Consider the following 72,089-nt stretch of genomic DNA (forward strand, 5'->3'; position numbering starts at 1 on the left):
ACACCGCGCTGTTGCTCACACACCTTCTGGAATAGTCCACTGACTGGGGAAGCAGACCTGGACAGAACCGAGGGAGACGTGAGTTAATTACATTTATAAGTATTACTTTATTTGAATGGTCCCAAATAGACGGTTGGTAGATGTTCAGCTAACTAGGTGTAACCCTAACCTTATCCTAAGTCTGAACCCTACCTGTAACCCTAACCTTATCCTAAGTCTGAACCCGACCTGTAACCCTAACCTTATCCTAAGTCTGAACCCGACCTGTAACCCTAACCTTATCCTAAGTCTGAACCCTACCTGTAACCCTAACCTTATCCTAAGTCTGAACCCTACCTGTAACCCTAACCTTATCCTAAGTCTGAACCCTACCTGTAACCCTAACCTTATCCTAAGTCTGAACCCTACCTGTAACCCTAACCTTATCCTAAGTCTGAACCCGACCTGTAACCCTAACCTTATCCTAAGTCTGAACCCTACCTGTAACCCTAACCTTATCCTAAGTCTGAACCCTACCTGTAACCCTAACCTTATCCTAAGTCTGAACCCTACCTGTAACCCTAACCTTATCCTAAGTCTGAACCCTACCTGTAACCCTAACCTTATCCTAAGTCTGAACCCGACCTGTAACCCTAACCTTATCCTAAGTCTGAACCCTACCTGTAACCCTAACCTTATCCTAAGTCTGAACCCGACCTGTAACCCTAACCTTATCCTAAGTCTGAACCCTACCTGTAACCCTAACCTTATCCTAAGTCTGAACCCTACCTGTAACCCTAACCTTATCCTAAGTCTGAACCCTACCTGTAACCCTAGTATATCAACAGATTAGTAGTTGGTTGACAGTTGACAGCTATGTGCTCTAACCCACTGAGTCATTGGGAACCAGTTGTGATGTGAGCTGTCTGTCCTGACTCCTTACCCGTGACCTCTCTGCGTGGGCTGCTGGGCGCCGAGTTGACGCGGCGTTGGCTGGCCACGGAGGTGGGCACCACACTGAAGGAGGCATGGCGTGCCAGCTTCTGTTTCCTGCCGCCCGGAAGAGCGATGGCCTCCGGAAGAGCGATGGCCTCCGGAAGAGCGATGGCCGCCACAGCCTCAGAGTCCTCTGTTGAAAAACAGAGTGGTCAGTGAGTTCTGTGTGTCAGTAGGAGTAGGGTGAAGTTTCCCCTAGACACTGATCTTGGGTCAGTTTAAAATTTTCCACAATAATAGTTAAGGCTAGGATAGGAGGAGAGGAAGCTGATCCTAGATCTGTGCCTAGGAGAAATTCATCCCAGTCTTGGTCAGTAGACAGGTTAATGATTAGTTTTAGTAGTAGTGAAGAGAGTTCCATTATAAATGTATAATGAATCCATTTCCATTTACTGTAATATTGTTTAATAGATAGTCTCCCTATGAAGTACTGAGCTGATGCCCTTCTGAACCAATATGGGAGTGATGTTATTTGTTTTACCACCGAGGACCACTGTGAAAGGTGTTTTAATGAATGCTTTTAAGTGCTGTCCTCTGGGGATCCACATCTGGCTGTATTATTCACTACCCAAATCATTTCAATTCAATCTTACCACGGCTGCTGTGGAAGTCTGCCGGGCCGATCCATTTGAACGCAGGCTTCCTCCCCCTCTCCTCCCGGACGTGGACCTTCTTGATCAATCCCAGACTCGTCAGGACGTTGGCGATGTCATACAGCCGCCGAACCTTAGCTGAAGACAGATTCTAATCAGATGAATCATTTTGATCTAACACCACAGTAAAAAGGCCAATGGGAGGGATATCTGGGGGTATCTGTGGTGTACAGTGACGTTGCCCCTAGACGCTGATCTTGGGTCAGTTTTGCATCTTCCCCACTAATGTTTAAGGTTAAGATTATTAGAGGGGAAGTTGATCCTAGGCCTGTACTAGGGGAAACTCAACCTGCAGCTATTTGGTGGCTGGGTTGTGATCATTAGGCCCCAAAGGGGCCTACACTCAGTAAGATATTGGAGGGTATTGTGAGTAGACAAATATGGGAGAACATGGAAAATAATGATCTGATTACAGCCAATCAGCATGCTTATCGCAAAAACCATTCCACTACCACTGCATTGGTTGACATGACTGACCAGTGGCTCAATGCTATGGATAATGGCAAGTTTGTGGGTGTACTATTTTTAGATTTCAGTGTAGCATTTGATTTAGTGGAACATGAAATAAATGTACAAAATGAATGCATTATGGTTTTAAGGAGGTAGCATTGAATTGGGTACAGTCATATCTAACTGACAGGAAACAGTCCACCTATATCAATGGTTCATTTTCTTCCCCTCGTGTTAAACTGTGGAATACCTCAGGGCAGCTGCCTTGGGCCACTTCTTTATTTAATATATACATTAACTGAACATCAAGCTACTATATTTGCAGATGATACTACAATTTATGCAGCAAGACAATCGGTTCAACAGGTACAGCAAGCTTTACAAGGAGATTTGGAGAATATCAGGGAGTGGGTTTGCCAGAACAAACTTGTTTTAAACACCAAGAAAACCAAAGTTATGTTGGTCTATTCCACTAGGAAAAGGCCAAAACAGCATGGGATACAATTAAGTATGGGAGGAGTACAAATTGAAGAAGTGGCAGAAACCAAACTACTAGGAGTGCAGCTAGACAACTGCTTATCATGGTCGTCTCAAATAACTCATCTATGTAAAAAAAATATTAAAACAGCATGCATAATCAGAAGGATAGCTAAATATTTAGCAGGAAAAAAATTTAAGAAAATAACACAAGCATTAATTGAGAGTCAGGTGAACTACTGTTCTGTGGTCTGGGGAAATGCATCACCAAGTGAAGTTAGGAGGCTGCAGAATGCACAGAACAAAGCAGCAAGGATTGTTTTACGATGGAGATATGGTTCTTCTGTTGCAGTCATACGCAATGTTCTTGGTTGGTCATCAATCGACAAGATAATTGAAATAAACATGCTTATTTTATTTCATAATATACATCATTTAAAACGGCCAAGTTCTATTCACAACGGTAATCAGTTGGTAAGAGACAGACATTCTGTAAATACTAGGAATAGATTGTCCACCATCTATGCGTTATCCAGACAGAAAAGAGAAATAGGCAAAAGAACATTTCGATTTAGAGCAATAAAGAAATGGAATAAATTAACTGAGCAAACTAGAAACCTTTCAATATATAAATTGAAACATTATTTTAAAACGATTTAAATATAATACACAGAAATGTTGTGGGATTACAGTAGATGAAGAATCAATATTTTTTAGATTGAGTATTTATTGGTTCATTATGTTAGTATATTATGTATGTTTGTAATAGTGTGTTATATGTGAAAATGTGTTCGTATATAAATTGTATTTTAATGTTTAAGGACTCTTGGAAGATTAGTCCAAATGGGGACTAAAAGAGATGCAAATAAAATAAAATCAAAGGGAAGAAACTGACTGAACCAGGTAGGGGCTACCTGGACTTAATGTTGTGTCAGAGGCTCTTTGACTGCACGGCAAAACCCTCAAGATCCCTATGAGCTCTGGTCAAAAGTCGTGCACTATGTAGGTAAATAGGATGCTTACTTTTGTACTTGCTGTGGCTGGCGGGGTCCTGGCTTTCCTCGATGAGGATTTTGGCGGCCACGTCCAGAGTGACCGTCTGGGTCCTGGACACCAGGAAGAGCATGACAAACTTCTGACTCATGATGCGTAGGGACTTGTCTTTCCTCGTGCTGGCGGCCGCTGCAAACAGACAAGCAGAACAAAGCTAAAGGGAATACTGGGTCCTATTCACTAAGTGGCAAACGGAAGAAAATGGACAGAAACAGGTAGGGAACTACCTGAACTTGTTTTCGCTTTTCCGTTGCAAAACGTTTTGCGATGGTGTGCACTAATGAATAGGACGTTGCAGTGGCTTGTATGGTCTAGTGCCTAGTGCTCCCGACAGCAGTTACATACCAGTGTCAGCATGGGTTTGAATCTGACCTACAGCATGTCACACGCTCCTCCTATAATAATAATAATAATAATACTTTATGGTCCATGTTACAGAGAACGATGGAAATTTGATTCAAGACCTGAGTTACCTGTCAAACAGCTGGTCTTGTCAAACAGAACCATAATACGAACGACAACATTCCTTATTCAGTGAGAGAAAGTGACTCTTGCCCTCCTCTCCCTGGGGTGACACCAAAGGGACACGTTATGACGGGAAGTGGCAGGCCTAGTGTTCTGCAGGAGGGGACGCCAGATCCATGGCAACCACTGCCTCTCTAGGGAACAGTAGCTTTGGATTCTGTTAGCTAGCTACATGCAGCTACCTAGTTAGCCACGTTGAAACACACAGCCCAGCGTCGTCCGGGTTAGGGTTTGGCGTCATTGTAAATAATAATTTGTTCTTAACTAACTTGCCTAGTTAAATAAATGTTTTTAATAATTTGCCTTTAAGCCCAAGGCAGTGAAAGCATTCCTCATCGTCATGGAGACGAGGGTAGGGGGCAGGGCCTCACAGGTTTATCAAGGCTGATGGGATTCTTTGTGTTAATGTGTGTGATGACCAAGCGCTCCTCGTCAATGTGATGGATCACTAATACAACTGGGAGATGACAGCAGAGGAATGGCGACAGAAGCGAAGCTTGGCGGCTGAGCTTCTGATGTGGCACATATTAACTAGTAATCTCCAAACACCCGCTGAAGTTAATTAACCAGACTGTTTGTCTAATAACGACACATGGTAGAAGTGATCCATTACCTGTTGTGAGAAGCTCCCCCCCCAATCCTAACCTTAACCATCCAAACAAATCCAAACTTGAGTTGCACACGGATCATTGAAGGCACTCCAAATCTCCCATTGACATACATGCATAATTGACACCAAACTTCTAGCTTCAGTCACACATCCCAAATTATAATTCAACCCTGTGTCCATCAGCCGCCCCTGATGTAGCAATCGCAGATTGTCCCTTTAGGACAACGTAAAACTAACCCAAGGTCAGCGTCTAGGGGCAATTTCCCCCTACTCTGCTCTCACCACAGCTGGAGTCTCCTTCCCCTCCCTCCTCTGGGGTGTGTGTGGTGGCTCCCTCTCTGTGACCGCCCTCCCCGGCCTGCTCCATGTGCAGGTGGTAGCGCTGCTGCCTGCCCATCCCCTGCAGCTCGGCCAGGGTGGACCCCAGGCGCCGCCGCCCGTACCACACGTACTGGTTCTTAGCCACGCGCCCCACGATCATCAGAGACTCCAGGACGTTTACGATGTCGTAGATCCGCCGCCGCTCCACCCCTAAAGACAGACAGACACCGGGGACAGGTCAGACTGGGGTCAGCAACATGATTTCAGTGTTCTGTTATGTGAGCTGATTATAGAACAAAGCTCTAACTAACAAAGCTCTAACTAAGTTACCTCAACAGGATTTAATGATGCAGTAGATCATGTCTGGCTGCATCTTGACTTTCCTCATAGTCTCAGACATGGCTTGGTTTATACTACAACCTGGTGCTATTCTGGAAGGTACAGTGGGATACGAGGGCTCTGCGTGAAGGTATCCATAGCAACCGTTTCCAAAATCCAATAGTGCGTGATATTTCACATAGCTAATGTAATATCCGTTTTATGAGCTATTTCCATTATTGTCTTCCTTTCTGTGCGGTTACCAATTATGGCAGCCTCCCTGAGCCGGGTCGTGTTCATTAGTCATAAAACGGAAGACAGCGGGTCATTTGTAGCTGTTGGGAGAGCATGATGCTTATAACACAAGGGTAGTGGGATCGATTCTCGGTACTGCCCATATGTATAATGTCATCACGCATGACTAAGTTGCTTCAGATAAAAGCGTCTGCTAAATGGCATTTATTATTTAACGGACTGAAACAGAGAGGGACTGTTGAAACATTTGCAAAACATTTTACATCGCTTGCCCTGATGAACATGACCCAGGTGTAGCTGTAATCTCCCTCTCTGGATTCATTGGCTCTTACCCAGGCTGGTAGACACCTCATCCAATGAGATACCGATGGTGTCAGAGGTTGGATAGTCCGGATACAGGGCCAGGAACTTCTGGCACAGCAGGCCCAGGCTCTTCTGCTTCCTGCTGGGCTTCCTTTCCCCCTCTTCCTCCTCCTCGTCCACCACATCAAACTGATCAGAGAGTCAAAGCATTGTCAAGAAAGTAATTGAGTCTAGAATTGTAAGAATTTACTACAGCATGATACTTTTAAGATTCCAGCATCTATAAATCCATTAGTTAGAAGATGATAATAAAATCCAACAGTAGGATGATAATGTCACTGTATATTCAAGATAACATATCCTACCAGCAGTTTCTGGCATAACCTTTGCTAACCTCAATCCATACAAATTACCCATAACACAATACTAAATGCTTGCCCAAAGGCGGCCATCACCATCAATTCAGTATAGGTCAGTGACAGTGTCCTAAATGGCATCCTATTCCCTATACAGTTGACTAGTGTTGACCAGAGCCAGGGTGCCATTTGGGGTGCAGTTGGTGAGTGGTCAAAGGGTACCTGGCACGGGCCATCCACCTCCTCCACTGCTCTCTCATTCTCAATGGGCCTAAACAGCACCTTCTTCATCTCTCTGTCGCGGATGTCAGGGCTGGCAGCACTGATGAGCATCCTGAGGTTGGCAGTGGGGGTCCAGGGGTCCGCATGGGGAGGTGCCCCCCGCTCAGAAGGCTTAACAGGGGTGCTATGGAGGTGTTCCGGGGTAGGAGGCTTACTGCCATACAGCAGCATGGTGGCAGTGGTGTCCATCTTGTGAGGGGTGGTTCTTCTTCGCTCTACACATCTGTTCTCCTGTGAAGGAGCACAATGTTATGAACTTTGATTAAGTGGGGCGGAGTGATATGAAATGTGGTGCATTTGTAGGCGGATCTACTTATTATAAATAACGTAAGCATAACTATCTACGGTTTTTACTTTTTAATTATCGTTTATTACACACACACAGCCCTAGGACCATGCCTCAGGGCTACCTGGCCTGATGACTCCTTGCTGTCCCCAGTCCACCTGGTCATGCTGCTGCTCCACTTTCAACTGTTATGCCTGCGGCTATGGAACCCTGACCTGTTCACTGGACGTGCTACCTGTCCCAGACCTGCTGTTTTGGACTCTCTCTCTACCGCACCTGCTGTCTCTAACTCTGAATGATTGGCTATGAAAAGCCAACTGACATTTAATCCTGAGGTGCTGACCTGTTGCACCCTCAACAACCACTGTGATTATTATTATCTGACCCTGCTGGTCATCTATGAACATCTTGGCCATGTACTGTTAGAATCTCCACCCGGCACAGCCAGAAGACGACTGGCCACCCATCAGAGTCTGGTTCCTCTCTAGGTTTCTTCCTAGGTTCTGGCCTAGGGAGTTTTTCCTAGCCACCGTGCTTCTACATCTACATTGCTTACTGTTTGGGGTTTTAGGCTGGGTTTCTGTACAGCACTTTGTGACATCGGCTGATGTAAAAAAGGGATTTATAAATCAATTTGATTGATCGATTTAGTTAATGTGAGAAAGAATCTTATTTCAAGACACTCCAGGCATGTCATATAATGGTGCTACAAATTCACGAAAGGAGGAATTGACTCTGAAGATTGTTTCTGAGTGTCTCTTCAATAAGGAATAATAAATAATAAGGAATTGAAGGGTTCATTTGACTTGGAATCAAAACATACCTTCTGATCATTTCTGCCTCCAACTTCCTCCATGTCTACTTTGCTCTTCTTTGGACTTGTGAGATCTCTCAAAGCTAGACATTCAACTTCCATCTGAAAAACAATTAGCCAGAACATATTCATTTGTCTATGAACTGTGCAGAAAGGTCATTATTTAGTTTCATACAGTTATATTTCAGTCACTACTTTGCTATAGCCAAATGCAGCAAATAGATCGATCTATTACAGGGCCATAAGATACCAGTGGTCAGAAGATTTTGGCGCAAAGACCTTAGCCCACCTAACGTTAGCTGATGACTCTAGCTAGCTAACAATCTACTATCACATATAATTCTGACACGTTCAATACTGAATATTGCTACTGTAAAAGTCCTGATGGCAAGACGAATACACAATAAATAGCTACATTGTAGCTATAGTACACAATGGAAACACTTTGCAAAAAAGGATGCAATCTTGGGAAGTATTTTCTTGGGGCAAATTGAGTATTAATACTGATCCATTCAACGTGACACTTAGCTAGCTAAAAGCTAACAGGTTGCAAGACAAATAGTATATACATTGTTAATCAATAAACAAAACATATTTGTCTATTTACTTAATACATAAATACCTAGCTACATTATTTACCTGCTGGCTGTCATCTAACTTACTGTAGCTAGGCTAGCTAACGTTAGTGATTATTATTTACTCACCTTCTTCAGCGTTTCCTACGTAACGTAAGAAGATAAAGTTGTCAATACCAACGTACAGTATCTCCAATTGCACAGACTTACTGGTGGTACGTTGTTTAACTCAAATCAACATAACTTTCATTTCTTAAATAAGCGGGCTTTCTTCTAATATCCAGCTGTAAAGCTTCTCCTGTCCCGCTAAAGTTACTTGTGTTGGAATTGCATTACTGAACAGGAATAGCTGCAACCAAAAACACCCGCTAAAGCATTTTTTTCTGGCGCTCTCATGCGTTTCACTCAGTCGAGCCAATCAGCATCCTGATGTTGTGACGCGTACAATTGATTTATCCAATAGGCAAGGGGCAACAACCACGCCTCTAAAGATTTCTTGGCGGGGCAGTCCGCGCGGTCTTCACTGGGAGTCGTGCTGTTCAGTTTGACTGCTGCTGTTCATGGTGTTTGAGTGGCATAGCCGCGCACTTAGAAACCCTATTAATAACCTTAATCACAGAGGCCTTGTTGTTGCATGTATTGACTATGGACCCACTGCGGTTCCCTCTAATTAGCTTGCATGGTTCAGGGAAACAGATGGGACAGGAGTGGGTGGCGCTCATTCTACCTGTGACACCGCGCGAAAAGTTGTAACGTGAGGAGTCCAATACCCAGGGTCCCGCCCTCAGGCTTTCCCTGTCCCTCGAGCCGGTTATCACATCATCCCCGCCCAATATTTCAGGACGGTTTACTTTGAAAAATGTAGGTTTACAAAAATAATATATAATTCATATTCTTGATTTATTTGCAAAAAAAAAATGTTTTTCAGGTACATGGGATTGGATATTTAATGTATTAGCAGTTATTGAATTGTAAATGTAAACAGTGCAAAATTAGCAATGGAGAACAATTGGCTATTGATTGGTCCTGGTTGCCTATGCTATATCTCTGCTTTCAGAGAGATAGCATCTTCCCAGAGCACCTGAAACCCTGCCTCTTCAAGGAGTATTTTAAATAATCCCCCTCCTAAACCTCACCAGCAGCCCCACACATTTTTTTTCTGAAGCAACACTTGCTCTTGAACCCCCCCCTTCTAGCTCTGGCTTTGCTTATAGCTACTTTACTGAGGGAAAGTGTACTTACTATGACTGTGATATGTGGTTGTCCCACCTAGCTATCTTAAGATGAATGCACTAACTGTAAGTCACTCTGGATAAGAGTGCCTGCTGAAGGACTAATATGTCAAATGTGCAATGTTGCATTCTCTGCATGAACAGGATGGATGGCAATATACTGTAATGACCTGACTAGATCATGAAGGAACAATTGTCCAGACAGAGGATGGAGTTAACGAATGGACGGTTTATTAACCCAACTTAACACAGGCTACTGTTTGGCCGTAGCCCACGCCAAATAAATGAAAGGTACACTACAAACCAACCGTGACCTTCTCTTGTGAAGCCCAGACGTAAGAGAGAGAACAATGGCTAAACCCGGTCTTAACTTCCAATGCTCCATCCCCCTGCCCAACCCCCCTCCACGCCACTCCGCCAACCACCAGGCTGCCCGGTATCAGAACATTCCAGGCATTCCCGTGATTGGCAGATAGCAGGTTGATTGGCATGACCCCGCGAACACTGGTAAGTACGACACAACCCACTAATAGCCTAACACATAACCCACAACTGTCTGTGCGGGTCGCTACAATACTTTCAACAACAATGTGGATTTGAAACCTGACTGTTGTTCTCTCTCTCTCTGTGAAGCTCTATTTGTCACTCAAAGAGCTGATCGTAGGCTTTGTCACTGGATCCATTACAGTAGATAGGCCATTCTTCTTAGTAATCACAAGTGTGTGTGTCTGTCTCACCAAGGCAGTGTTGTGACATTGCCTTTTGTTTAAAAGAAAAACCGTAGGATTACTTTGTGTGAAGCATCGTATTCAATGTCCTCTGTGAAGTCATCATTACTTTCATCTTATTATATGAAGCTTACTTAGGGAGAGAGTTTGTTTACTGGCAACAAGAGTTATTGCCCACATCTTTGGGTATAGATCATTCAGATGCTCATAAATGTTACCCATTAAATGTCACATCAGATTTCCCCTCTGCACCAATATTAGAAGCCACAAATTGTTCTAGCATCTTTGATACATTCTAAAATAACATTCAGATTGAACTCCAAAGGCATTAACTCTGGTCAGTCACATTATGTTTGGCACAGTGGAATAGTGAGCAGTTGCACTTTCGGCTGCATCCAGCCTCCCAATCTAATTGCCTCAGAATGCCACCCTGACATTTCCTTAACAGGTCCCTGGGAATTGTGGAAAATCAATGTGTATTAGTCTGAGGAGCGTTAGCCAATATTTGCAGTCCTTTAAACGACTCAAAATGTCTTCCAACTGCTGACATTTTGGATGGGCTCCATTTAAAAAAAAATATAATAATAACTTTACTGTAATGTTTCGTATCTGGACTGCTGTTACTATGCATCTCTGCTCGTCAGCTTTTTTTTGGTTATTCCAGTATCGGTGGGAAATATTCATAATAAACCACAGCACAATGGGCATTGTGCTGCTATAATAGGATGCTACTATCCAGTTTGCATAAAATTTGTATGGAAACCCAGTAGTAGCCACCTATTATAGCAGCACAATGCCCATGATACAAATTAAGTCCTGAGCATAGAGGAGAAGCCTGGCAGAGTGGCAGAGTACCGTGGCAGTACCCCCAGCCCACTCTGCCGTGATGTAACTGGATGCGTCCCAAATTGCACCTTATGCCCTATATAGTGCACTACTTTTGACCAGGGGCCATGGGAATAGGGTGTCTTTTGGGCTGCAAGGGTGCCATTTGAGCTGCAGTATGTGTCATTTTCACTGGGCACAGCACTAGGACTTGATAGGAATCAGAAAAGGTGATTTTATCTCCCTGCTAACTATCATTGTGGCAATGTTGGGGTGCACAGCTGGACATTCATTCAGCTTGCAGCTTCATCTGCCCTGTATGATAGCACTATAGGCCTTGTACAGGTGGGAATTGTGTTCAGACACTTCCTCCAACACACAAAGACAGGAATATGAATGTTGTAGCACCTCTGGCTTGGGCCCTGTTGGAATACTCCAGAAATAATCCTTCCTGCCTCCTACCTTCACAGATGTAAATTGGTGGTTGGATTGGTGAAAGTAATTGAGTGGTAACCTTGCACACCAATCCAATCACTTATAGATCTGTGCTTCCCTCTCAAGGAAACAAGGAAGGGTGAATTTTTTATGTTTTCCTGAGTGTTCTTAACTCTGGGTTGATGTTGACTGACATGACCAAGGCAACTTATCAAGGTCGTCAATCGGGACCATAATTAGCTGAATCAGGTGTTCTACTGCAGGGCTGGAAGGACAGCCTGCACATCCAGTGGCTCTCCAAGCCCAGAGTTGGAGTACCCTGGACTATGGCTTAGCTGTCCCCTGGTGACAGCGTTGGTTTTCATGTGTCCATGGCAACACAGATGGAACAAACATAGAGAAGGGGTTTCATGGACCACAACAGCTGTCTGCTAAACACAGCATGCTTGAGAGGCAAACAAGTGTTCCATCTGCCATTGGCTCTGTGAATGATTACCTCTTAACCACCAATATACAGTCGCATATGTCTTGTCCAACAGTCTTAAATATTATACCTGTGTGTGTGTGTGTGTGTGTGTGTGTGTGTGTGTGTGTGTGTGTGTGTGTGTGTGTGTGTGTGTGTGTGTGTGTGTGTGTGTGTATTATAAAATGCATTGGTTAAAGTACATTTTGGCTTGGGGTTGATATTAAAAACGGTATACTCCCTGAATAGCTGTTTAGTTGGTAAACACAAACCTTCACATGCATCAGAGTGATTCAGAAAAAGTATCTGTCTGATGTGAACAGGGAATAGATTCACCACATCTCATCACAGTAATTCATAATAAACAGCAAGCTTGAGTTGACCATCTCCATTTATAACATTGTTAGTGAACTGCTAAAAGCCCAGCGGCCTGGGACACAGATCGATCTTAACTGAAGGGATGGCATTTCATGAGTGCGTGCATTAGCATGATGCTAAAAGTGTTTAGTCAGTGGGCTCTCTGGACAGCTTTCTAATGGGAGATCATCATAGGCCTGTTGAGAAACAGCATTATCAGCAGATTAGGATCAAACTGAAGGAAATGGACTGTCCAGTAAGAAAGGTTCATTTTTATTTTCCGTTGCAAAACGTTTTATAACGTTGCCTGCCCCAATGAACACAATCCTGTTGTTGTTCTGGTTCCACTTTCATCTATTACCTTTTGTCATGTGACAACCTCAGGTTTCTTGTACTCCTCCTAAGGCATCAAGGCATTTACAGGGTATGCTTCCCAAATAGCACCCCATTCCCTATATCAGGGAGGGCAACTCCAGTCCTTGGAATGGTGTCACACATTTTCCCCATCCCTAGCAAACACAACTGATTCAACTAATTGCATTCTAAACTGAAGTTCAAGATTAGTTGATTATTGGAGTCCGGTGTGTTGGCTGAGGATGGGGCAAAAGTGTAACACCAATCAGGCCACAGAGAACTGGAGTTGCCCATCCCTGATGTAGGGAATAACGTGGCTCCTCAGTCAGTCAAGCACAGTGGTTTGGGGAGCTGTCTATTGCCCTCACACATAACCCCCCGAAAGTATCTTGTTGCCAGGGACACGCTGAGACTTGCCCATCTTCCTGGATCTCTGTGGACTTCATTAAGGTTGACAGATGCTCCACTGGGCTTCTGTTTGGGTTTATAATCTACACGGTTGGCTGACTTCTCTGCATCTGTGGTTGAGGGAAGATCACCACCCACTGGCCAGCTAATGACATGGCAGTGTACATTACTCCCGACAGGTCAAAAGGTCATCCACAGATGGGCGCAAGGTAACATTCCTAGACACTGATTTTGGGTTAGTTTAGCATTTGCCTTACTAATGGTAAGGTTAGGTTTGAGGGAAACAAACAAAGACAGTGGGAGGCTTGGTGGTGTTATGGTTAAACAAATCTCCCATGACGACAGATAAAACAATAGATGAGGTGAATCTGTACCTACAGGAAACTTCACCCCGGAGCAGACTTCACTCCCTGTTTTCTGATCTTAGTGTAGGGTACTGGGTGGGGTGACCCCAAGGCATGTGGTGAATAATCTCTCCTACCTCAGATTTAAAGATCTGAGTCATGTTCTTTAGGCACCATACATAAGAAAATGGACTGAAACAGGGAGGGACAACCTAGATTTAAGAAACGGTCATTTTCATTTTCCATTGTGTGGCGTTATGAACACGATCCAGGTCACCTTCAACCTGCGAGTGGACAAACAACCTGACAGAGATGGAATGCTGGCTCAATGCATCTATCTGTTTCACTATATCAGTACCAGCCATTCGGTCCACCATTTGAACAACACAGATAAAAATCACCCTGTCAGCCTTTCTCTTACAAAGTCCAAGAACCACAACCAATGTGTCGTGGACTAGTTCATTGGAAATGACCGACGTCTCTTTCTTATCATTATTTGAGGGGTTTTATGACACTCAGTTCATCATTAGAATTCTTAACCAAATCAAATCATTGATGTCTTTTCAATTTGTCCAATTGCAACAATATTGCCAAGTTGTTGAGCTAATAAAATCAACCACCTGTTTTTCCGAGCCTTTAATAGAAACCTGCATAAATCCATTTAGGCACTTCAGTCCCTATCAACATTACTTGGACATTTTGGCGAACCTCAGGTGAACGCTTCTCAGTCGTAATCCAACAGATGCTATGCAGGCTGCACATTATATAGGTTGCGTCCCAAATGTCACCCTATTCTCTTTGTAGTGCACTACTTTTGACCAGGGCTCTGGCACACACACTGTAAAGGGGGACGTCTTTAATCACTGGGACTGGCGCTAGGACCCTATCCAGTCAATTTATGCAGCTGGCTTATGTAGAAAACCTGTCTCCCTCTAGCACAGCTACTCTGTCAGAGCACAGATCGTTAGGGTTATACACCGCTGCAAATACTCCATTGATTTAATCATTGAGCTTAGGTGAGGAGCCAAGCCGTATTTCACTGTTCATACTATTGAGAGTTGGGCGAGTTGGTCCCATTTGTTTGAGGACACCTAGTGCGCGTCCCAAATGGAACTCTTTTCCCTACATAGTGCACTACTTTAGTCCTATGAGCCCTGGTCAAAAGTAGTTGCACTATATACGGAATAGGGTACCATTTGGGTTTACAGCCCTAGTGTGGGCAACAAAGTGCTCAGGTAAAGGAGTGCCCTTGGGCCCCGTTTGATCAGAGTCTTGGTAGTCCCAGCCCATTGATGATGAATGGCACACTTAATCGTTTGCCTCTCTCACTAGCACTTTCTCACCACACAAGAGATCAATATGGCTCTTAAGGGCTGGTGTGATGGTGTTTTGATATCCTCTCAACTACATTCCATCACTTTCTCTCCCCCTCTCTTACTCACTCCTCTTCTCTTTCTCTCTCAATCTCTTACTCCCTCCTCCTCTCTTTCTTCCCCCCTCTCTTACTCGCTCCTCCTCTCTTTCTCTCCCTCTCTCACTCCCTCCCTCTCTTTCTCTCCCTCTCTCCTCCTCCTCTCTTTCTCTCCCCCTCTCTTACTCCCTCCTCCTCACTTTCTCTCCCCCTCTCTTACTCTCTCCTCTCTTTCTCTCCTTCTCCCTCTCCCACTCCCTCCCTCTCTCTTACCCACTCGCCCCTCTTCTCTTTCTCTCTCTCTCCCTCAATCAATCAACCAATGGGTGACAATAGGATTTTGAAGTTATAACATTTGAGACCTAGATTTGGCCTGCAGAAAAGTATATAAAATCCAATCGAATTTCAATAAAAATATGGTTGAATATGCTTCATATACTGTAGAATATATTTGATAGATGTTGTCAGGCAGCTAACTCAATATTATTTTTTATTTTATTTAACCAGGCAAGTCAGTTAAAATAATGAATTCTTATTTTCAATGACGGCCTAGGAACAGTGGGTTAACTGCCTTGTTCAGGGGCAGAACAACAGATTTTAATCTTGTCAGCTCAGGGATTTGTTCTAGCAACCTTTCAGTTACTGGCCCAACACTCTAACCACTAGGCTACCTGCCACCTCGTGAAGTGTTACCAAATATGAGGTATGAATAATTTTTATGACCCCATAGGGAGCAGGATTTATTTTAAGCAGTTATCAGACTGTAAGCATAAAATGAATGAAGTGTTACCATTTGTCCTTTTCAAATGAAAGAGGAATTGACTGCGATGTAGACCCTATCAAAGCTGTAGGACTGTATTAATTAAGCTTCTCAGAGAAGTAGTGCTGACCCAGGATCAGCCTCTCCCTGTTTATAATCTTATTCATTATGATCTCAAGGTAAAACTGATTATAGATCAGCACTCTTAATCCAAGACGTTTTATGAATAGTGGTTCATTGCAAAAATGAGGGCTTTTGACTTGAGATTAACCATCTCAAGTGGAGTAATAGATCTGTGTGTGGACTCCAACAAGTGTAGCAATATGTTGAGCTGTGTACACATTATGCTGTTGACTAACCTTAGCAAATAACTTGTGTAGCAGGTTGATGTAATAAATGTATCACTAGCCACTTTAAACAATGCCACAATGCCAAATAATGTTTTCATACCCTACATTACTCATCTCATATGTATATACTGTACTCCAAACCATCTACTGCATCTTGCCATCTTGATGTAATAAATGTATCACTAGCCACTGTAAACAATGCCACTTTATATTATGTTTCCTACCCTACATTACTCATCTCATATGTATATACTGTATATCACTCATTCATATATTTTTATGTACATATTCTTATTCATTCCTTTACACTGTGTGCATAAGGAAGTTGTTGTGAAATTGTTAGGTTAGATTATTTGTTAGATATTACTGCATAGTCGGAACTAGAAGCACAAGCATTTGGTTACACTCGCATTAACATCTGCTAACCATGTGTATGTCGCAAATAACATTTGATTTGATTTGAACATATTGCTACACTTGTTGGAGTCCACACACAGATCTGCTACTCCACTTGAGATTAAGTTGTGTAATGGACTAGTGTAATATGCTGTTGTGTGCGGTTGAAATAGCCATCATTATTTGTTATCTGAGATAAGATTAGTTAAACAATCTTTTTATTTGATTGATTAATACCAATGATTTCTATGTACACTAGATGAGTCCCAGGGGGTGCTGTTTTGAAGCCTCCATGCTTCCATCTTGGAACTCCCCCACCATTGGAAGCTCTAGAAATGCATTTATTAATATCTACCTTTGTTTTTACCATTTTTATTATATTACAGACACCTTCATGCATTCTTTGAAATTATTATGTGAGCTAAACATTCAAATATATACTGTCTATATGAACATTTTCCTTAAAGTACATTTTTTTGAAAGTACTAATGTTACTATCCACACTACAACAACAAAAAATACTTAAATGCATGTAATTTTTTTCCTTTAAAAATTTAAATGAACAACTGTAGAATTCTATTAAGTCCTAGGGCTGGGCGATATAAAAAATATATCGATATATTTTAAATGTGATATGAAATTAGACCATTTCGCATATATCGATATAGTTCAAATTTGCGCTTTGATCCTTGCTTCAAGCAAGCTGCAGACCCGGAGCTCTCTGCGCTGCTCCCCGCGCCCCGCCCCTCCTCTTTCATGCACAGAGGGGGGAGGGGCAGGAACAGACACTTCAACAAACATGGAGGAAGCAACAGCGTCTGCGGAGCGTTTTGAGGAGGAATTGGTTAGTAAAAGAAAAAGCATTGGCTCAGTAATTTGGAGATGGTTCGGATTCAAAGTATCAGATGAGCAACAAAATCACGTTATATGTAGGCAGTGCCATAAAAAAGTTACAGCCAGGGGTGGAAGCACTACAAATCTTTTTCACCACCTAAAACAGTAGCACAAACTGCAATACGAAGAGTGTGTGAAACTGCGCGCTGCAGAAGCCCCAGCCGCAAGCCGTCGACAACCCGAAAAAGCTCCAGCCCCGAAACAAAGCTCACTGCAAACGTCATTTTCCCGCAGTGTGCCTAATGTCTACCTCAAGACAGCATTACTGTTTATCAAAGTAAAAAAAGAGGGGGAAAATGTTTATTGAGTTGATAGTCTGTTTCTTGTGCAACTGGTTGAGGCTGTTCAGATAAGAAATTGAGTTAACAAAAAGCAAATGGTAATCTCAGGCTGATGTTTAAAAAACATTTTCTCAAACTGAGCACTTTATTTTGTTCTTTATTTATATATAATTGCTGCCCTTACTAGGGTTTGTCATATTTTATTATTTTGTAATGTTCGTTATTTGCATCTGTGGATTTGTTAGAAAGGAGAAGAAATGTAATTTGATTTTAATAAGCCATTTAAAGTTGTCAAACTAAAAAAAAGTTGACTTTTCTCATAAATATATATAATATTTATTTCAGAAAAAGAGGCCTATTTTATTTTATAGGCTATTTTTGTTTAAGATATTTTTATTTATTTAAATGTGCACCTTATGGAACTTTGATTTCAAAAAAGGTACTCCTGTTGTTATACAGTGTTTATGTTTACATGTTATTGTTATTTGAACAGCTGAGCATTTAATCTGAACCAGGTGAAGAGCCCTGTTTATTATTTATTCATTTGATTTTTCAACTGTTCACTGAAATAGCCGGTTTCAATAAAACTACTTGAGACGTGTCATATCTGGCTTTGACTTTGACTGAACATTTGCTCTCACTTTGCGGAAAAAATATTGGGATATATATATCGATATTCAGCCTAAATATATCGGGATATGACTTTTGGTCCATATCGCCCAGCCCTATTAAGTCCTATGGTGGACGCTTCTTCTGTACTCTTAGAAAAAAGGGTTCTAAAAGGGTTCTTCGGCTGTCCCCGTAGGATAACTAATTTTGGTTCCAGGTAGAACCCTTTTGGGTTCCATGTAGAACCCTTTCTACAGAGGGTTCTACATGGAACCCAAAAGGGTTCTACCTGCAACTGAAAAAGGTTATATAAAGGGTTCTCCTATGAGGACAGCCAAAGAACCCATTAAGGTTCTAGAGAGCACCTTTTTTCTAAGAGTGTGGGGAGTGCCAATATGGCGGACAGGTGGCTTCAAAGCCTCTCACTGGCCAGTACATAGCATCAACAATCCAGGGTTTATATACATAATTGATTATATACTTTTGTATACTGTGCTTTGATAGAAATTACAGAACTTTAATAATTTATGACACAACCATGTCACCCTGTAGTCACAAAAATAATATTTTCCATGATCTCATTTAGTTGATGGAACAGTTTGAGAACCAGTACAATAACTGATCCATATCAACCACAATGGAAAACTGATGAGTATAGCTGAGTTGTTGTTATGGAGAGAATTAGTATTGATCCTATGGATTTCCTGCTACAGCGTACTCAAGGTTTTCATCTTACCCTGACTCCCATATGAAACATGTCCCCAGTTTCTATTAGTGCAGAAGAAAGGGAAAGGAAGTGGAGAGATGGAGAGAAAAAGAACAACCTCCCCTCTTCATCTTCATCTGCGTCATTACTTTACCTAGGTCTGTGATAAAACAGGGCTGTTATTTTCACTGACCGAGCCTTGGTGATTTCATCCCTTACAGCCAAATGTTATTATCTACAGAACACTGCCCCCTGCCCAATCCTAAGGCTGGAAATTCCACAAAATATCCTAGCAACATCCTTTGTTTACAATGTTGGACATTTTGTTCATTATTTATCAAGTGTCTATGTCCTGATGGTATTCGGACAGAGATGGACTGGGCCCACAAATCGCTTCGGGCATTTGTAACAGACAGGTAAAATAAAGAATTACGTTTTTTTTTTCTTCATTATTAGCCAAATAATTATAATTATAATTCTGCACAAAACCCCCAATTTAGACAGGACTTTAGACAGGACTTTAGACAGGATTGCATGGGCTAAAGATGGAGCAGCTCATCTGGCATTAGTTCAGACTGCCCTATCCGTTTCTGTTTGGTCACCAATCTCCACATCACTTTTCTTCCCTGACGTTCGTCGCTTCAGGCCATTCCTTCATACACTCAGGTACATATACACAATGTTTTTGTTTTCACATAACGCCAGGTGAAGCAAAAACAAGAATGATACAATTTGCTGGAATTTGCAGTCACCCTGTGTAGGCTGTTAAGGTAAACATTTGTATTATGTATCAGAGCTTGCCTGTGGCAGGGCCTCTACTACTCCCACAGTCAGGGCACTTTAAAGCCAGCGCTGCATGTAAGCTAACACACCGATGTAATGGTCCATAAGGCCTGGGCTCCATTTCACCACTGATTTCCCCAACGCCAGACAGAGTTTCTGCACTGAATTCAAAATACTCTGAGAAACTATCAGTTCGCTCCTACAGCATACATATGTGCTGGCACCACTTTATATATATATATATATATATATATATATATATATATATATATTGCCCTTTATTTTTTTGAGCAGTGTGTATATATATATATATATACACTGCTCAAAAAAATAAAGGGAACACTTAAATAACACAATGTAACTCCAAGTCAATCACACTTCTGTGAAATCTAACTGTCCACTTAGGAAGCAACACTGATTGACAATAAATTTCACATGCTGTTGTGCAAATGGAATAGACAACAGGTGGAAATTATAGGCAATTAGCAAGACACCCCCAATAAAGGAGTGGTTCTGCAGGTGGTGACCACAGACCACTTCTCAGTTCCTATGCTTCCTGGCTGATGTTTTGGTCACTTTTGAATGCGGGCGGTGCTTTCACTCTAGTGGTAGCATGAGACGGAGTCTACAACCCACACAAGTGGCTCAGGTAGTGCAGCTCATCCAGGATGGCACATCAATGCGAGCTGTGGCAAGAAGGTTTGCTGTGTCTGTCAGCGTAGTGTCCAGAGCATGGAGGCGCTACCAGGCCAGTACATCAGGAGACGTGGAGGAGGCCGTAGGAGGGCAACAACCCAGCAGCAGGACCGCTACCTCCACCTTTGTGCAAGGAGGAGCAGGAGGAGCACTGCCAGAGATCTGCATAATGACCTCCAGCAGGCCACAAATGTGCATGTGTCTGCTCAAACGGTCAGAAACAGACTCCATGAGGGTGGTATGAGGGCCCGACGTCCACAGGTGGGGGTTGTGCTTACAGCCCAACACCGTGCAGGACGTTTGGCATTTGCCAGAGAACACCAAGATTGGCAAATTCCCCACTGGCGCCCTGTGCTCTTCACAGATGAAAGCAGGTTCACACTGAGCAGATGTGACAGATGTGACAGCGTCTGGAGACGGCGTGGAGAACGTTCTGCTGCCTGCAACATCCTCCAGCATGACCGGTTTGGCGGTGGGTCAGTCATGGTGTGGGGTGGCATTTCTTTGGGGGGCCGCACAGCCCTCCATGTGCTCGCCAGAGGTAGCCTGACTGCCATTAGGTACCGAGATGAGATCCTCAGACCCCTTGTGAGACCATATGCTGGTGCGGTTGGCCCTGGGTTCCTCCTAATGCAAGACAATGCTAGACCTCATGTGGCTGGAGTGTGTCAGCAGTTCCTGCAAGAGGAAGGCATTGATGCTATGGACTGGCCCGCCCGTTCCCCAGACCTGAATCCAATTGAGCACATCTGGGACATCGTGTCTCGCTCCATCCACCAACGCCACGTTGCACCACAGACTGTCCAGGAGTTGGCGGATGCTTTAGTCCAGGTCTGGGAGGAGATCCCTCCGGAGACCATCCGCCACCTCATCAGGAGCATGCCCAGGCGTTGTAGGGAGGTCATACAGGCACGTGGAGGCCACACACACTACTGAGCCTCATTTAGACTTGTTTTAAGGACATTACATCAAAGTTGGATCAGCCTGTAGTGTGGTTTTCCACTTTAATTTTGAGTGTGACTCCAAATCCAGACCTCCATGGGTAGATAAATTGGATTTCCATTGATTATTTTTGTGTGATTTTGTTGTCAGCACATTCAACTATGTAAAGAAAAAAGTATTTAATAAGATTATTTCATTCATTCAGATCTAGGATGTGTTATTTTAGTGTTCCCTTTATTTTTTTGAGAAGTATATATATATATATATAGATATCTCTCTCTCTCTCTCTCTCTCTCTCTCTCTCTCTCTCTCTCTCTCATCCACTGCCAGTGTCACAGCTAGGTCCCCTGCTAAGTTGACTGCAGTAATTTGTGAATCAACCAAAGATCTTTTGCAGGTTTGGAGTCTGCTGAGACCACAGAATTAAACAGAACACCTACTGTATAATTAAGCAATAAGGCCCGAGGAGGTGTGGTGTATGGCCAATATACCACGGCTAAGGGCTGTTCTTATGCACAATGCAACACAGAGCGCCTGGATACAGCCATTAGCTGGTAAATTGTGAATATTCCACAAACCCCCAAGGTGCTTTATTGCCGTTATAAACTGGTTACCAACATAATTAGAGCAGTGAAAAAGAAAGTGTTGTCATACCCATGGTATACGACATGATATACCACAGTTTCCAGCCAATCAGCATTCAGACCTCAAACTACCAAGTTTATAATTGTAAGATTATAGGATCTCCATGGTAGGTACACTGTCTGTCTTTGAGACTGCTCTGCTCTGGTCCATAGGGTTGTTGTTACTGTAGACTGCTCTGCTGCAGTCCATAGGGTTGTTGTTACTGTAGACTGCTCTGCTCCGGTCCATAGGGTTGTTGTTACTGTAGACTGCTCTGCTGCAGTCCATAGGGTTGTTGTTACTGTAGACTGCTCTGCTGCAGTCCATAGGGTTGTTGTTACTGTAGACTGCTCTGCTCCGGTCCATAGGGTAGTTGTTACTGTAGACTGCTCTGCTCCGGTCCATAGGGTTGTTGTTACTGTAGACTGCTCTGCTCTGGTCCATAGGGTTGTTGTTACTGTAGACTGCTCTGCTCCGGTCCATAGGGTTGTTGTTACTGTAGACTGCTCTGCTCTGGTCCATAGGGTTGTTGTTACTGTAGACTGCTCTGCTCCGGTCCATAGGGTTGTTGTTCCTGTAGACTGCTCTGCTCCGGTCCATAGGGTTGTTGTTACTGTAGACTGCTCTGCTCCGGTCCATAGGGTTGTTGTTACTGTAGACTGCTCTGCTCCGGTCCATAGGGTTGTTGTTCCTGTAGACTGCTCTGCTCCGGTCCATAGGGTAGTTGTTCCTGTAGACTGCTCTGCTCCGGTCCATAGGGTTGTTGTTACTGTAGACTGCTCTGCTCCGGTCCATAGGGTTGTTGTTACTGTAGACTGCTCTGCTCCGGTCCATAGGGTAGTTGTTACTGTAGACTGCTCTGCTCTGGTCCATAGGGTTGTTGTTCCTGTAGACTGCTCTGCTCCGGTCCATAGGGTAGTTGTTACTGTAGACTGCTCTGCTCCGGTCCATAGGGTTGTTGTTACTGTAGACTGCTCTGCTCCAGTCCATAGGGTTGTTGTTACTGTAGACTGCTCTGCTCCGGTCCATAAGGTTGTTGTTACTGTAGACTGCTCTGCTCCAGTCCATAGGGTTGTTGTTACTGTAGACTGCTCTGCTGCAGTCCATAGGGTTGTTGTTACTGTAGACTGCTCTGCTCTGGTCCATAGGGTTGTTGTTACTGTAGACTGCTCTGCTCCGGTCCATAGGGTTGTTGTTACTGTAGACTGCTCTGCTCCGGTCCATAGGGTTGTTGTTACTGTAGACTGCTCTGCTCCGGTCCATAGGGTTGTTGTTACTGTAGACTGCTCTGCTCCGGTCCATAGGGTTGTTGTTACTGTAGACTGCTCTGCTCCGGTCCGTAGGGTTGTTGTTACTGTAGACTGCTCTGCTCCGGTCCATAGGGTTGTTGTTACTGTAGACTGCTCTGCTCCTGTCCATAGGGTTGTTGTTCCTGTAGACTGCTCTGCTCCGGTCCATAGGGTTGTTGTTACTGTAGACTGCTCTGCTCCGGTCCATAGGGTTGTTGTTGTTGTGTTATGGATAAGAGAAGAACCCACAGAGCACTGGTGCGTCATACAGCCGACATTCTAATGACCCTTCACACACAGCAAATGACAATAATAGCACCTCATCTTGTTCAGTAGCTATGGTGCAGGTTTGTAGTCTACCGTGTTGCGGGGAGGTTCATTAAAAAACAGTGACCCCTCTTTTGATATTTTGTGTGTATGCCAGTAAGAACAGGGGGACTCAGTATTCAACATACTGCAGAAGGTTGTTCTGATGGAATCTGAAGCAGGAAGGTGAAGGAAAAGGACATGGGTATATATAGTAAACTAATATAGAGTTTATTAAGCTAATAACCAGAATGCATTTGCTGTGGCCAGAACCACATTGACATAGATGGTACTTGCCACACTCTCCAGAATGACTTGCATAATTCATATTAATCATGCCAGTATATCAACGGGCTATGGACGTGATCTCTCATGATGAAGTGAGACTCTTCGCAGGGATCGGAAGCAGAGTGTAATGGCTGTGTAATATCTGCAAATGTGGACAAGTTAGGTCTCTGGTGGGGTCCTCACTCATGGACAATACTAGCTCATTTAAGCTAAGTTTAGGCTTCAGTGATTTCCACACTGAGTACAGGCCTAGGGTTCAGAGAGTGGGACAGTTACTGGCATATGACATTTGATGGATGTGCTGAGAATGTTGACCACTAGGTGGCTCTCAGCCCTAATGCCTCTGCATATGCAGTGGTGTAAAGTACTTCAGTATATTTTAGCAATTACATTTACTTTTAATACTTAAGTATATTTAAAACCAAATACTTTTAGACTTTTACTCAAGTAGTATTTTACTGGGTTACTCACTTTAATAGAAAACGACTCAAGTAAAAGTATCTTTACTTTTACTCAAGTATGACAATTGGGTATGTTTTCCACCACTGGGCATATCACATTTGATAGAGTTGCTGTACTGCAGCTGTATGTGCTGAGAGTGTTGACCACTAGGTGGCTCTCAGCCTTTATGCCTCTGCTGTCTGCTCCCTCAGTGTCTGTCTCAAACTGCACTGTACAACACAGCGATGCAATTATGTGCATGGTCAGTGGTGCAGTACTTTGATGCCATGGCACCAGGGACAATGGGTTTTTACCTCAGTCCTACAACAGTTGTCAGTCTCAATCATTTGCACTCTGAATGTATGTTGGCTATATTACATTTAGCGCTTCTACAGTCATGTATCTATAACATATCTACTTCACATCAATGCTCCCCCACACAAATTCATATACTGTATATCTCAGAATTATATTTTTTTTTCACAAGGTTATAGCAAGAGAAAACCTATTCCGTTCTGTCACATCAATTTCCTTGAGATAGTTCAAACACAGAATAAAAAAAGTATTTTCCTCTCAACTCTTCAGACTGATACCGCCAGGGGAATTCTTTTAAAGGTCACCCCAAAACCCATAGATATAGTTTTTGCTCTGTTTTGGTAAGGCTTTTTCAGAGACGAATGTGTGCTGCCTCATCACCTCCCCTCCATGCTGTGAGGACCCCTCCCCTCCCCGAAGACCCCTCCCCGAAGACCCCTCCCCTCCCTGTGATATCTAAGCAGCATCCTCCATCTCAGTTAACATCCTGTGTGAACGTGAGGCCAGCACAGGCAGGAAATAGTGTCGGCCTAAATTATCCAATGCTACACAATGGCTCTGTCTCAATTCATCTTTCCGTTATTCCTCGCCTCCTTCTCAACCATATTGGAGGAGAAGGTTCAAGGTCCCTCCTCTAAGCCCTTCTTCTCCAATGCGCTTTGAGGACGCGGTGAGGAAATGGATGCGAGGAACCAAGGAAAGATTAATTGAGAAAGAGCCGATGAGTAGCGTGGATGGGCCTCGTCTCGTGTGCTGCTATCCCCTTCATGTTGTGTATGAAACCGTGTAATACATGGTGTCCCTGTATCGTTTATCCCACAAAACCAGACCTAAAGAGGGACAGGAGGCTTGTTTAGGGAGGAAGGATGTAACGGTGTTGGCAAGAGTAGCAAAGCCTGTTATCGAGTCCCTCCCGTCTGCCGTGATCATGTGGCTGTGCCCAGCATGAGGTGAGACGAGGTGAGATGAGAGAGGAGATGAAACAGCACATTGAGCCTGCGTCCCAAATGGCACACTATATTTTGTAGTGGACTACTTTTGACCAGGATCTATAGGGCTATAGTCAAAAGTAGTGCACTATATAGGAAGTAGGGTGCCATCTGGGACACAGTCTGAATCACAGGGGAGAACAAGAGGAGTGGTTCTGCGCCTGCTCCCAACCCAACAGGAGTAACCGTTTTCTGGGGTGATCAGGAGCAAACTGCAAAAATCCCTTTCTCTCAGGATCGACTGAGCTTTCCCCCAGCAACCCCATTATGCTAAAGGAACCCATCAGCACGCACCCACCAGTACGCACCCACCAGCATGCACGCACGCACACACACACGCACTCACGCACGCGCACAGACACCCACCCACACACACACACACACACCCACACCCATATCCTGGACTCTCCTTGTCAGATATAACTATACAAAATATACTCACGTCACCAAAAAATGTATTAAAACACACTGTTTTTAAATGAAGGTCCACAGTAGCCTCAACAGCATTCTGTAGGGTAGTACAATGGTGTAGCCGGAGGACAGCTAGTTTCCGTCCTCCTCTGGGTACATTGACTTCAATACAAAACCTAGGAGGCTCATTGTTCTCCCCCTTCCATAGTAATTAACACAGTAGTTATGACGACTTCCAGAGGACTTCCTCCAACCTATCAGAGCTCTTGCAGCATGAAATGAGATGTTATCAACCCAGTCAAAGGACCAGAGAATTAATCTAGTACTGAAAGCACAAGCTACAGCTAACTAGCACTGCTGTGCATAAAATGTAGTGGGTAGTTGACTCAAAGAGAAAGAGACAATAGTTTAACAGTTTTGAAGAAATTAATTTCTTAAAAAATGAAGGAGAAGCGAGAGAGAGAGAGAGAGAGAGAGAGAGATAGTTATATTTTGTTGTATTTTTTTCACTTTCACTTACTTAGCTACTGAATGCAACTAGCTAGTTTATGCTACTTAAATACCCGGCTCAAACAGAGGGGGATGCTATGTTAGCTAGCTGAACAGGCAGGGGCTCGGGTGGTTGATGTCCTTGATGATCTTTTTGGCCTTCCTATGGCATCGGGTGCTGTAGGTGTCCAGGAGGGTGGGAAGTCTGCCCCTGGTAATGCGTTGTGCAGACCGCACCACCCTCTGGAGAGCTTTGCGGTTGTGGGCGGTGTAGTTGCCATACCAGGCAGTGATACAGCCCGACAGGATGCTCTCAATTGTGCATCTGTAAAAGTTTGTGAAGGATTTAGGTGTTAAGCTAACATTTATTTTCCTCCTGAGGTTGAAGAGGCGCTGTTGCGCCTTCTTCACCACACTGTCTGTGTGCGTGGACCATTTCAGTTTGTCCGTGATACGTACACCGAGGGACTTATAAATGTTCCACTATCTCCACTGTTGTCCCGTTGATATGGATAGGGGGGTGCTCCCTTTGCTGTTTCCTGACGTCCCCAATCATCTCCTTTGTTTTGTTGACATTGAGTGAGAGGTTATTTTCCTGACAGCACACTCCGAGGGCCCTCACCTCCTCCCTGTAGGCTGTCTCGTCGTTGTTGGTAATCAAGCCTGCCACTGTTGTGTTATCTGCAAACTTGATGATTGAGTTGGAGGCGTGCATTGCCACGCAGTCGAGAGTGAACAGGGAGTACAGGAGGGGGCTGAGAACGTACCCTTGTGGGTAGTGTTGAGGATCAGCAGAGTGGAGATGTTGTTTCCTACCTGCACCACCAGTTGCACAGGGTGGGGTCAAGACCCAGGGACTCAAGCTTAATGATGAGTTTGGAGGGTACTATGGTGTGGAATGCTGAGCTGTAGTCAATGAACAGCATTCTTACATAGGTAATCCTCTTGTCCAGATGGGATAGGGCAGTGTGCAGTGTGATGGCGATTGCATCATCTGTGGACCTATTGGGGCGGTAAGGAAATTGAAGTGGGTCTAGGGTGACAGGGAGGGGAGAGGTGATTTGATCCTTGACTATTCTATCAAAGCACTGCATGATGACAGAAGTCATTTAGTTCAGTTACCTTAGCTTTCTTGGGAACAGGAACAATGGTGGCCATCTTGAAGCATGTGGGGACAGCAGACTGAGATAGGGATTGATTGAATATGTCTGTAAACACACCAGCCAGCTGGTCTGCGAATGCTATGAGGACTTGACTAGGGATGCCGTCTGGGCCGGCAGCCTTGCGAGGGTTAACACGTTTAAATGTTTTACTCACGCGGCCACGGAGAAGGAGAGCCCACAGTCTTTGGTAGCGGGCCGCGTTGTTGGCACTGTATTATCCTCAAAGCGCGCAAAGAAGTTGTTTAATTTGTCTGAAAGCAAGACGTCTATGTCCGCGACGGGGCTGGTTCTCTTTTTGTAATCCGTGATTATCTGTAGACCCTGCCACATATGTCTCGTGTTTGAGCCGTTGAATTACGACTCCACTTTTTCTCTATACTGACACTCTGCTTGTTTGATTGCCTTACGGAGGGAATAACTACACTGTTTGTATTCGGCCATATTCCCAGTTGCCTTGCCATGATTAAACGTGCTTTCAGTTTTGTGCAAATGCTGCTATCAATCCACGGTTTCTGGTTAGGGAAGGTTTTAATAGTCACAGTGGGTACAACATCTCCTTTACACTTCCTTATAAACTCGCTCACCGAGTCAGTGCATACGTCAATGTTGTTCTCTGAGGCTACCCGGAACATATCTCTGTCCACGTGATCAAAGCAATCTACCTCTCCCAAAGAGTGCAGTGTATAAAGTCAAAACATCTGCTGTCTCAGCCACTGCCTGTCACCAAGGGTGTACCCCAAGGCTCGATCCTAGGCCCCACGCTCTTCTCAATTTTTATCAACAACATAGCTCAGGCAGTAGGAAGCTCTCTCATCCATTTATATGCAGATGATACAGTCTTATACTCAGCTGGCCCCTCCCCGGATTTTGTGTTAAAAGCTCTACAACAAAGCTTTCTTAGTGTCCAACAAGCTTTCTCTGCCCGTAACCTCCAAAACAAAGGTCATGTGGTTTAGTAAGAAGAATGCCCCTCTCCCCACAGGTGTGATTACTACCTATGAGGGTTTAGAGCTTGAGGTAGTCACCTAATACAAGTACTTGGGAGTATGGCTAGACGGTAGGCTGTACTTCTCTCAGCACATATCAAAGCTGCAGGCTTAAGTTAAATCTAGACTTGGTTTCCTCTATCGTAATCACTCCTCTTTTTCTCCAGCTGCCAAATTAACCCTGATTCAGATGACTATCCTACCCATGCTAGATTATGGAGGCGTAATTTATAGATTGGCAGGTAAGGGTGCTCTCGAGTGGTTAGATGTTCTTTACCATTCGGCCATCACTGCACTCTATACTACTCTGTAAACTGGTCATCTCTGTATACCTGTCGCAAGACCCACTGGTTGATGCTTATTTATAAAACTCTCTTAGGTTTCACTCCCCCTTATCTGAGAAATATCCTGCTGCCCTCATCCTCCACATACAACACCCGTTCTGCCAGTCACATTCTGTTAAAGGTCCCCAAAGCACACACATCCCTTGGTCACTCGTCATTTCAGTTTGCTGCAGCTAGCGACTGGAACGAGCTGCAACAAACACTCCAACTGGGCAGTTTTATCTCAATCTCTTTATTCAAAGACTCAATCATGGACACTCTTACTGACAGATTGTGGCTGCTTTGCATGATGTATTGTTGTCTCTACCTTCTTGCCCTTTGTGCTGTTGTCTGTGCCCAATAATGTTTGTACCCTGTGCTGCTGTCATGTTGTGTTGCTACCATGCTGTGTTGTCATGTGTTGCTGCCTTGCTATGTTGTTGTCTTAGGTCTCTCTTTATGTAGTGTTGTGTTGTCTCTCTTGTTGTGATGTGTGTTTTGTCCTATATTTTTAATTTATTTGTATTTTTAATCACCCGTCCCCGCAGGAGGCCTTTTGCCTTTTGGTAGGCCGTCATTGTAAATAAGAATTTGTTCTTAAAGCTTGTGGAAGTGAGATCCAAGTGGGAAAATAAATACACTAGTACACCACAGAGTACATGTAATATCTGCATAAGTACAATGCAATTACTAGGTGTTACACAGGATTTGGCTAGTTATAATGAAATTGATCTTGAAGGGTACTTGTAATTATAGTGTACCGATAGTGGTGGAAAAAGTACCAATACGTGAGTAAAAGTAAACATACCTTAATAGAAAATTGCTGAAGTAAAAGTGAAAGTCACCCCGAAAAAATGGTCCTTGAGTAATAGTCTAAATATACTTAACTATCAAAATTAAAAGTATAACTAATTTTGCATTCCTTATATTAAGTAAAGCAGATGGCACAAAACAACATCTACACACACAGTACGCCATAACTACAAAGCGATCCTTTTTTTCCTCACATTTATTGAATATAAAAAATAGAAACACCTTATTTAGACAAGTATTTAGACTCTTTACTATGAGATTCGAAATTGAGCTCAGGTGCATCTTGTTTCCATTGATCATCCACCTGTGGAAAATTCAATTGATTGGACATGCTTTGGAAAGGCACACACCTGTCTATATAAGGTCCCACAGTCGACAATGCATGATGACACCTTTATCATTGGAGGGTCCTTACATTAAGACAGTCATGAAGACACCATTATAATTTGGAGGGTGCTTACATTAGTCTTGTCACACACAAGTGTGTAATGGAAGTTTTCTGTAGATCCCAACTCCCCCTGAGACACTCGTAGGGAGTGGGGTCACGGCACAGCGCCCTTGGAGCAATTATGGTTAAGTGCCTTGCTCAAGGGCACAGCGACAGACTATTATTATTATTCATTTTTTTACACTCGTCTGCTCCGGTATTCAAACCAGCAACTTTTCGGTTATTGGCCCAACACTCTAAACTCGAAGATACTTTCTGCGTATAGGTGGAAGTAGGAAACTAAATGGGGAAAACTCTCTTCACCACTTTTGTTTTTCATCACTATTAAGTTGACAGAGATATGAATCTACAAACACTAGGTTGGCAAAAAGACAAGAGACTGCGGTCAACTTTGCATGGATAAACAGTGTTTGTTTGTACTGTATGAATCTTTTGTCACAGTAACCAACCCCTGAGACACCAAACACACAACAGGCTGTTTATCATGACCCACAATCTTGAGACCACATCCTGAAACACACCACGTTCTTGGTCCGTTTCAGTGTGCATACAGGGCTAATTGCAGTCTAGCCATGATCCACAACACCTTTACATACACTACATGACCTAGGGGGGCCTACCCACGAACCACAAAAAACAGGCCCAGACCATTATTCCTCCACCACCAAACTTTACAGTTGGCACTATGCATTTGGGCAGGTAGCGTTCTCCTGGCATCCGCCAAAACCAGATGAATCCATCGGACTGCCAGATGGTGAAGCGGGATTCATCAATCCAGAGAACGCGTTTCCACTGCTCCAGAGTCCAATGGCGGCAAGCTTTACACCACTCCACCCGACACTTGGCAATGCGCATGGTAATCTTAGGCATCTGAATGGCTGCTCGGTGATGGAAACTAATTTCATGAATCTCCCAACGAACATTTATTGTGCTGATGTTGTTTACAGAGGCAGTTTGGAACTCGGTAGTGAGTGTTGCAAACGAGGACAGACGATTTTTACGCGCTGCGCGCTTCAGCACTCGGCGGTCCAGTTCTGTGAGCTTGTTTGGCCTACCACTTCGCAGCTGAGTCGTTGTTGCTCCTAGATGTTTCCACTTCACAATAACAGCACTTACAGTTGACCGGGGCAGCTCTAGCAGGACAGAAATTTGACGAACTGACTTGTTGGAAAGGTGGCATCCTATGACGGTGCCACGTTGAAAGTCACTGAGCTCTCCAGTAAGGCCATTCTACTCCCAATGTTTGTCTATGAAGATTTCATGGCTGTTTGCTCGATTTTATACACCTGTCAGCAACAGGTGTGGCTGAATCCACAAATTTGAAGAGATGTCCGCATGGATCATTTGTTAAAGAGAAATGAAATTCCTGACATTTATTCCTAGTAAAAATTCCCTGTCTTAGGTCAGTTAGGATCACCACTTTATTTTAAGAATGTGAAATGTCAGAATAATAGTAGAGAGAATGATTTATTTCAGCTTTCATTTCTTTCATCACATTCCCAGTGGGTCAAAAGTTAACATACACTCAATTAGTATTTGGCCCATTCCTCCTGACAGAGCTGGTGTAACTGAGTCAGGTTTGTAGGCCTCCTTGCTCACACACGCTTTTTCAGTTCTGCCAACAAATCTTCTATTGGGATAGAGGTCAGGGCATTGAGATGGCCACTCCAATACCTTGACTTCGTTGTCTTTAAGTAATTTTGCCACAACTTTGGAAGTATGCTTGGGGTCATTGTCCATTTGGAAGACCCATTTGCCACCGAGCTTTAACTGCCTGACTGATGTTTTGAGATGTTGCTTCAATATATCCACATAATTTTCCTCCCTCATGATGCCATCTATTTTGTGAAGTGCACCAGTCCCTCCTGCAGAAAAGCACCCCCACAACATGATGCTGCCACCCCCGTGCTTCACGGTTGGGATTGTGTTCTTCGGCTTGCAAGCCTCCCCCTTTTTCCTCCAAACATAATGATGGTCATTATGGCCAAACAGTTCTATTTTTGTTTCATCAGACCAGAAGACATTTCTCCAAAAAGTACAATCTTTGTCCCCATGTGCAGTTGGAAACCGTAGTCTGGCATTTTTATGGCGGTTTTGGAGCAGTGGCTTCTTCCTTGTTGAGCGGCCTTTCAGGTTATGTCGATATAGGACTTGTTTGACTGTGGATATAGATACTTTTGTACCTGTTTCCTCCAGCATCTTCACAAGGTCCTTTGCTATTGTTCTGGGATTGATTTGCACTTTTCGCACCGAAGTATGTTCATCTCTAGGAGACAGAACGGGTCTCCTTACTGAGTGGTAAGACGCTGCGTGGTCCCATGGTGTTTATACTTGCGTACTATTGTTTGTACAGATGAACGTGGTACCTTCAGGGGTTTGGAAATGTCTCCCAAGGATGAACAAGACTTGTGGAAGTATACAACTTTTTTTCTGAGGTCTTGGCTGATTTCTTTTCACTTTCCCATGACGTCAAGCAAAGAGGCACTGCGTTTGAAGGTAGGCCTTGAAATACATCCACAGGTACACCTCCAGTTGACTCAGATTAGGTCAATTAGCCTATCAGAAGCTTCTAAAGCCATGACATCATTTTCTGGAATTTGTCCAAACTGTTTAAAGGCACTGTCAACTTAGCGTATGTAAACTTCTGCGAGCAGGCCTTTCTAATCGACCTGGCCCAGGTATCCTGGAAGGATATTGACCTCATCCCGTCAGTCGAGGATGCCTGGTCGTTCTTTAAAAGTAATTTCCTCACCATCTTAAATAAGCATGCCCCTTTCAAAAAATGTAGAACTAAGAACAGATATAGCCCTTGGTTCACTCCAGACCTGACTGCCCACGACCAGTACAAAAACATCCTGTGGCGGACTGCAATAGCATCGAATAGTCCCCGTGATATGCAACTATTCAGGGAAGTCAGAAACCAATACACGCAGTCAGTCAGGAAAGCAAAGAAATTTGCATCCTGTAGCTCTAACTCCCAAAAGTTTTGGGACACTGTAAAGTCCATGGAGAACAACAGCACCTCCTCCCAGCTGCCCACTACACTGAGGCTAGGTAACACGGTCACCACCAATAAATCCATGATAATCGAAAATTTCAATAAGCATTTCTCTACAGCTGTGGGCCCCCCCCCCGCAGCTACCTGCCCGAGCCTCCCCTACTTCTCCTTCACCCAAATCCAGATAGCAGATGTTCTGAAAGAGCTGCAAAACCTGGACCCAAACAAATCAGCTGGGCAAGACAATCTAGACCCTCTCTTTCTAAAACTATCCGCCGCCATTGTTGCAACCCCTATTACCAGTCTGTTCAACCTCTCTTTCGTATCGTCCGAGATCCGTAAAGATTGGAAAGCTTCCGCGGTCATCCCCCTCTTCAAAGGGGCTGACACTCTAGACCCAAACTGTTATAGACCTATATCCATCCTGCCCTGCCTTTCTAAAGTCTTCGAAAGCCAAGTTAATAAACAGATCACTGACCATTTCGAATCCCACCGCACCTTCTCCGCTGTGCAATCCGGTTTCCGAGCTGGTCACGGCTGCACATCAGCCACGCTCAAGGTACTAAACAATATCATAACCGCCATCGATAAAAGACAGTACTGTGCAGCCGTCTTCATCGACCTGGCCAAGGCTTTCGACTCTGTCAATCACCGTATTCTTATCGGCAGACTCAATAGCCTTGGTTTCTCAAATGACTGCCTCGCCTGGTTCACCAACTACTTTGCAGACAGAGTTCAGTGTGTCAAATCAGAGGGCCTGTTGCCCGGACCCCTGGCAGTCTCTATGGGGGTACCACAGGGTTCAATTCTCAGGCCAACTCTTTTCTCTGTATATATCGATGATGTCGCTATTTCTGCGGGTGATTCCCTGGTCCACCTCTACGCAGACGACACCATCCTGTATACATCTGGCCCTTCTTTGGACACTGTGTTAACCTGTTAGGGCTAGGGGGCAGTATTGACATGGCTGGATAAAAAACGTACCCGATTTAATCTGGTTACTACTCCTGCCCAGTAACTAGAATATGCATATAATTATTGGCTTTGGATAGAAAACACTCCAAAGTTTCTAAAACTGTTTGAATGGTGTCTGTGTGTATAACAGAACTCAAATGGCAGGTCAAAACCTGAGAAGATTCTGTACAGGAAGTACCCTGTCTGACCATTTCTTGGCCTTCTTTGTCATCTCTATCCAAAACAAAGGATCTCTGCTGTTACGTGACACTTCCTACGGCTCCAATGGGCTCTCAGAAGGCGGCAAAAAGCTGAATCGTGGCTTTGCAGGCTCTGGCTGAAAAAAAGTTGCGCGTTTGGGTAGTGGCTGGTTACAGTACTGTGAGACTCAGGCGCGTGCCCGCGTCGACCGAATGCTTTGTTTTCTTTCCTCTGTTTACCTAAACACATTACATTACATTACATTTACGTCATTTAGCAGACGCTCTTATCCAGAGCGACTTACAGTAGTGAATGCATACATTTCATGCATTATTTTTTATTTTTTGATTTTTTTGTAATGGCCCCCCATGGGAATCGAACCCACAACCCTGGCGTTGCACACACCATGCTGGCGTTGCACACACCATGCTCTACCAACTGAGCCACAGGGAACGCAGATTCCCGGTCGGAATATTATTGCTTTTTTACTAGAAAAATTGCATAAAATGGATTTTAAACAGCGGTTGACATGCTTCGAAGTACGGTAATGGAATATTTAGAATTTTTTTGTCAACGAATTGCGCCATGCTCGTGACCCTTATTTACACTTCGGATAGTGTCTTGGAACGCACGAACAAAACGCCGCTATTTGGATATAACGATGGATTATTTTGGACCAAACCAACATTTGTTATTGAAGTAGCAGTCCTGGGAGTGCATTCTGACGAAGACAACAAAGGTAATCAAACTTTTGTAATAGTAAATCGGAGTTTGATCAGGGCTAAACTTGGTCGGTGTCTAAATGGCTAGCCGTGATGGCTGGGCTATCTACTGAGAATATTGCAAAATGTGCTTTCACCGAAAAGCTATTTTAAAATCGGACACCTCGATTGCACAAAGGAGTTCTGTATCTATAATTCTTAAAATAATTGTTATGTTTTTTGTGAACGTTTATCGTGAGTAATTTAGTAAATTCACCGGAGGTTTGCGGGGGGTATGCTAGTTCTGAACGTCACATGCTAATGTAAAAAGCTGGTTTTTGATATAAATATGAACTTGATTGAACAAAACATGCATGTATTGTATAACATAATGTCCTAGGTGTGTCATCTGATGAAGATCATCAAAGGTTAGTGCTGCATTTAGCTGTCTTCTAGGTTTTTGTGACATTATATGCTAGCTTGAATAATGGGTGTCTGATTATTTCTGGCTGGGTACTCTGCTGACATAATCTAATGTTTTGCTTTCGTTGTAAAGCCTTTTTGAAATCGGACAGTGTGGTTAGATTAACGAGAGTCTTGTCTTTAAAATGCTGTAAAATAGTCATATGTTTGAGAAATTGAAGTAATAGCATTTCTAAGGTATTTGAAAATCGCGCCACTGGATTACACTGGCTGTTGCGTAGGTGGGACGAATTCGTCCCGCCTAGCCCAGAGAGGTTAACTAACCTCCAGACGAGCTTCAATGCCATACAACACTCCGTCCGTGGCCTCCAACTGCTCTTAAACGCTAGTAAAACAAAATGCATGCTTTTCAACTGTTCGCTGCCGGCACCCGCCCGACTAGCATCACTACCCTGGACGGTTCTGACCTAGAATATGTGGACAACTACAAATACCTAGGTGTCTGGTTAGACTGTAAACTCACCTTCCACACTCATATTAAACATCTCCAATCCAAAATGAAATCTAGAATCGGCTTTCTATTTCTTAACAAAGCATCCTTCACTCATGCCGCCAAACTTACCCTAGTTAAACTGACCATCCTACCGATTCTCGACTTCGGTGATGTCATCTACAAAATAGCTTCCAATAGTCTACTCAGCAAACTGGATGCAGTCTATCACAGTGCCATCCGTTTTGCTACCAAAGCCCCTTATACCACCCACCACTGCGACCTGTATGCTCTAGTCAGCTGGCCCTCGCTACATATTCGTTGCCAGACCCACTGGCTCCAGGTCATCTATAAATACGTGCTAGGTAAAGCTCCGCCTTATCTCAGCTCGCTGGTCACGACAACAACACCCAACCGTAGCACGCGCTCCAGCAGGTATATCTCACTGGTCATCCCCAAAGCCAATACCTACTTTGGCCGCCTTTCCTTCCAGTTCTCTGCTGCCACTGACTGGAACGAATTGCAAAAATCACTAAAGCTGGAGACATATCTCCCTCACCAACTTTAAACATCAGCTATCTGAGCAGCTAACCGATCGCTGCAGCTGTACAGTATATAGTCCATCTGAAAATAGCCCACCCAATCTACCTACCTCATCCCCATATTGTTTTTATTTACTTTTCAATTGTTGGATAAATTACTTGTGTCATGTACAAAGTAGATGTCCTAACCGACTTGCGAAAACTATAGTTTGTTAACCTCTCTAGGGTAGGGGGCAGTATTTTCACATCCGGATAAAAAACGTACCCGATTTAATCTGGTTATTACTACTGCCCAGAAACTAGAATATGCATATCATTGTTTGATTTGGATAGAAAACACCCTAAAGTTTCTAAAACTGTTTGAATGGTGTCTGTGAGTATAACAGAACTCATATGGCAGGCCAAAACCTGAGAAGATTCTGTACAGGAAGTGCCCTCTCTGACCATTTCTTGGCCTTCTACACTCTCTTTATCGAAAACAGAGGATCTCTGCTGTAACGTGACACTTTCTAAGGCTCCCATAGGCTCTCAGAAGGCGCCAGAACGGGGAATGATGACTTTGCAGCCCATGGCTGAAAAACAGTAGCGCATTTGGATAGTGGTCGATCTGAGAACAATGAGACGGGTGCGCGCGTGCACGTGAAGAGGCCATTTTACATTTTCAGTCTTTGAAGGAAAAAGACGTCTCCCGGTCGGAATATTATCGCTATTTTACGAGAAAAATCGCATAAAAATTGATTTTAAACAGCGTTTGACATGCTTCGAAGTACGGTAATGGAATATTTTGAATTCTTTTGTCACCGTTCGGATAGTGTTTTGAACGCAAGAACAAAACAGAGGATATTTGAACATAACTATGGATTATTTGGAACCAAAACAACATTTGTGCATGAAGTAGAAGTCCTGGGAGTGCATTCTGACTTAGAACAGCAAAGGTAATCCCATTTTTCTGATAGTAAATCTGAGTTTGGTGAGTGCCAAACTTGGTGGGTGTCAAATTAGCTAGCCCGTGATGGCGAGCTATCTACTCAGAATATTGCAAAATGTGCTTTTGCCGAAAAGCTATTTTAAAATCTGACACCGCGATTTTGTATCTATTATTCTGTATCTATAATTCTTAAAATAATTATGTTTTTTGTGAACGTTTATCGTGAATAATTTAGTAAATTCACCGGAAGTTTTCGGTATGTTTGCTAGTTCTGAACGTCACATGCTAATGTAAAAAGCTGGTTTTTGATATAAATATGAACTTGATTGAACAAAACATGCATGTATTGTATAACATAATGTCCTAGGAGTGTCATCTGATGAAGATCATCAAAGGTTAGTGCTGCATTTAGCTGTGGTTTTGCTTTTTGTGACATTATATGCTAGCTTGAAAAATGGGTGTGTGATTATTTCTGGCTGGGTACTCTCCTGACATAATCTAATGTTTTGCTTTCGCTGTGAAGCCTTTTTGAAATCGGACAATGTGGTAAGATTAACGAGAGTCTTGTCTTTAAAATGGTGTAAAATAGTAATATGTTTGAGAAATTGAAGTAATAGCATTTCTAAGGTATTTGAATATCGCGCCACTCGATTCCACTGGCTGTTGACTAGGTGGGACGATTTCACATACCCTAGAGAGGTTTTAACAAGAAATTTGTGGAGTGGTTGAAAAAATAGTTTTAATGACTCCAACGTAAGTGTATGTAAATTTACCACTTCAACTGTAGGTGTGCAAAGCTGTTATGAGACTTAACCAAGAAGACTCACCACTGTAATCGCTGCCAAAGGTGTTTCTACGTAAGTGAATACTTATCTAATTGAGGTAAATTTGTGATATATTTTCCATTCATAAAAAAAGTACGTCATTTTTCATCCACTTTGACACTACAGAGTATTTTGTGTAGATTGTTGACAAAAATTACAATTAATCAATTTTAATCCCGCTTGGTAAGACAAAACGTGAAGAAATCCAAGGTGGATGTAGACTTTCTACTGGCAATGCATTTCAAAATACAGTGGGGCAAAAAAGTATTTACTCAGCCACCAATTGTGCAAGTTCTCTCACTTAAAAAGATGAGAGAGGCCTGTAATTTTCATCATAGGTACACTTCAACTATGACAGACAAAATGAGAAAAAAAAAATCCAGAAAATCACATTGTAGGATTTTTTATGAATTTATTTGCAAATTATGGTGGAAAATAAGTATTTGGTCAATAACAAAAGTTTATCTCAATACTTTGTTATATACCCTTTGTTGGCAATGACACAGGTCAAACGTCTTCACAAGGTTTTCACACACTGTTGCTGGTATTTTGGCCCATTCCTCCATGCAGATCTCCTCTAGAGCAGTGATGTTTTGGGGCTGTCGCTGGGCAACACGGACTTTCAACTCCCTCCAAAGGTTTTCTATGGGGTTGAGATCTGGAGACTGGCTAGGCCACTCCAGGACCTTGAAATACTTCTTACGAAGCCACTCCTTCGTTGCCCGGGCGGTGTGTTTGGGATCATTGTCATGCTGAAAGACCCAGCCACGTTTCATCTTCAATGCCCTTGCTGATGGAAGGAGGTTTTCACTCAAAATCTCACGATACATGGCTCCATTCATTCTTTCCTTTACACGGATCAGTCGTCCTGGTCCCTTTGCAGAAAAACAGCCCCAAAGCATGATGTTTCCACCCCCATGCTTCACAGTAGGTATGGTGTTCTTTGGATGCAACTCAGCATTCTTTGTCCTCCAAACACGACGAGTTGAGTTTTTACCAAAGAGTTATATTTTGCTTTCATCTGACCATATGACATTCTCCCAATCCTCTTCTGGATCATCCAAATGCTCTCTAGCATACTTCAGACGGGCCTGGACATGTACTGGCTTAAGCAGGGGGACACGTCTGGCACTGCAGGATTTGAGTCCCTGGCGGCGTAGTGTGTTACTGATGGTAGGCTTTGTTACTTTGGTCCCAGCTCTCTGCAGGTCATTCACTAGGTCCCCCCGTGTGCTTCTGGGATTTTTGCTCACCGTTCTTGTGATCATTTTGACCCCACGGGGTGAGATCTTGCGTGGAGCCCCAGATCGAGGGAGATTATCAGTGGTCTTGTATGTCTTCCATTTCCTAATTATTGCTCCCACAGTTGATTTCTTCAAACCAAGCTGCTTACCTATTGCAGATTCAGTCTTCCCAGCCTGGTGCAGGTCTACAATTTTGTTTCTGGTGTCCTTTGACAGCTCTTTGGTCTTGGCCATAGTGGAGTTTGGAGTGTGACTGTTTGAGGTTGTGGACAGGTGTCTTTTATACTGATAACAAGTTCAAACAGGTGCCATTAATACAGGTAACAAGTGGAGGACAGAGGAGCCTCTTAAAGAAGAAGTTACAGGGCTGTGAGAGCCAGAAATCTTGCTTGTTTGTAGGTGACCAAATACTTATTTTCCACCATAATTTGCAAATAAATTCATAAAAATCCTACAATGTGATTTTCTGGATTTTCTTTTCTCATTTTGTCTGTCATAGTTGACGTGTACCTATGATGAAAATTACAGGCCTCTCTCATCTTTTTAAGTGGGAGAACTTGCACAATTGGTGGCTGACTAAATACTTTTTTGCCCCACTGTATAAACATGGCAAATCCATACTACAATGTAAACACAGCAAACATGAGAAGAACACATGAATGATCTTTGTCATCAGGTGACTTTAACACAACCCTTCTCTCTCCCGGACACCGGACACCATCAAGTCTTCATTAAACAGGTAGAACAGGAAGCCATCATTGGTGAAAGGTATATGCAGGGCTATAAAAGCGCAAAGTCTTGCAAGGGGACAATTGAAGTCTGGTGTAAATCCAAACTTATACTGTAGATCTACAGAGATATCATGAGAGTCAATGCAGCCGTCCTATTGGTCCTCTGTCTCCTGACCATCAGTCATGGTAAGTTACCATCATTTACATTTACATTTTAGTCATTTAGCAGACGCTCTTATCCAGAGTGACTTACAGTAGTGAATTCATACATTTCATTTCATGCATTTAAAAAAAATAATAATAATAGTACTGGCCCCCCGTGGGAATCGAACCCACAACCCTGGTGTTGCAAACACCAAGCTGGCATTGCAAACACCATGCTCTACCAACTGAGCCACATGCTTGATCAAGTTGGAATTGATCTTCAAGTTCGCTCCATAATTTCATCCTCCTTGTTGTCTGTGTACTCAGGTCTTTGTCGCCATAGCATGGGACTGTCAGGAGGTAGTGGACATCAACAATCTGATGCAGATCGATGCAGGACTGGGGCAAGTGGTTGCTACGGACACAAGTTAAATCCCCTACTACCTGGTAGGTGATAAATTGATCCACCTGCCTGGTTCCCCGAAGCATATCACTGTAGGACCAGCAGGGATCTGGGGTGTCAACAAGGACTATGCAATCTAAAAGTATGTGGCTGGTAACTGGGTGCAAGCTGCAGGTAAGTGGAGAGCATTACTCAATATTTATCCAGAGGACACATGCTTCTTAGCTTTCCTGATACCATCAGGCTGTTGAAAAAATGATTGATGTTTTAAATTGTAACTTGTAGGTAATTTGGCAGTACTCACAGATATGTGCTCCTTGTTTGCTTGTCCGTCTGTCTGTCTGTCTGTCTTTGTGGTCTTCAGGCCTTCTGAAACAGTTGGATGCTGGAGGTGACCAGTTTGTTGTGGGGGCTAACATGGACGATACTCCATTCTGTCTGACAAGTAGTGCCACAGTTGGCTACAAGGGTCCAGACTCACCCCTTCCATGGACAGGATTGCCAGGAGCTGTGAAGTACTACAGCTGCGGACCCTTTGGGTGCTGGGCAGTCAACAAGAATGATGATATCTACTTAATGAGTGTAAGATCTGGGAAAGAGTGTGAGAGCTGGAGTAGAGTAGTAGAGGATGGAGAGTGTCAGTTATTTTAAAACTGTTTCATATTATACATGTTGAAATTGTCTTAAAACCCTGATTGGTTATATGTTTGTTTTCAGTATGTGAACAAAGACACCTGTCAAAACAAGGGGTGGAGTCACATTGAAGGCAAGCTTTCCATGATTGAGGTGGCAACTGATGGTAGTGTCTTTGGGGTCAACTCTGTGGGTAGTGTTTATACCAGGTAAGGTTACTACTGAACTATGTGTATGGTCCACCTCCCCCCCCCCCCCCAACAGTATTAACTTGAAAATCACTTGTAATAATAACTTAAAATAATAATGGTATACCTTTAATTATAACTCTTATCCTTACAGTACATGCTATGTGAAGCTCTTTACACAAAAACTAAAATACTGTAGATACATAAATATAATCAGTTAAATATAATCAGATCTAAACTTATAGGACTTATAAAGAGATGTGTAGACAGTGTATGATAAAATATGTCAAAGTTGGATGTCCTGTAAAGCTACAGTTTGTGATAAAAAACAACAACTTCCCAGACACCCCACCACTTGTTTGGGTAAACAGCTGAGAAATGTAGTTAGAGAAATGTAACCACTCTCACATTCATACATGGAGCTACGGATGCAAAGACTCAACAATTAAAAAAAAAAGCAATATTTAACATGTTTTTTAAAGCTATACATTGTTTGTTTACAATAACATTGTTTACAAACAATTGAGTAAAAGCTTACATTTTGGCTTCTGATGTGATTGAATTAAGCTCAAGATGCAGAAGTTATATTCTTCAAAAATCTATGGCTATATTCAATTATTAAAGTCCCCCCCCCCCCCAATTTTTGTATTTTTTATTTCACCTTTATTTAACCAGGAAGGCAAGTTGAGAACAAGTTCTCATTTACAATTGCGACCTGGCCAAGATAAAGCAAAGCAGTCTGACACATACAACAACACAAAGTTACACATGGAGTAAAACAAACAAACAGTCAATAATACAGTAGAAAAATAAGTCTATATACAATGTGAGCAAATGAGGTGAGATAAGGGAGGTGAAGACAAAAAAAGGCCATGGTGGCAAAGTAAATACAATATAGCAAGTAGAACACTGGAATGGTAGATTTGCAGTGGAAGAAAGTGCAAAGTAGAAATAGGAATAATGGGGTGCAAAGGAGCAAAATAAATAAATAAATACAGTAGAGGAAGAGGTAGTTGTTTGGGCTAAATTATAGATGGGCTATGTACAGGTGCAGTAATCTGTAAGCTGCTCTGACAGCTGGTGCTTAAAGCTAGTGAGGGAGATAAGTGTTTCCAGTTAAAGAGATTTTTGTAGTTCGTTCCAGTCATTGGCAGCAGAGAACTGGAAGGAGAGCCGGCCGAAGGAGGAATTGGCTTTGGGGGTGACCAGTGAGATATACCTGCTGGAGCGCGTGCTACAGGTGGGTGCTGCTATGGTGACCAGCAAGCTGAGATAAGGGGGGACTTTATCTAGCAGGGTCTTGTAGATGACCTGGAGCCAGTGGATTTGGCGACGAGTATGAAGCGAGGGCCAGCCAACGAGAGCGTACAGGTCGCAGTGGTGGGTAGTATATGGGGCTTTGGTGACAAAATGGATGGCACTGTGATAGACTGCATCCAATTTATTGAGTAGGGTATTGGAGGCTATTTTGTAAATGACATCGCCGAAGTCGAGGATCGGTAGGATGGTCAGTTTTACGAGGGTATGTTTGACAGCATGAGTGAAAGATGCTTTGTTGCGAAATAGGAAACCAATTCTAGATTTAACTTTGGATTGGAGATGTTTGATGTGAGTCTGTAAGGAGAGTTTACAGTCTAACCAGACACCTAGGTATTTGTAGTTGTCCACATATTCTAAGTCAGAACCGTCCAGAGTAGTGATGCTGGTCGGGCTGGCAGGTGCAGGCAGCGATCAGGTGAAGAGCATGCATTTAGTTTTGCTTGTATTTAAGAGCAGTTGGAGGCCACGGAAGGAGAGTTGTATGGCATTGAAGCTCGTCTGGAGGTAAGTTAACACAGTGTCCAAAGAAGGGCCAGAAGTATACAGAATGGTGTCGTCTGCGTAGAGGTGGATCAGAGACTCACCAGCAGCAAGAGCGACATCATTGATGTATACAGAGAAGAGAGTCGGCCCGAGAATTGAACCCTGTGGCACCCCCATAGAGACTGCCAGAGGTCCGGACAACAGGCCCTCTGATTTGACACACTGAACTCTATCAGAGAAGTAGTTGGTGAACCAGGCGAGGCAATCATTTGAGAAACCAAGACTATTGAATCTGCCGATGAGGATGTGGTGATTGACAGAATCGAAAGACTTGGCCAGGTCAATGAATACGGCTGCACAGTATTGTTTCTTATCGATGGCGGTTAAGATATCGTTTAGGACCTTTAGCGTGGCTGAGGTGCACCCATGACTAGCTCTGAAACCAGATTGCATAGCGGAGAAGGTGCGGTGGGATTCGAAATGGTCTGTAATCTGTTTGTTGACTTGGCGTTCGAAGACCTTAGAAAGGCAGGGTAGGATGGCTATAGGTCTGCAGCAGTTTGGGTCAAGAGTGTCCCCCCCTTTGAAGAGGGCGATGACCGCAGCTGCTTTCCAATCTTTGGGAATCTCAGACGACACGAAAGAGAGGTTGAACAGGCTAGTAATAGGGGTTGCAACAATTTCGGCAGATCATTTTAGAAAGAAAGGGTCCAGATTGTCTAGCCCGGCTGATTTGTAGGGGTCCAGATTTTGCAGCTCTTTCAGAACATCAGCTGACTGGATTTGGGAGAAGGACAAATGGGGAAGGCTTGGGCGAGTTGCTGTGGGGAGTGCAGTGCTGTTGACCGGGGTAGGGGTAGCCAGGTGGAAAGCATGGCCAGCCGTAGAAAAATGCTTATTGAAATTCTCAATTATGGTGGATTTATCGGTGGTGACAGAGTTTCCTATCCTCAGTGCAGTGGGCAGCTGGGAGGAGGTGCTCTTATTCTCCATGGACTTTACAGTGTCACAGAACCTTTTGAGTTTGCGTTGCAGGAAGCAAATTTCTGCCTGAAAAAGCTAGTCTTGGCTTTTCTAACTGCCTGTGTATATTGGTTTCTAACTTCCCTGAAAAGTTACATATCACGGGGGATGTTCGATGCTAATGCAGAACGCCACAGGATGTTTTTGTGTTGGTTAAGGACAGTCAGGTCTGGAGAGAACCAAGGTCTATATCTGTTCCTGGTTCTAAATTTCTTGAATGGGGCATGCTTATTTAAGATGGTAAGGAAGGCATTTAAAAAATATAACCAGGCATCCTCTACTGACGGGATGAGGTCAATATCCTTCCAGGATACCCGGGCCAGGTCGATTAGAAAGGCCTGCTCGCTGAAGTGTTTCAGGGACCGTTTGACAGTGATGAGTGGAGGTCGTTTAACCGCTGACCCATTACGGATGCAGGCAATGAGGCAGTGATCGCTGAGATCTTGGTTGAAAACAGCAGAGGTGTATTTAGAGGGCAAGTTGGTTAGGATGATATCTATGAGGGTACCCGTGTTTACGGCTTTGGGGTGGTACCTGGTAGGTTCATTGATAATTTGTGTGAAATTGAGGGCATCAAGCTTAGATTGTAGGATGGCTGGGGTGTTAAGCATGTCCCAGTTTAGGTCACCTAGCAGCATGAGCTCTGAAGATAGATGGGGGGGCAATCAGTTCACATAAAGTGTCCAGAGCACAGCTGGGGGCAGAGGGTGGTCTATAGTAGGCGGCAACTGTGAGAGACTTGTTTTTAGAGAGGTGGATTTTTTAAAGTAGAAATTCAAATTGTTTGGGTACAGACCTGGATAGTAGGATAGAACTCTGCAGGCTATCTCTGCAGTAGATTGCAACACCGCCCCCTTTGGCCATTCTATCTTGTCTGAAAATGTTGTAGTTAGGGATGGAGATTTCAGAGTTTTTAGTGGTCTTCCTAAGCCAGGATTCAGACACGGCTAGGACATCCGGGTTGGCAGAGTGTGCTAAAGCAGTGAATAAAACAAACTTAGGGAGGAGGCTTCTAATGTTAACATGCATGAAACCAAGGCTATTACGGTTACAGAAGTCATCAAAAGACAGCGCCTGGGGAATAGGTGTGAAGCTAGGCACTGCAGGGCCTGGATTCATCTCTACATTGCCAGAGGAACAGAGAAGGAGTAGGATAAGGGTACGGCTAAAAGCTATGAGAATTGGTCGTCTAGGACGTCCGGAACAGAGAGTAAAAGGAGCAGGTTTCTGGGGGCGATAAAATAGCTTCAAGGTATAATGTATAGACAAAGGTATGGTAGGATGTGAATACAGTGGAGGTAAACCTAGGCATTGAGTGATGATGAAAGGAACTGAAAGGTTGTATAAGGTATAATGAGCAGGGCTAGAGGTTCTACAGTGAAATAAGCCAATAAACACTAACCAGAACAGCAATGGACAAGGCATATTGACATTAAGGAGAGGGATGCTTAGCCGAGTGATCATAAGGGTCCAGTGAGTAGTGAGGTTGGTTGGGGTCACGGCGATTCAGACAGCCATGGGTAGCAAGCTGGCAGAAGATGGTCTGTTTTTAGCCACCTCGTGCGTTTCCATTGGTAGATTAGTGGGGTTCCGTGTGGTAGAGGGGACCAATCCAATTGGCGAAATAGTTATAGTTATAGTGGCCCAAGAAAATTGTCCGATAGACCTATTCAGATAGCAGCCGATAAGACAGCTAACGATTAGCGGGCCGCAGATGGGCGTTCAGGTTACGTCGCGACGGAGGGGCCAGTTGGATAACTCCCTTGGGCAGATAACGTCGGTAGTCCAGTCGTGAAGGCCCGGTGGGGATCCGCATCGGCAGTAAAACGGGTCCGGATAGGTGATTGTAGCCCAGGAGTGGCTGATGGAACTCTTCAGCTGGCTAGCTCCGGAATAATTGATGTTTGCTCCGGGACCGACGTTAGCCAATAGTCACTTGGATAGCAGCTAGCTAGCTGCAAGATCCAGGTGTAAATGTCCAGAGCTTGCGGTAGAAATCCGGGGATATGGAGAGAAAATAGGTCCGGTATGCTATGGTCTGAGTCGCGTTGTACAAAAACTGGCGATAGCTTTTCGAGCTAAAGGATAGCTGATGACCGCCAACCGTGGTTAGTTGAATACTAACGTTAGCCAGTGAACTGGCTAACTTCTGGCTGACTTCTGGCTAGCTTCTGTTGTGGATTTCAGATTTGAGGTGAATAATACTTTTTTTTAAACAATTGGTGAGGTGGGTTGCAGGAGAGTGTTTTGAAGTTGAGTTTTTAGAAAAAAATATATAAAAAGATATGCGAAGAAAATATGTAAATATATATATACACGGGACACGACAAGACGAGGACAAAGGACGTCTGACTGCTATGCCATCTTGGATGGATAAGATGGATGTAAAAATGGATGTACTTAAAAAAAATTATAAACTTTAAAACATGAACCCCAACCCTTTCTTCAACACAGAGACGGCATCACAGCCAGTAAACCAGAGGGCACCGGATGGAGCAATATCCCAATGTGCATGCTCATGGGCCATGTGACCTACGACCTGGGCCGTCTTTGGGTCGTCTCCAAGTCTGCCGTCACCATGGTGTGCACACCTTAGCCTCTCCTCTGCATCTGTTGGCCATTTGGGTTCTGTCTAAAGTTTACTTGCTAACTCATTGATCTCTCTTTCTGGAAAAGCCTTTAGTTCATTAGTTCATAAAAATCCTTCATTTTAAAACCTATTGCTCTACCTATTATTTTCAGTTCTTCAATGATCTTATTGACATTTAAAAAAAAATATCAATGAAGATTTTATATTTTCTTGACCACTCCTTGATTAACTCTTCAATAGATCTTTGCCATGGAGGCTATTTAATTAAGTGTAGTGTAAACTAGGGCACGGTCATGTTGCTCACAATCCACATGGGTTTTGCTGTGCTTCAGAGGTCATCAATAGGATTGCATGGAATCCTTGTCATTGTTTATTATCTCATTATATAATCATTTCCTGCAAAAATAAAGCATTCATTTTGAAACTATTGGAATTTCTGTGTTATTGTTTTTTTTTTATCATATTGAACAGGTTGCTCTGCCAGTGGTGATTTTAGCATCGAAATCTTGGTGGGGCAAACTCAACCAATTTTTTTTTAGATACATGCCAGCAAAGCCACTGCACAACACAAACGGCCCACAAACTGTTAGGCCCTACATAAAGCTGTCCCAACAGCAGAGCTTTCCTTTCAGCACCATGGAGTGAATCCTTACCACCACTACACCTAGCTCTCAGCGGAGCCTGGCAACCTGGTCTCAGAGTATTTAGTTTTATTCTGTACGTAAATCCGGACAACCAATTTAGTATGATATGTTACATTTCGTATGGTATTGTATTCATTTGTGGATGTCCATTACCATTTTGTATGATATGTTACGAATTACAATTGGTATTATATGTTACGAACTTGCAAAGCGTACAATATGTTACATATTCTGGTTAGGTGGCTAACGTTAGCTAGGCTAGGTTAGGGATTAAGTTTAGGAGTTAGGTTAAAGGGTTAAGGTTAGGGGAATGGTTAGCTAAAAGGTTTAAGGTTAGGGGAAGGGTTAGCTAACATGTTAAGTAGTTGTAAAGTACCTAATAAATAGTAAGTAGTTGAAGTTGCTAATTAGCTAAATTGCTAAAGCTAGCCGTGATGAGATTCAAACGCGTTATACGCCCACCCATCCACCCAGACTTAAGTAATCGTATGTCATACCAAACCTAACATATCATACTAATTTGAGTGTCCCAGACGTACGTTTATGAGACCAGGCTGAGCCTCGTCTGGCAGCAATACAGTTCATTTGGCCTAATTTACTGCATTTTATAAAAACATAGCTGATATGGCTGACTTGCTTAAATAAATATGGTTTCCATGGATTCCTTGTGGATTTGTGTAACTTGATAAGAATCACAATCTGCTTCAATAATAGTGAATGCCGACATGAGTTTAGACTTTGAACCATACACAAACATTATTACATTTATGTTCAGTAAATTCATAATGTTTGTTCTGATCATTAGCAAATGAGCTGCGACGAGGTAGGCCTATTACTTCAGTACTTTCAAAATGGACACCGACAGAAATTCAGATGTTAGTTCAGATAAATTCAGCAATATGTTGAGGCCTTAACTTTACTCTTCTTTAAATCACCACACACACACACACACACACACACACACACACACACACACACACACACACACACACACACACACACACACAGAGGGAGAGACGGTTAACCTACCATTTGAAGTATTTTATTAGGCCTTTGTAGTCTAAAAAGGAAGGAAAATACAATCACGAGGATCCACTTTTATAGGCAATATACCGACTCACAGACAGCGCATTGAGCAAACAAAACAACCCTCACAAAATCAACTGGAATTACATGGGTCTATTAATGAACCTTTTGTTGAAAACAAATAGTTGAATGGAAAGAGACTGTCACTGGCAAACATGGTTACAGACCCAACAACATTGTATAATGTCCCCTCCTTATGGAGAAAACACCTGCGCTAATTATAATACACAAAGTAAGCAAAACAATTAAATGCATAATTCCAACATTAACTAAAATTATGAACAAGATACTAATGAGATAGACCTATATAAGCAATATAACAATTGAGATGTACAAAATACGGCATAAGGGAAAAATTTGCGGATATGAGGGAAGCTATCATTTTGATTAAGACATTAATGAGTCAGTTTAAATGGACGTAGTTGATATGCCTATTTGTTTCAGCACTTTTGAAATGGACAGCAACAGAATGGGCCGTTCTTACAGTATTCTCCCTATACACCAAGTCAGAACTGTAGGATAAATAACGGGGGCATATAAGCAGACAATAAAAGCTCTTACAATATTCGATGATGACAGTTCTCTAAAACTGGCTATTGGCTACAGGTGCACCACCCGTCAGTTTACATATCTCCCTGGTATACTACATAATTTATGCAGCAGTTTACAATAAATATTTTTGGACTCACCATTGTTGTGCTGTGCTCACTTGAACAGGAAGGTGGCGTGGCAGTCCCTCTTGTGGGCAATCTTTGTCATCATCAAACTGTCATCAAAGTCTGGCATTCTCTGGATGAAGTCATGCTGGATTGATGCATGGCCAATGATTTCAACCTTTTCTGGCCCATAGTGTTGCGTGTGAATGTTTATCCTTTTAAGCTTGATAATGAGACCCTTTCAGACAGATGTTTTCATCCTTAAACCCAGACTTGGACCACACACCCTCTCCACTGAATAGCAGGCAGCAAAATAGTGATTGCTTTGCGGCACTTGCAGTTAGCCACTGATTCCTTCCAAACCACTCATTGTTGAATTTGTGATTTCCGACTTGTTGTGTAATGTTTATGTCCAATGGCCGATGAGCACAGAGATGTTTTATTTATAATGTTTCTTCATATGATAAGGATTGAAAAGGATTTCCCAGTAGATTAGCACTGTGATTCATAATGATGACTGCTTGTCTAGCTAGCTAGCTAAGATTTTGAAAGTATGATGTTGACATGATCAGTCCAATCAAAGCTACGGTATGACGTGTTTTGACGTCATTTTTATCTGAACCAAACATAGACATCTATGAGTGGTTCAGATTTTGGTTTGCACCGGACTAAAAGTCCAACGTCCGTGGACGTGGAAATCAAGGCCGGTCCAGACAGTACCAAAAAAAGATGTCCAAAAGGTGTCGGCATCGATCCGTGCTTACTGAGGTGTAGCCTACAGTGTCGCCTGAAACAGCATTTTATGAATGGCCATCTATATGGTAGGCCTACCATTGTGAAACACCAAAAAAAGAACGTCAGGCCCAACAGGACGAAAAAAAAGACGTCCAGAGGACGGCTCGTGCTTACTGGGGTGTAGCGTACCATGTAGGCCATCAAAGGAATTTGATAAATAATGTGTTAGGCCCACCGTTTGTAAAATAGGCGTTTGTGCCATCCATTTTCTCTCCTGCCTGTAGGCTACAGAAAAGGCTACATATTATTTCTACCATATGCAATATCCAGGTACGGGATCAAGCACATGCACCAAAAAAATTGATGGGCTTAATCATAGAATTACATATACAGTCCCTAAGGATCTCTGTGGGCCTAGTCATAAACATTTTTAATTTAACTTATATGTTTAACAAATATGTTACCTTTTATTGTGGCGTAACAGAACAAATCAAGATGTTTTCATCTGATTGTCAAACTATAATTTCAAAGGGCTCCTTCATAGGCCACCCACACACATTTATCCACTTGCAAGATATTTCCAGCTTCCAAATAGTGTTGAGTGGAAAGAGACATCTGTTACAATACACCACAAAGTTTCATGTCAAATTTGGCTATTATCAGTAGGGTAGATTTTATGCGTCCACTGCTGTTCCCGCGCGTTTCAGTGCAGGCCACTCATCTCTGCCTTGGCAAAATGTCAGTGTTCTCGTTGAACCACATCGCATTTGAGTGTAAGCTATACCATTCTTTTTCAAGTCCATTCGCTCATTTATCATACCTCTAACATGCGGTAATCATAAAAAGTTGTGTAATAGCCTACAGTTTTTTGGACATTTTGTTGTAATTCTTGTGAATGGCTCATGCTTCACCCTGGCTCTATCTGCTACATGATTTATGTTGGTGGAGCGTCACAGCGATGCCAACAGAGGTGCCGCTGGGAATGAACAAGCTAAATATTTTGCACCCCTGCCTTATCACAGGGTGGCATCAGCGCTCATCTAAAAAGCTCATATGCCACTGGTTGAGAGAAATTGTAATGATTTTGGGGCAGAATTACATGAGGTTTTATGGGTTGTTGTTGAAGGTGGGTCTTGGTCAGTTTAGCTCAGAAAATGCCGCCCTCGTCTATGTGCCTCCATAGACTGCCGCATAATCTTGCCTAATGAGCGGGCCGGCCCTGCTTAGAGGGTAGGTACAGGGTACGACTGCTGTAAAATAAAGCTGTACACAATTAAGACAAGCACACAACTCAGAGTGAAGTTAATTTCATGAAAAATAAAGCAGTAATCATTTGTAGCTCAAACCATTCGGACTTTAAAGACGTTTTTGTGAGAAGAACCGTTTTCAGGATCTGCCCTGGTCTCACAAACACTGCTCTAGCTCAGCCCCTATTAGTCACACAGGCTAATGGTTGGTCTCAATGGATGCAGAATAAATAGACCAATGCAATGTAGCTCAAACACACCATTTTTCAAAGGAGTTGGAAGCACTAAATCACGGAAATTATAATGTGGGATTCAAGGCATTTTGAACAGATGTACCCCACCTCGTTATTCAACACAGAGTCTGCAAACCAGAGGGCACTGGATGGAGCAATGTCTAAATGTGTAGGGATTGACGGTAAGGTTTGTCCTATTACCTCGTGGGGCAAGTGAACTGAGCAGTCACGCAAGTTAAGCCTGCTCTGAGGTAGCCCCACTGCTCTGAGGTAGCCCCACTGCTCTGAGGTAGCCCCACTGCTCTGAGGTAGCACCACTGCTCTGAGGTAGCCCCACTGCTCTGAGGTAGGGGCTCTGAGGTAGCACCACTGCTCTGAGGTAGCCCCACTGCTCTGAGGTAGCCCCACTGCTCTGAGGTAGCCTAACTGCTCTGAGGTAGCACCATTGGGCCGGTGATATAAAAACGTGAAGCCACCTGAAACTAACTCCAGTAGTCCTAACCTAAAACAAATATTTCTTGTTCCTCTACATTTAAGTGTAGTGAAAGACAGACAATTTATGGCAGTCAGGCTAGTTGAGCCTGTTCTGAGATTTTTTTAACATAAAAACCAAAATACATGATTCCTCCCCTATGTGTAGTTAAAAGGCATTTCTGAGTGTAAACACCTCATTTACATTTTCGGGCAAGTGATCCAATCTTCGAGTAACCAAAAAAATACTCCTGACTTGCCCGATGGGTAGGTGCCTTTCAGACTTTAATGTAAATCCCTGATGTGCATGAAGCACGTGACCTACGACCTGGGTCGTCTTTGTGTCGTCTCCACGTCTGGCTTCACCATGCAGTGCACACATGGAGAATAATTACTAATGGGCAAAAACATCCATCATTCTGTATGAGCAAGGCATTTGTGAATCCAATCCTTGTCATAGCTCATCATCTCTCATTATTTCATCATGATTATAGCCAGATCTACCATCAGTGTCCAATAACTAGGCACTCAGTCAATGTTCAAATGTTCATAGTTCAATCTTAGATGAGGATTCAGCGTCCCATAACTAGGCATCAATCAATGTTCAAATAGTTAGGTCGCAGCCACGACATAAATGTACAATTAAAAAAATGTAACTTAGAAAAAGTCCAGTGAGCTTAGATATGGCTGTACCTAAAATTGGGTAATTGTTGAGCTGGCATGGAATACTCCATCAACCCATTCTAATCAATGTGGAATGTTTTAAAATCATTTGTAAACTTAAATATTGAGCTTTGCCTTTGCAACACAAATAGCTGAGTTGATCACACAAGAGAGTATATTTTGCAGAGACTGTTTGGTGATTTAAAAAGTCATAGTCAGTAATGTAATAATACTCTTAGCAAAAATGATTATTTTTCATCATTTTTTATTTACCTTATGTTTAATCTATGAGAATAGAAGTGCATTCGGAAAGTATTCAGACCCACAACTTTAGAAAACTCTGTTGGCTTAAAATACATGTCTCATTAACATATTTCCCAGTGTTAATGAGACCATGAAATAACAGCCAACTCTTGTCAATGTTGATATTCTATGTAGGGTTGTGATTCGTTGAAGTTGATAATAGATAGATAATAGATTGTTTCTTTTTTTAACGTATATTTTTGGACTATAAATGGAACTAACAGAAATTGTGAAAATGGGTTTGCCCTGCCTACACTAGTGAGATTGTTGTATCTCTTTATTTGGTCTGTGGTTACAGATTTGATAGAAACCACTGTCTTGTCGTGCCTGGAGAAATAGTTATAACATTCCACTCCATTTCAACATTATACTGATATGAGAGATTGACATAACAGTGTTGCATTTCCCTTTTCATTTCAGCAGTAGCAGTTATCTAGGGGGGAAGCAGTTAGGTAGCGGGGCAGCAGCAGTTAGGTAGCAGGCCAGCAGCAGTTAGGTAGCAGGCCAGCAGCAGTTAGGTAGCGGGCCAGCAGCAGTTAGGTAGCGGGCCAGCAGCAGTTAGGGAGTGGGCCAGCAGCAGTTAGGTAGCGGGCCAGCAGCAGTTAGATAGCGGGGCAGCAGCAGTTAGGTAGCAGGCCAGCAGCAGTTAGGTAGCAGCGCTGCAGCAGTTAAGTAGCATGGCTGCAGCAGTTAGGTAGCATGGCTGCAGCAGTTAGGTAGCATGGCTGCAGCAATTAGGTAGCAGCGCTGCAGCAGTTAGGTAGCATGGCTGCAGCAGTTAGGTAGCATGGCTGCAGCAGTTAGGTAGCAGCGCTGCAGCAGTTAGGTAGCATGGCTGCAGTAGTTAGGTAGCATGGCTGCAGCAGTTAGGTAGCATGGCTGCAGTAGTTAGGTAGCATGGCTGCAGCAGTTAGGTAGCATGGCGGCAGTAGTTAGGTAGCATGGCGGCAGCAGTTAGGTAGCATGGCGGCAATAGTTAGGTAGCATAGCAGCAGCAGTTAGGTAGCAGCGCTGCAACAGTTAGATAGCATGGCAGCAGTAGTTAGGTAGCAGCGCTGCAGCAGTTAGGAAAGGGGGTCTTTCACCTTACCATAAATTGTCTGTCTTTTACATAACCGTTAGTGAGGAACCAGAAAAGCAGGTCCGGGTCCAGCCTCCCATCAACTCTTTGTTATACAGGTGGAACAGGAAGCCATCATTGCTTTAAAAACAAAGATGGGAGGCTGCAGGGCTATTAAAGCGCAAAGCCCAGCAAGGGGACAATTGAAGTCTGGTGTAAAACCAAACGTATACTGTAGATCTACAGAGACATCATGAGAGCCACTGCAGCCATCCTATTGGTCCTCTGTCTCCTGGCCATCAGTCATGGTAAGTTACCATCATTTGAAGTGTGCTTGATCAACTTGGAATTGATGAAGTTTGCTCCATAGCTTCATCCTCCATTTTATTGGTGCAATCTACTCATATGTCTTTGTCGCCACAGCATGGTGCTGTCATGAGGCAGTGGACATCAAGAATATGATACAGATTGATGCAGGACTGGGGCAAGTGGTTGCAACTGACAAAAGTAAAATGTCATACTACCTGGTAGGTGATAAATGGATCTGCCTGTCGGGTTCCCTGAAGGTTATTTAACTAGACAAGTCAGTTAAGAACAAATTCTTATTTACAATGACGACCTACCCCGGCCAAACCTGGACTAATTGTGCGCCACCCTATATGACTCCCAAATATGGCCGGATTTAATACAGTCTGGATTTGAACCAGGGACTGTAGTGATGCCTCTTGCATTGAGATGTGATGGCTTAGACCGCTGCGCCACTCAGGAGCCCAGTATGGAGAGTGTCAGTTATTTTAAAACGATTTCATATTATAACTGTTCAAATTGTCCTAAAACCCTGATTGTTTCCAGCTTAATCAAGACTGCCAAAACAACAGGTGGAGTCACATTGATGGCAAGTTTTCTATGATTGAGGTGGAACTGATGGTAGTGTCTTTGGGGTCATCTCTTTGGGTGATGTTTATACTAGGTAAGGCTGTTTTAGTTTCTGAACAGACAGAGGAAAAACTCACAAAAAACTCAAACCAAGTTTATTCACCCACTGGGTTAAACAGCTGCAAAAGACAAAAACATCACTGCACAAACACATATTTATATCCTCCCACTAGGCGGAATCAACTCGGAACTGACAGCCAATACATCTTCTTTGCTCGTCAAGAACTTGTTTGGTTCCTCTCACTGGTGTAGTCAGACCCGCGCTGACGCTAAAACCTTCGTGGGCTGTTCCTTCTCACTCCATCTGACCTTCGGCCAAATTCCTCTCTCCTCCCTAATCCACGCCTGTCCTACCTTATCAGTGACTGAAACCAGACAGTTTCCCTAGGAGCCTTGAGATTTACAATAACATGTTTGACAGAATTTAAACTTTCTGCATTCCCTCGTTTAAGTCAGTAACTTTCCATACCCTACAGAACCATTTAAAAGTTTAGACATGCCTACTCATTCATTGTCTACATTGTAGAATAATAGTGAAGACATCAGAACTATGAAATAACACATATGGAATCATGTAGTAACCATAAAAGTGTTAAACAAATCAAAATACATTTTAGATTTTAGATTCTTCAAAGTAGCCACCCTTTGCGGTCATGACAGATTTGCTCCCTCTTGGGATTCTCTCAACCAGCTTTACCTGGAATGCTTTTCCAACATTCTTGAAGGAATTTCCACATATGTTGAGCACCGCTTTTCCTTCACTCTGCGGTCCAACTCATCCCAAACCATCTCAATTGGGTTGAGGATGGGTGATTGTGGAGGCCAGGTCATCTGATGCAGCACTCCATCACTCTCCTTCTTGGTCAAATAGATCTTACACAGCCTGGAGGTGGATTTTGGGTCGTTGTCCTGTTGAAATACAAATGATAGTCCCACTAAGCGTCAAACCAGATGAGATTGCGTATTGCTACAGAATGCTGTGGTAGTGTAACTCTGTGTTGCTGGTTAAGTGTGCCTTGAGTTCTAAATAAATCACAGACAGTGTCTCCGGCAAAGCACCCCCACACCCTCACACCTCCTCCTCCATGCTTCACTCTGCATCTCACAAAGACATGGCGGTTGGAACCAGAAATCTCAAATTTGGACTCATCAGACCAAAGGACAGATTTCCACCGGTCTAATGTTCGTTGCTTGTGTTTCTTGGCCCAAGCAAGTCTCTTTTTCTTATTGGTGTCCTTTAATAGTGGTTTCTTTGCAGCAATTCGACTATGAATGCCTGATTCACGCAGTCTCCTCTGAACGGTTGATGTTGAGATGTGTCTGTTACTTGAACTCTGTGAAGCAATTATTTGGGCTGCAATTGCTGAGGCTGGTAACGCTAATGAACTTATCTTCTGCAGCAGAGGTAACTCTGGGTCTTCCTTTCCTGTGGCGGTCCTCATGAGAGCCATTTTAATCATTGCGCTTGATGGTTTTTGTGACTGCACTTGAAGAAACCTTCAAAGTTCTTGAGATGTTCTGGATTGACTGACCTTCATGTTTTAAAGTAATGATGGACTGTTGTTTCTTTTTGCTTATTTGAGCTGTTCTTGCCTTAACATGGACTTGGTCTTTTCCAAATAGGGCTATCTTCTGTATACCACCCCTTACCTTGTCACAACACAACTGATTGGCTCAAACGCGTTAAGAAGAAAATACATTTTACAAAATTACTTTTTACATGGCACACCTGTGAATTGAAAGGCATTCTAAGTGACTACCTCATGATGCTACCTCATGAATCCAGCAGGGTTCAATTCTCGGGCCGACTCTTTTCTCTGTATATATCAATGATGTCGCTCTTGCTGCTGGTGATTCTCTGATACACCTCTACGTAGACAACACCATTCTGTATACATCTGGCACTTCTTTGGACACTGTGCTAACAAACCTCCAAACGAGCTTCAATGCCATACAACACTCATTCAGTGGCCTCTAACTGCTTTTAAATGCTAGTAAAGCTAAATGCATGCTCTTCAACTGATTGCTGCCCACACCCTCCCGCCCGACTATCATCACTACTCTGGATGGTTCTGACTTAGAATATTTGGACAACTACAAATACCTAGGTTTCTGGTTAGACTGTAAACTCTCCTCTCCAGAATCACATTGTGCATCTCCAATCCAAAATTAAATCTAGAATTGGCTTCCAATTTCGCAACAAAGCCTCCTTCACTCATGCTACCAAACATACCCTCGTAAAACTGACTATCCTACCAATCCTTGACTTCGGCGATGTCATTTACAAAATAGTCTCCAGCACTCTACTCAGCAAATTGGATGCAGCCTATCACAGTGCCATCCGTTTTGTCACCAAAGCCCCATATACTACCCACCACTGCGACCTGTATGCTCTCGTTGGCTGGCCCTCACTACATATTTGTCGCCAAACCCACTGGCACCAGGTCATCTATAAGTCTATGCTAGGTAAAGCCCCGCCTTATCTCAGCTCACTGGTCACCATAGCAACACCCACCCATAGCACGCAATGCAGCAGGTATATTTCACTGGTCACCCCAATATCTCTACTTGCACATCATCATCTGCACATCTATCACTCCAGTGTTAATGCTAAATTTCAATTATTTCGCCTCCATGGCCTATTTATTGCCTTACTTCATTACTCTTCTACATTTGCACACACTGTGCATAGATTTTTCTATTGCGTTATTGACTGTACATTTGTTTATGTGTAACTCTGTGTTGTTGTTTTTGTCGCACTGCTTTGCTTTATCTTGGCCAGGTCGCAGTTGTAAATGAGAACTTGTTCTCAACTGGCCTACCTGGTTAAATAAAGGTGAAATATTTGTATTTTTTTTAAAGCTGGTTGAGAGAATGCCTAGAGTGTGCAAAGCTGTCATCAAGGCAATGGGTGGCTACTTCAAAGAATCTCAAATATATTTTAATTTGTTTAACACTTTTTTGGTTACTACCTGATTCCATTTGTTATTTCATACAGATCCCTCCACTAATATTGGCCCACTTGGCCCATGTTAACAAAAAGGGCTGTGTAAAAAATTTCCTTGCTGTTTCTTTTGGTTTTTCATTCAAAATATTCACAAAAATCAAACCTTTTATTGATGTGAAATAAATATTTTTCTCCAAAACATTTGTGTCACAGTTATTGTCACCCCTAGACATTTTTAGGAGTAAAATCTAACTGAAGTAAATTCCCATTCAGATTTGACTTTTTTAAGTTCACCTGAGTGATTAGGAACACTTAAGTGGTAAGCCATGACTTCCTGTTTCACTGGGGTATAAATATGAGGTGACTCACAGGCCACGTTCCCATATTCATCCATCACTATGGGAAAGACAATCGGCTTCTTGGTCACCTCCCTGACCAAGGCCCTTCTTCTCCAATTGCTCAGTTTGGCCTGGCAGCCAGCTCTAGAAAAAGTATTGGTGGTTCCAAACTTCTCCATTTAAGAATGATGGAGGCCACTGCGGTCTTGGGGACCTTCAATTCTGCAGACATTTTTTGGTACTCTTCCCCAGATCTGTGCCTCGACACAATCCTGTCTCAGAGCTCTACGGACAATTCCTTCGACCTCATGGCTTGGTTTTTGCTCTGACATGCACTGTCAACTGTGGGACCTTATATAGACAGGTGTGTGCTTTTCCAAATTATGTCCCATCAATTGAGGATCTGAATACTTACGTAAATAAGGAATTTCTGTTTTTTATTTGTAATAAATTTGCGAAAAATTCTAAAAACCTGTTTTTGCTTTGTCATTATTGGGTATTGTGTGAATATCAATGAGAGGAAGAAAAAAACAACTTCATCCATTTTAGAGTAAGGCTGTAACGTAACAAAATTTGGAAAAAGTAATGGGGAAAGTAATCAAAACTGGATGGTGTTCGGAGATAGATGGGAGGGGTTGAGTGGAGCTGAAGGATGGGACAAAAAAACTAACAAACGATAACTATTGTAAAATATACTTTGTCCGTTAAATGTATGTAGTATGTATAAGCTGGAAGTAGAAGCCCATTTGTTGATATCCATTTGTTTACTCCAATTAGGAGAGCGATGGAAGGGTTAGTGTAAAATATACATATATATACACTGCTCAAAAAAATAAAGGGAACACTAAAATAACACATCCTAGATCTGAATGAATGAAATAATCTTATTAAATACTTTTTTGTTTACATAGTTGAATGTGCTGACAACAAAATCACACAAAAATAATCAATGGAAATCCAATTTATCATCCCATGGAGGTCTGGATTTGGAGTCACACTCAAAATTAAAGTGGAAAACCACACTACAGGCTGATCCAACTTTGATGTAATGTCCTTAAAACAAGTCAAAATGAGGCTCAGTAGTGTGTGTGGCCTCCACGTGCCTGTATGACCTCCCTACAACGCCTGGGCATGCTCCTGATGAGGTGGCGGATGGTCTCCTGAGGGATCTCCTCCCAGACCTGGACTAAAGCATCCGCCAACTCCTGGACAGTCTGTGGTGCAACGTGGCGTTGGTGGATGGAGCGAGACATGATGTCCCAGATGTGCTCAATTGGATTCAGGTCTGGGGAACGGGCGGGCCAGTCCATAGCATCAATGCCTTCCTCTTGCAGGAACTGCTGACACACTCCAGCCACATGAGGTCTAGCATTGTCTTGCATTAGGAGGAACCCAGGGCCAACCGCACCAGCATATGGTCTCACAAGGGGTCTGAGGATCTCATCTCGGTACCTAATGGCAGTCAGGCTACCTCTGGCGAGCACATGGAGGGCTGTGCGGTCCCCCAAAGAAATGCCACCCCACACCATGACTGACTCACCGCCAAACCGGTCATGCTGGAGGATGTTGCAGGCAGCAGAACGTTCTCCATGGCGTCTCCAGACTGTCACATGTGCTCAGTGTGAACCTGCTTTCATCTGTGAAGAGCACAGGGCGCCAGTGGCGAATTTGCCAATCTTGGTGTTCTCTGGCAAATGCCAAACGTCCTGCACGGTGTTGGGCTGTAAGCACAACCCCCACCTGTGGACGTCGGGCCCTCATACCACCCTCATGGAGTCTGTTTCTGACCGTTTGAGCAGACACATGCACATTTGTGGCCTGCTGGAGGTCATTTTGCAGGGCTCTGGCAGTGCTCCTCCTGCTCCTCCTTGCACAAAGGCGGAGGTAGCGGTCCTGCTGCTGGGTTGTTGCCCTCCTACGGCCTCCTCCACATCTCCTGATGTACTGACCTGTCTCCTGGTAGCACCTCCATGCTCGGGACACTACGCTGACAGACACACCAAACCTTCTTGCCACAGCTCGCATTGATGTGCCATCCTGCATGAGCTGCACTACCTGAGCCACTTGTGTGGGTTGTAGACTCCGACTCATGCTACCACTAGAGTGAAATCACCGCCAGCATTCAAAAGTGACCAAAACATCAGCCAGGAAGCATAGGAACTGAGAAGTGGTCTGTGGTTACCACCTGCAGAACCACTCCTTTATTGGGGGTGTCTTGCTAATTGCCTATAATTTCCACCTGTTATCTATTCCATTTGCACAACAGCATGTGAAATTTATTGTCAATCAGTGTTGCTTCCTAAGTGGACAGTTTGATTTCACAGAAGTGTGATTGACTTGGAGTTACATTGTGTTGTTTAAGTGTTCCCTTTATTTTTTTGAGCAGTATATTTACAAAAAATATGTGGGGGATTGGAAAATATGCAGACAATTACATTGATGGAAGCCACAATATATCTGCAATTTTAAAGCTAATCTACCCACTAAATAAAAAAATAAAAACATCTATTATGTCCCCCCCACTTCTAAAACCAAAGTTGCGCCCCTGACTCTTATCCTTAATGTACATGCTTTGTGAAGTGCTTTGCACAATCATTTAAAGAAATAAATAATATCAGGAAGAAATAATCAATCTAAACTCATAATCGACTCATGAGGAAATGTGAAGACACTGTACGGTAGAATAAAGCTACGGTTTGGGATAAAAACAACAACTAAATGGCCTCTTGTTTTGGTAAATGGATGAGGGATGGGGCAAGAGAAATATAGCCATTCTCAAATGCATAGATGGAGCTATAGATATAAGGACAGACAGATCAGAACAAAATGATTATTCTTTAAACATGTTTTATAAAGTTATTCCTTGTTTGTTTACAATAGTGTTGTTGACAAACAATTTAGTGAAAGCTTACATGTTTTATTCTATTGTATTAAGCTCATGAGGCATTTAAAAGTTATATTTTTCAAAAATCAATGGCTATATATACATTAGGAAAGTTAAACAATGAAACAAAACCCAGTTTTAAACAGGCTTATTCGCCCAACATCAGTGCCCGACCTCTGAGGTAGCCTAACTGCTCTGAGGTAGCACCATTGGGCCGGTGATATAAAAAAGTGAAGCCACCTGAAACTAACTCCAGTAGTCCTAACCTAAAACAAATATTTCTTGTTCCTCTACATTTAAGTGTAATAAGATAATAGATTGTTTCTTTTTTTATCATATTTTTTTGGACTATAAATGGAACTAACAGAAATTGTGAAAATGGGTTTGCCCTGCCTACACTAGTGAGATTGTTGTATCTCTTTATTTGGTCTGTGGTTACAGATTTGATAGAAACCACTGCCTTGTCGTGCCTGGAGAAATAGTTATAACATTCCACTCCATTTCAACATTATACTGATATGAGAGATTGACATAACAGTGTTGCATTTCCCTTTTCATTTCAGCAGTAGAAGTTATCTAGGGGGGAAGCAGTTAGGTAGCGGGGCAGCAGCAGTTAGATAGCGGGGCAGCAGCAGTTAGGTAACGGGCCAGCAGCAGTTAGATAGCGGGGCAGCAGCATTTAGGTAGCGAGCTTCAGCATTTAGGTAGCGGGCCAGCAGCAGTTAGGTAGCGGGCCAGCAGCAGTTAGATAGCGGGGCAGCAGCAGTTAGGTAGCGGGCCAGCAGCAGTTAGATAACGGGGCAGCAGCATTTAGGTAGCGAGCTGCAGCATTTAGGTAGCGGGCCAGCAGCAGTTAGGTAGCGGGCCAGCAGCAGTTAGATAGCGGGGCAGCAGCAGTTAGATAGCGGGGCAGCAGCATTTAGGTAGCGGGCTGCAGCAGTTAGGTAGCAGGGCAGCAGCATTTAGGTAGCGGGCTGCAGCAGTTAGGTAGCGGGCTGCAGCAGTTAGGTAGCGGGGCTGCAGCAGTAAGGTAGCGGGCCAGTAGCAGTTAGGTAGCGGGCCAGCAGCAGTTAGGTAGCGGGCCAGCAGCAGTTAGGTAGCGGGGCAGCAGCTGTTAGGTAGCGGGGCAGCAGCAGTTAGGTAGCATAGCAGCAGCATTTAGGTAGCGGGATGCAGCAGTTAGGTAGCATGGCTGCAGTAGTTAGGTAGCATGGCTGCAGTAGTTAGGTAGCAGCGCTGCAGCAGTTAGGTAGCATGGCTGCAGCAGTTAGGTAGCATGGCTGCAGCAGTTAGGTAGCATGGCTGCAGCAGTTAGGTAGCAGCGCTGCAGCAGTTAGGTAGCATGGCTGCAGCAGTTAGGTAGCATGGCTGCAGCAGTTAGGTAGCATAGCAGCAGCAGTTAGGTAGCAGCGCTGCAGCAGTTAGGTAGCATGGCTGCAGTAGTTAGGTAGCATGGCTGCAGCAGTTAGGTAGCATGGCTGCAGCAGTTAGGTAGCATGGCAGCAGTAGTTAGGTAGCAGCGCTGCAGCAGTTAGGTAGCATGGCGGCAGCAGTTAGGTAGCATGGCAGCAGTAGTTAGGTAGCATGGCGGCAGTAGTTAGGTAGCATGGCGGCAATAGTTAGGTAGCATAGCAGCAGCAGTTAGGTAGCAGCGCTGCAACAGTTAGGTAGCATGGCAGCAGTAGTTAGGTAGCAGCGCTGCAGCAGTTAGGAAAGGGGTTCTTTCACCTTACCATAAATTGTCTGTCTTTTACATAACCTTTAATGAGGAACCAGAAAAGCAGGTCCGGGTCCAGCCTCCCATCAACTCTTTGTTATACAGATGGAACAGGAAGCCATCATTGCTTTAAAAGCAATGATGGGAGGCTGCAGGGCTATTAAAGCGCAAAGCCCAGCAAGGGGACAATTGAAGTCTGGTGTAAAACCAAACGTATACTGTAGATCTACAGAGACATCATGAGAGCCACTGCAGCCATCCTATTGGTCCTCTGTCTCCTGGCCATCAGTCATGGTAAGTTACCATCATTTGAAGTGTGCTTGATCAACTTGGAATTGATGAAGTTTGCTCCATAGCTTCATCCTCCATTTTATTGGTGCAATCTACTCATATGTCTTTGTCGCCACAGCATGGTGCTGTCATGAGGCAGTGGACATCAAGAATATGATACAGATTGATGCAGGACTGGGGCAAGTGGTTGCAACTGACAAAAGTAAAATGTCATACTACCTGGTAGGTGATAAATGGATCTGCCTGTCGGGTTCCCTGAAGGTTATTCAACTAGACAAGTCAGTTAAGAACAAATTCTTATTTACAATGACGACCTACCCCGGCCTAATTGTGCACCACCCTATATGACTCCCAAATATGGCCGGATTTAATACAGTCTGGATTTGAACCAGGGACTGTAGTGATGCCTCTTGCATTGAGATGTGATGGCTTAGACCGCTGCGCCACTCAGGAGCCCAGTATGGAGAGTGTCAGTTATTTTAAAACGATTTCATATTATAACTGTTGAAATTGTCCTAAAACCCTGATTGTTTCCAGCTTAATCAAGACTGCCAAAACAACAGGTGGAGTCACATTGATGGCAAGTTTTCTATGATTGAGGTGGAACTGATGGTAGTGTCTTTGGGGTCATCTCTTTGGGTGATGTTTATACTAGGTAAGGCTGTTTTAGTTTCTGAACAGACAGAGGAAAAACTCACAAAAAACTCAAACCAAGTTTATTCACCCACTGGGTTAAACAGCTGCAAAAGACAAAAACATCACTGCACAAACACATATTTATATCCTCCCACTAGGCGGAATCAACTCGGAACTGACAGCCAATACATCTTCTTTGCTAGTCAAGAACTTGTTTGGTTCCTCTCACTGGTGTAGTCAGACCCGCGCTGACGCTAAAACCTTCGTGGGCTGTTCCTTCTCACTCCATCTGACCTTCGGCCAAATTCCTCTCTCCTCCCTAATCCACGCCTGTCCTACCTTATCAGTGACTGAAACCAGACAGTTTCCCTAGGAGCCTAGGAGCCTTGAGATTTACAATAACATGTTTGACAGAATGTAAACTTTCTGCATTCCCTCGTTTAAGTCAGTAACTTTCCATACCCTACAGAACCATTTAAAAGTTTAGACATGCCTACTCATTCATTGTCTACATTGTAGAATAATAGTGAAGACATCAGAACTATGAAATAACACATATGGAATCATGTAGTAACCATAAAAGTGTTAAACAAATCAAAATACATTTTAGATTTTAGATTCTTCAAAGTAGCCACCCTTTGCGGTCATGACAGATTTGCTCCCTCTTGGGATTCTCTCAACCAGCTTTACCTGGAATGCTTTTCCAACATTCTTGAAGGAATTTCCACATATGTTGAGCACCGCTTTTCCTTCACTCTGCGGTCCAACTCATCCCAAACCATCTCAATTGGGTTGAGGATGGGTGATTGTGGAGGCCAGGTCATCTGATGCAGCACTCCATCACTCTCCTTCTTGGTCAAATAGATCTTACACAGCCTGGAGGTGGATTTTGGGTCGTTGTCCTGTTGAAATACAAATGATAGTCCCACTAAGCGTCAAACCAGATGAGATTGCGTATTGCTACAGAATGCTGTGGTAGTGTAACTCTGTGTTGCTGGTTAAATGTGCCTTGAGTTCTAAATAAATCACAGACAGTGTCTCCGGCAAAGCACCCCCACACCTCCTCCTCCATGCTTCACTCTGCATCTCACAAAGACATGGCGGTTGGAACCAGAAATCTCAAATTTGGACTCATCAGACCAAAGGACAGATTTCCACCGGTCTAATGTTCGTTGCTTGTGTTTCTTGGCCCAAGCAAGTCTCTTTTTCTTATTGGTGTCCTTTAATAGTGGTTTCTTTGCAGCAATTCGACTATGAATGCCTGATTCACGCAGTCTCCTCTGAACGGTTGATGTTGAGATGTGTCTGTTACTTGAACTCTGTGAAGCAATTATTTGGGCTGCAATTCCTGAGGCTGGTAACGCTAATGAACTTATCTTCTGCAGCAGAGGTAACTCTGGGTCTTCCTTTCCTGTGGCGGTCCTCATGAGAGCCATTTTAATCATTGCGCTTGATGGTTTTTGTGACTGCACTTGAAGAAAACTTCAAAGTTCTTGAGATGTTCTGGATTGACTGACCTTCATGTTTTAAAGTAATGATGGACTGTTGTTTCTTTTTGCTTATTTGAGCTGTTCTTGCCTTAACATGGACTTGGTCTTTTCCAAATAGGGCTATCTTCTGTATACCACCCCTTACCTTGTCACAACACAACTGATTGGCTCAAACGCGTTAAGAAGAAAATACATTTTACAAAATTACTTTTTACATGGCACACCTGTGAATTGAAAGGCATTCTAAGTGACTACCTCATGATGCTACCTCATGAATCCAGCAGGGTTCAATTCTCGGGCCGACTCTTTTCTCTGTATATATCAATGATGTCGCTCTTGCTGCTGGTGATTCTCTGATACACCTCTACGTAGACAACACCATTCTGTATACATCTGGCACTTCTTTGGACACTGTGCTAACAAACCTCCAAACGAGCTTCAATGCCATACAACACTCCTTCAGTGGCCTCTAACTGCTTTTAAATGCTGGTAAAGCTAAATATATGCTCTTCAACTGATTGCTGCCCACACCCTCCCGCCCGACTATCATCACTACTCTGGACGGTTCTGACTTAGAATATGTGGACAACTACAAATACCTAGGTGTCTGGTTAGACTGTAAACTCTCCTCTCCAGAATCACATTGTGCATCTCCAATCCAAAATTAAATCTAGAATTGGCTTCCAATTTTGCAACAAAGTCTCCTTCACTCATGCTACCAAACATACCCTCGTAAAACTGACTATCCTACCAATCCTTGACTTCGGCGATGTCATTTACAAAATAGTCTCCAGCACTCTACTCAGCAAATTGGATGCAGCCTATCACAGTGCCATCCATTTTGTCACCAAAGCCCCATATATTACCCACCACTGCGACCTGTATGCTCTCGTTGGCTGGCCCTCACTACATATTTGTCGCCAAACCCACTGGCTCCAGGTCATCTATAAGTCTATGCTAGGTAAAGCCCCGCCTTATCTCAGCTCACTGGTCACCATAGCAACACCCACCCGTAGCACGCAATGCAGCAGGTATATTTCACTGGTCACCCCAATATCTCTACTTGCACATCATCATCTGCACATCTATCACTCCAGTGTTAATGCTAAATTTCAATTATTTCGCCTCCATGGCCTATTTATTGCCTTACTTCATTACTCTTCTACATTTGCACACACTGTGCATAGATTTTTCTATTGCGTTATTGACTGTACATTTGTTTATGTGTAACTCTGTGTTGTTGTTTTTGTCGCACTGCTTTGCTTTATCTTGGCCAGGTCGCAGTTGTAAATGAGAACTTGTTCTCAACTGGCCTACCTGGTTAAATAAAGGTGAAATATTTGTATTTTTTTTAAAGCTGGTTGAGAGAATGCCTAGAGTGTGCAAAGGCAATGGGTGGCTACTTCAAAGAATCTCAAATATATTTTAATTTGTTTAACACTTTTTTGGTTACTACCTGATTCCATTTGTTATTTCATACAGATCCCTCCACTAATATTGGCCCACTTGGCCCATGTTAACAAAAAGGGCTGTGTAAAAAATTTCCTTGCTGTTTCTTTTGGTTTTTCATTCAAAATATTCACAAAAATCAAACCTTTTATTGATGTGAAATAAATATTTTTCTCCAAAACATTTGTGTCACAGTTATTGTCACCCCTAGACATTTTTAGGAGTAAAATCTAACTGAAGTAAATTCCCATTCAGATTTGACTTTTTTAAGTTCACCTGAGTGATTAGGAACACTTAAGTGGTAAGCCATGACTTCCTGTTTCACTGGGGTATAAATATGAGGTGACTCACAGGCCACGTTCCCATATTCATCCATCACTATGGGAAAGACAATCGGCTTCTTGGTCACCTCCCTGACCAAGGCCCTTCTTCTCCAATCGCTCAGTTTGGCCTGGCAGCCAGCTCTAGAAAAAGTATTGGTGGTTCCAAACTTCTCCATTTAAGAATGATGGAGGCCACTGCGGTCTTGGGGACCTTCAATTCTGCAGACATTTTTTGGTACTCTTCCCCAGATCTGTGCCTCGACACAATCCTGTCTCAGAGCTCTACGGACAATTCCTTCGACCTCATGGCTTGGTTTTTGCTCTGACATGCACTGTCAACTGTGGGACCTTATATAGACAGGTGTGTGCTTTTCCAAATTATGTCCCATCAATTGAGGATCTGAATACTTACGTAAATAAGGAATTTCTGTTTTTTATTTGTAATAAATTTGCGAAAAATTCTAAAAACCTGTTTTTGCTTTGTCATTATTGGGTATTGTGTGAATATCAATGAGAGGAAGAAAAAAACAACTTCATCCATTTTAGAGTAAGGCTGTAACGTAACAAAATTTGGAAAAAGTAATGGGGAAAGTAATCAAAACTGGATGGTGTTCGGAGATAGATGGGAGGGGTTGAGTGGAGCTGAAGGATGGGACAAAAAAACTAACAAACGATAACTATTGTAAAATATTCTTTGTCCGTTAAATGTATGTAGTATGTATAAGCTGGAAGTAGAAGCCCATTTGTTGATATCCATTTGTTTACTCCAATTAGGAGAGCGATGGAAGGGTTAGTGTAAAATATACATATATATATTTACAAAAAAATATGTGGGGGATTGGAAAATATGCAGACAATTACATTGATGGAAGCCACAATATATCTGCAATTTTAAAGCTAATCTACCCACTAAATAAAAAAATTAAAACATCTATTATGTCCCCCCCACTTCTAAAACCAAAGTTGCGCCCCTGACTCTTATCCTTAATGTACATGCTTTGTGAAGTGCTTTGCACAAACATTTAAAGAAATAAATAATATCAGGAAGAAATAATCAATCTAAACTCATAATCGACTCATGAGGAAATGTGAAGACACTGTACGGTAGAATAAAGCTACGGTTTGGGATAAAAACAACAACTAAATGGCCTCTTGTTTTGGTAAATGGATGAGGGATGGGGCAAGAGAAATATAGCCATTCTCAAATGCATAGATGGAGCTATAGATATAAGGACAGACAGATCAGAACAAAATGATTATTCTTTAAACATGTTTTATAAAGTTATTCCTTGTTTGTTTACAATAGTGTTGTTGACAAACAATTTAGTGAAAGCTTACATGTTTTATTCTGTTGTATTAAGCTCATGAGGCATTTAAAAGTTATATTTTTCAAAAATCAATGGCTATATATAAATTAGGAAAGTTAAACAATTAAACAAAACCCAGTTTTAAACAGGCTTATTCGCCCAACATCAGTGCCCGACCTCACAAATGCTGTTGTGGCTGAACATCTTGTGGAAAGCCTTCCCAGGAGAGTGGAGGCTGTTATAGCAGCAAAGGGGGGGTCAACTCTATATTAATGTCACTGATTTTGGAATGAGATGTACTTTTGGTCATGTAGTGTAAGTTTTTAAAGAAAATAACAAATGAAATAAAAAATTACTTAAGTTGCAAAATTGAAAATACGTTTGTCCTCCAATGAGGGTGGATGGTAGGGGTATAAAATGTGTTACACTCAGTCTGGTACAGTATAAACATTATATGGGTCCTTCTACAACACTTAGCAACCTTATCAAACAGCTCTACAAATATGCCACCTGCCAAGTGCAGTAGGTGAGAGAAATAAGCTTTTGTGCGTATGGAACATTTCTGGGATCTTTTATTTCAGCTCATAAAACATGGGACTAACACTTTACATGTTGCGTTTCATATTTTTGTTCAGTGTATAATATTATTGTGTGTGTGTGGGAGAGGGTGGGGTTATATCCTCCTCCCGTTAACGTTTCCTTCAAACGGGTTGTTTGTCAGATATAAATAGCTCATTAATAATTATTTCATGGGCGTTGAAAGCTTGTCCCAGGGCTATGTATATATATATATAAGGGGACAAAGTCTATGTTCAACCAAACTTATACTGTAGATCTACAGAGACATCATGAGAACCACTGCAGCCTTCCTATTGGTCCTCTGTCTCCTGGCCATCAGTCATGGTAAGTTACCATCATTTGAAATATTATTTCATAGGCAGCTCCACATTAAACTTTAAATTGATCATCAAGTTGGCTCCATAATTTCATCCTCCTTTTTGCTGGTGAATTCTACTGATGTGTCTTTGATCTGGTGTCTCCATAGCCTGGGACTGTCAGCCTGTAGTGGATATCAAGAATCTGATGCAGATCGATGCAGGACTGGGGCAAGTGGTTGCTACGGACACAAGTCAAATCCCCTACTACCTTGTAGGTGATAAATGGATCCGCATGCCTGGTTCCCTGAAGCATATCACTGTAGGACCAGCAGGGATCTGGGGTGTCAACAAGGACTATGCAATCTACAAGTATGTGGCCGGTAACTGGGTGCAAGCTGCAGGTAAGTGGAGAGCATTACTCAATATTTATCCAGAGGACACATGCTTCTTAGCTTTCCTGATACCATCAGGCTGTTGAAAAAATGATTAATGTTTTACAAGTTTAACATTATGTTATTGTATAATTATATAATTTGGCAGTACTCACAGAATAGTCCTACTTGTTTGCTTGTCCGTCTCTGTCTGTCTTTGTGGTCTTCAGGCCTTCTGAAACAGTTGGATGCTGGAGGTGACCAGTTTGTTGTGGGGGCTAACATGAACGATACTCCATACTGTCTGGCAAGTAGTGCCACAGTTGGCTACAAGGGTCCAGCCTCACCCCTTCCATGGACAGGATTGCCAGGAAGTGTGAAGTACTACAGTTGTGGACCCTTTGGGTGCTGGGCAGTCAACAATAATGATGATATCTACTTAATGAGTGTAAGATCTGGGAAAGAGTGTGAGAGCTGGAGTAGAGTAGTAGAGGATGGAGAGTGTCAGTTATTTTAAAACTGTTTCATATTATAACTGTTGAAATTGTCCTAAAACCCTGATTGAATCTGTTTGTTTCCAGCTGAATCAAGACTGCCAAAACAACGGGTGGAGTCACATTGAAGGCAAGCTTTCCATGATTGAGGTGGCAACTGATGGTAGTGTCTTTGGGGTCAACTCTGTGGGTAGTGTTTATACCAGGTAAGGTTGCTACTGAACTATATGTATGGTTCCACCCTTTTACCCTCAACATTATTAACTCATTTGAAAAGGACTTGTAATAATAATGATATACCTTTAATAATAACTCGGGCCTTACTGTACATACTTTGTGACATGAAGCTCTTTACACAAACATTTAAATAGATACATAAATAAAAATCAGTCAAATGAAATCAGATCGATACTTATAATAGACTTATAAAGTAATGTGTAGACAGTGTCAGGTAAAATATGTAAAAGTGGGATGTCCTTTAAAGCTACAGTTTGGGATAAAAAACAACAACTAAACGGTCACCCTGTTTTAAACAGCTGAGGTATGTAGCTAGAGAAATGTTTTAAACAGCTGCGGTATGTAGCTAGAGAAATGTTTTAAACAGCTGAGGTATGTAGCTAGAGAAATGTTTTAAACAGCTGAGGTATGTAGCTAGAGAAATGTTTTAAACAGCTGAGGTATGTAGCTAGAGAAATGTTTTAAACAGCTGCGGTATGTAGCTAGAGAAATGTTTTAAACAGCTGAGGTATGTAGCTAGAGAAATGTTTTAAACAGCTGAGGTATGTAGCTAGAGAAATGTTTTAAACAGCTGAGGTATGTAGCTAGAGAAATGTAACCATTCTCACATTCATACATGGATCTATGAATGCAGAGACAGACCATCCATGAGAAGAAAACATTTTTTTGTTTGTTTTAAACATGTCTTTTTTAAGCTATACATTGTTTGTCTACAGTAACATTGTTTACAAACAATTGAGTAAAAGCTTACATTTTGGCTTCTAATGCAGTTTATATTAAGCTCAATAGGCATTTATAAGTTATATTCTTCAAAAATCAATGGCTATATACAATTAATAAAGTCCAAAAGATGCATGCACTTTATAAATATTGATGAGATTTAAACGTTAACCCCACCCCTTTCTTCAACACAGAGACGGCATCACAGCCAGTAAACCAGAGGGCACTGGATGGAGCCATGTCCCAATGTGTATGCAAATGAAGCACGTGACCTACGACCTGGGCCGTCTTTGGGTCATCTCCAAGTCTGGCTTCACCATGGTGTGCACACATTAGCCTCTTCTCTGTAGCTGAAGGCTGTTCGGAGTCTGACAAGCTCACTTGCTAACTCATTGATTTCTCTTTCTGGAACAGCCTTCTGCTTGAGAATTGAGGACATGAACTCATTAGAATCCTTCATTCTAAAACCGTTTGCTTCATTTGAAAAACTATATATTTTTATCTCTATCAATAGTAATCACTGACTGTACTGAGGTTAAATTTATTTTTATCAATGTAGATGTTTTCTCCCACAAAACTGACCACCAACAGCCTTATAAAAGTTGTATTATTTTCTTGATGACTCCTTGATTAACACTTAAATAGAGCTTTGCTATGGCTGCTATTGGTCATAGTGTAAAAACCTGAGCCTTCCAATGTAATCAATAGAGTTGATGTAATCCTTGGCATTGCTTATTATCTCATATTATCATTTCCCACAAATAAAGCATTCATTTTAAAACTAATTTCTGTGTTTTGAATAGAGGAATTTAAGATCAACTGAAACTTGAGAGATCTATTTTGTGATTATGCTTTTTGCCCCTAGCACCACACAAATGATTCAAATAATACTAAATAATACTATTATTTGAATCAGCTGTGTAGTGCTAGGGGGAGAATGTCACGACTTCCGCCGAAGTTGGTCCCTCTCCTTGTTCGGGCCGCGTTTGGCGGTCGACGTCACCGGTTTTCTAGCCGCCACCGATCCACTTTTCATTTTCC

At 42.9% G+C, this 72,089-nt stretch overlaps 3 protein-coding genes across 4 annotated transcripts in view; 2 read left to right on the forward strand and 1 right to left on the reverse strand.

Moving 5' to 3' along the window:
- LOC106609744 (transcription factor E2F7) overlaps positions 1–8,621 on the reverse strand; it is a 19,516-nt gene extending 10,895 nt beyond the window's left edge. The window contains exons 1-9 of the mRNA XM_014208732.2: positions 8,383–8,621; positions 7,688–7,780; positions 6,519–6,809; positions 5,970–6,129; positions 5,026–5,274; positions 3,579–3,737; positions 1,569–1,706; positions 923–1,108; positions 1–57 (exon numbers count right to left, since the gene is read on the reverse strand). The exon at positions 1–57 is cut by the window's left edge and continues 31 nt beyond it. Of these exons, the coding sequence (XP_014064207.2) occupies positions 1–57; positions 923–1,108; positions 1,569–1,706; positions 3,579–3,737; positions 5,026–5,274; positions 5,970–6,129; positions 6,519–6,809; positions 7,688–7,780 (1,333 nt within the window). The 5' untranslated portion in view covers positions 8,383–8,621. The remainder of the gene's footprint in view (positions 58–922; positions 1,109–1,568; positions 1,707–3,578; positions 3,738–5,025; positions 5,275–5,969; positions 6,130–6,518; positions 6,810–7,687; positions 7,781–8,382) is intronic.
- A 31,658-nt stretch (positions 8,622–40,279) lies between these two features.
- On the forward strand, positions 40,280–47,362 carry LOC106609743 (fish-egg lectin-like). Its single transcript, XM_045722518.1, has 5 exons — positions 40,280–40,334; positions 40,636–40,719; positions 41,060–41,277; positions 41,413–41,537; positions 46,797–47,362. The coding sequence occupies exons 1-5, from the start codon at positions 40,280–40,282 to the stop codon at positions 46,936–46,938; spliced, it is 624 nt and encodes a 207-aa protein (XP_045578474.1). The 3' UTR covers positions 46,939–47,362.
- Positions 47,363–68,989: 21,627 nt separating this feature from the next.
- fel (Fish-egg lectin) lies at positions 68,990–71,833 on the forward strand. Of its 2 annotated transcripts, XM_045721346.1 has the most exons (6): positions 68,990–69,251; positions 69,394–69,627; positions 69,828–70,045; positions 70,179–70,297; positions 71,243–71,387; positions 71,464–71,833. In XM_045721346.1, exons 1-5 carry the CDS (start codon positions 69,197–69,199, stop codon positions 71,382–71,384), a joined length of 768 nt encoding a protein of 255 aa, XP_045577302.1. In that variant the 5' UTR covers positions 68,990–69,196; the 3' UTR covers positions 71,385–71,387; positions 71,464–71,833.
- Positions 71,834–72,089: the final 256 nt, after the last annotated feature.

The sequence above is a fragment of the Salmo salar genome, chromosome ssa07, assembly GCF_905237065.1.
Source record: "Salmo salar chromosome ssa07, Ssal_v3.1, whole genome shotgun sequence".
Lineage (NCBI taxonomy): Eukaryota > Metazoa > Chordata > Actinopteri > Salmoniformes > Salmonidae > Salmo > Salmo salar.

Bases quoted from the DNA above. Each gene is read 5' to 3' on its own strand.
- LOC106609743 (XM_045722518.1), top strand. From the start codon at position 40,280: ATGAGAGTCAATGCAGCCGTCCTATTGGTCCTCTGTCTCCTGACCATC. The intron at 40,720-41,059 runs GTTAAATCCCCT...TGTGGTCTTCAG, and splicing joins AGTGGTTGCTACGGACACAA to GCCTTCTGAAACAGTTGGAT. The intron at 41,538-46,796 runs GTAAGGTTACTA...TCTTCAACACAG, and splicing joins GTGGGTAGTGTTTATACCAG to AGACGGCATCACAGCCAGTA.
- fel (XM_045721346.1), top strand. From the start codon at position 69,197: ATGAGAACCACTGCAGCCTTCCTATTGGTCCTCTGTCTCCTGGCCATC. The intron at 69,628-69,827 runs GTAAGTGGAGAG...TGTGGTCTTCAG, and splicing joins TAACTGGGTGCAAGCTGCAG to GCCTTCTGAAACAGTTGGAT. The intron at 70,046-70,178 runs GTAAGATCTGGG...GTTTGTTTCCAG, and splicing joins ATGATATCTACTTAATGAGT to CTGAATCAAGACTGCCAAAA.